Source organism: Elaeis guineensis, chromosome 3 (assembly GCF_000442705.2).
Source record: "Elaeis guineensis isolate ETL-2024a chromosome 3, EG11, whole genome shotgun sequence".
NCBI classification, from domain to species: Eukaryota; Viridiplantae; Streptophyta; class Magnoliopsida; order Arecales; family Arecaceae; genus Elaeis; species Elaeis guineensis.
The window spans coordinates 99,085,546-99,157,634 of record NC_025995.2 but is presented as its reverse complement, the minus strand read 5'-3'; the positions used below and the strand labels follow the sequence as shown (position 1 = coordinate 99,157,634).

The 72,089-nt window shown below is 35.3% G+C and overlaps 2 protein-coding genes across 3 annotated transcripts; both read right to left on the bottom strand.

Annotated features, from left to right (window-relative positions):
- Window positions 1-21,730: 21,730 nt before the first annotated feature.
- On the bottom strand, window positions 21,731-25,051 carry LOC105037838 (14-3-3-like protein 16R). 2 transcript variants are annotated; one of them, XM_073254135.1, is made up of 4 exons: window positions 24,476-25,051; window positions 24,154-24,276; window positions 22,229-22,330; window positions 21,731-22,125 (listed from the first exon to the last, which is right to left on the bottom strand). In XM_073254135.1, exons 1-4 carry the CDS (start codon window positions 24,950-24,952, stop codon window positions 22,090-22,092), a joined length of 738 nt encoding a protein of 245 aa, XP_073110236.1. In that variant the 5' UTR covers window positions 24,953-25,051; the 3' UTR covers window positions 21,731-22,089. The 2 variants fall into 2 exon arrangements, with proteins under 2 accessions (XP_073110236.1, XP_073110237.1); XM_073254136.1 differs by having other exon boundaries at window positions 22,208-22,330; window positions 24,476-25,050.
- Window positions 25,052-39,288: 14,237 nt separating this feature from the next.
- Window positions 39,289-43,817, bottom strand: LOC140856296 (pentatricopeptide repeat-containing protein At4g04370-like). The gene is made up of 5 exons (XM_073253407.1): window positions 43,683-43,817; window positions 43,394-43,585; window positions 43,066-43,310; window positions 42,784-42,987; window positions 39,289-40,275 (listed from the first exon to the last, which is right to left on the bottom strand). Exons 2-5 carry the CDS (start codon window positions 43,575-43,577, stop codon window positions 39,289-39,291), a joined length of 1,620 nt encoding a protein of 539 aa, XP_073109508.1. The 5' UTR covers window positions 43,578-43,585; window positions 43,683-43,817.
- Between the last annotated feature and the right edge of the window lie 28,272 nt (window positions 43,818-72,089).

Here is a 72,089-nt window from a genome sequence, read left to right as displayed (position 1 = left end):
TAAAAAATATTATTTTAAAAAATAAAAAATTAGTATTAAAATTTAATATTTAAAAAAATTAATAGTATTAGCGACGGTGGATGGATATTAGCGATGAAAACTACCATCGCTAATATCTTGGCATGTAAAATGAAATTTTACCGATCGTATTATCACTGGCCGCATTGCCATCGATAATAGTTCAATTAAAAAACACCCCCAACCTACCGGTGGGAAAAAAATTCCACACTCGTTCTCCTCCTTCCCGTGAATCCCCTCTCATTCTCCTTCTTCCTGACCTTTTCCCACCTCGCCGGTGCCTCCTCCTGACCGACAGCGACCCCCCTCCCTGGCACGTCTATCCTGATGTTCCCCGCTCCCCTCACATCCTCCTTCTCGGAGTCCCGACCTTACTAGCACCTCCTATGCCGCCCCCAAGCCTGCTGCCCCGGCCCTGCCATGCTTGCGGCCGCCCCGTCCCAGCCTGTGCCTCCTATGCCACGGCCCCAAGCCAGCCGGCCCAGACCCACCTCGCCTGCGGCTGCCCCGACCCCACCGGCGGTGGGGTCCACCTCGCCTGCGGATGCCCCGACCCCACCAGCGGTGGGGTCGGGGCCTCCTACACCGTGGCCCTGAGCCAGTCGCCCTAGTCTTGCCTTGCCTACGGCCGCCTCGACCCCATCGGCTGACCCCACAGCCCCCACCCCATCGACCTCCCCATGGCCCCATCCCCACCGGCCTGACCATATGACCCCTGCCTTGCCACCCCTAGCCTGCAACCTCGACCCCGTGGTCCCATCCCCATGCCAATGCGCCTACTATTGTGAGAACTAGCAACAACAATAGCAAGAGTTAATGTTGTCTAGTATTAGTGACAACATTAGTGATGGCTAGTGCTGTCACTAAATATTAATTAAATATTGATTTAATTAAGATAAGTAATTAATTAATTAATTAGAAAGATGCATGGGATTTGGGCCTCGACATGTAGAGTGCTCGGATCAAGCGAAGGTGTCGGGTAGCATTGCAAACATGAGGCAAGGGCGTGCCTTGCGTGCCTGGGCCTCAGGCCACAGCTGGCATCCAAGACATCTAGCCCTCATGCGCCATATGCACTCTGACCGATGGAAGGTGCCAGACAGTATTAATTATATGTTAATTTTAATAAAATTTATTATTGCATAGAATGATAGATCCATCAGTTAATTAATGTACATATTCTAATATATTCATATATTTATTTATTTTCGTACAGATGGAAGAATTATATACATTGGTCAATTGATTGTCTACTATAGATAATTTGAAAAATATAAGTAATTCTATAGGTTATTACAGTAATCAAACGGTATGATGAGGATTCAAAAAAAATTTCAGATAGTATTTTTCTTTTGTTCTCCCTATATAGGAGAACTAAGAAAAAATACTACCGATAATAAATAGTGGTATGTATATAAAAGGCAGTTGATGGGAAGATAAGACAAAGAGTGACTACTATGGAATCTTTGAAGAAGTGATTAAGATGAGCTATATTTGAGGTAATAGTGTCATTCTATTTAAGTATCAATGGTTCGATATCGATAATGGTATAAAGGTTGATCTACGGCATGAGTTTATTGAAATCAAATATGGATCAAAAGCTTACGTCAACGAGATATTAGTACTAGCTACATAAGCTGCTCAAGTGTATTATACTCTTTTTCTATCAAAAAAAAAAAAGAAGAAAAGATTGATAGGTTGTATGAAAAGTTAAGTCTCGAACCGTTCATTATACGCTCGAAGAAAAAGAGCCCCAATTATTGGAATGCTTTCAAGAGGATGAGACTATAGGAGTTCATCAATCATTCGATGATGTGGAATTGGTTGTTCCAGAAATTCTCGTACGTGAAGAGGGCCAACATGAGGAGGTAGATCCAACTGAGATTGTTTTAAAAGACAATCCTCCCCAAGAAAAGGAAGAAGATGAAGAAGAAGAGGAAGAGGTGGAAGAAGAGAAAGAAGAAGAGGAAGAATCAGAAGAAGATTTCGAAGGATACCAAACATCTGAACAAATCGATGAGTAGTGCTAAGTATATAATTCTTGGATTATTTTAATTATTTATCTTGCATCATTTTAAATCTTGCATTACTATCCATAATTGTATAATTAATTTGATGAATCTATTTATTTTTATTTTCAGAGAGCATACATCATGTCTTCCAAAGTCGGGCCGTGCCAATCGAGGAGAGAGCTCTCGAGGAGTGAGCGATTACACGGCTAGCTCGCATGGTTCTACACCTCTCACATTGGGCGGTAAGCTCTAACACTTTATATATTCTTATTTATGTTATTTTATTATTTATTAACTAATATAATATTTTTTATATTAGATGTTTTGCGCTCAGATTTAGAGGACAGGGGGTCACCGGTGACCCCACAGTCGCATGCAGCAATGACCATTGGCTCTTAAACATAACTCCGTGATCGAGAACCCACCTAGCTCGTAGTACCTCCGACTCGATCGGAGGATAGAGAGAACATCCATATTCAGAGCCACTCATAAATACTACATGCTCAATTAATATATTTAGAATTTAGTAATTTTAGAGTTAATATTTATGCATCTAAATCAATTTTGCATCACATTCAAAGAGTCTTTTATATCTCGTATCATTATCGAGATCATACGTCGATTGATGTCGGAATCGATAAATGAGTTCTCAAGTTGGCTGTCGGGAGCTCATGATGTAGCCTGAGAGATTTCTGATAAGTCAAAGCTACTTTAATTTTAAATTTTTGGTACATTGATATTTTAATTACATATTAATACATGCTTGTTTCTATCTTGCAAAAGTACTACCGATTCGAGACTATCCAGGATAAGGAGGCTGGCCATCGAATCTTCGAAGAGGTGGCCATACAAAGGCTCCGAGATGGTGTCTATAGCCTCAGACAGTCCGTCATCTAGCATTCTGGTTCCCAGTCACCATCAGACTGGAGGTCCTTCATGGATCACTGGATACTGACGAACATATGGCAAGTCCTTTGCGACTAATGGAGTAGTGAGAAGTACTTCGATAGGCTACAGAGGGTCGAATAGAATCGAATCATCCAGCAGGATCCGATCGACACACGGATGGCTCAATCGACACACATATTATGGCCGACAAACTGATAAAAAATCTATACCAAAACTCTTTACTATAACTATAAAAACTCTTATATGCATGCTTTAATTAATTTAATTTTATTATTTACTCATTATAAATATGGTAGCTGGGTCATCCACTAGATCAGCTGTAGTTGTGATGGGCCACACACCAGTCTAAGAAGACTGATGACTATTTAGATTCTACGTTGCGACAAATCACGATAAGAACTTCAAATTTTATTTACTAATTAAGTTATTACAAGATCTAATTTTTATATTAGAACTAATATATTTTTGAACTATGCAGACGTGTCATGCGGCATACGTTGCTGAGAGGTACAGTGATGACCAATCTTCTCAGCCCTCTCTTGATCTTGAGGGATGGCTTAGTACCATCGAAGGGATGAGTAGGAGCCGGGTTATAGGATTCGGCCATAGCTTCGATCCTCTACCAGCTCCATATCCTTCACCATCCTCATAGGCCTCGATATCCCAGACTTGGAGCGATGCACACATAGAGTAGGTCGTGCAGAGGCTTCTGAACCAGCGACCTCAGAGCCTCCTGGATGCCATCCATGATATAGTGATGGAGCTTCTCCGAGACCCGTAGCTACATGACCGACTGGGCTCGTCGTTCCAACCATCACATCAGATAATTATATTACTAAATTTTTTTACTTATTTTAAGTTTTCATATTTAGAAGCTTCATATATTTAGGTTTGAGGCTGCAAAGGAGATCTAAAGACTAAAAATTCAATCTAACTATTCAATCAATGGGCCAGGGGTGTCTATAGCTTCGTATCATCGAATAAAATGTATAAAAATAATCTGTTCAAAAATTAGAAGAGTATAGCGAAAGATACACCTTCATATCAAAAGATACGCCTTCATATCAAAACTTACTAATATTGTTTTATGTTTTTCATTACATGATGCTGAGACATCCGACTTTCATCCACCAGCTGTTGGAGAGGAGCAGAAGGAGGAGGAGGCAGATGACGAGGAAGATCAGATTTGATTTTTTTTTTGATGTATTATATTTTTTTTGATACTGCTTATAAAAAATTATATAATTTATATTTTTAATATAATATAATTAGTTTTTAATTTTTGATTGTATATGATCTTTGGATTTTAATTATAACAGGTATTAGAAACTATAATTCATTATGATTAACTAAAATAGATTTTAAAAATATTATTATTATTTTTTAAAAAAATAAAATTAATTATTAGTGACGGTATTAGCAATAAAAAATATCATAGTTAATACTTATTAGCAATGATAATACCGTCACTAATATTTTTTAAATTTTTTATTTAATTTAAAAATTAAAAAAATTAGAAATAATATTAGCGATGATATTATTGATCGTTAATAAATATTAGCGATAGTATTAGCCATGCAAATATCATCGCTAATATTTTTTAAAAAATTTTAAAAATTTAATTTAAAAATTAAAAAATAACTAGCGATGGAAAAATTCTATCGCTAAAGCTGTCGCTAATAGCCTTATTAGCGACAGCTAGAATTTCTGTCGCTAATAAGGATATTTAGCGATCAAATTTTTTCAGATTGGCTGCTACAATGGAATTAGCAACGGTGAGGTTATTAGCGATGGCATGTGGACTATTAGCAACGGCTACTAGTAGTCTGAATTCTTGTAGTGCACGGAGGTGATCCATTGATCTTGGAGGGGCTTCAACAATTATTCTCTGACTGAAAGGATTTCTTTGTTGTTAAAAAAGATTCATCATGCACTTATTTCATGAAAATATTCTATTAGTAATTTGAATACCCATGCCCGATAGGTATATAATAACATTTATGATTTGCAACTCAAGGAATCTCAAATTGATTGCCTATCTGTTAATCTTCATCATGCTGTATTATCTAATCTTCGATAATATAATCAAATCTTACATTGCATCGAGATTATGTGGCGACAAAATTCTCAGATCACCTGACTTAAGGAGGGTGATTCTAATACAAAATTTTTTCATTGCTCCACCATTCTTCATCGAAGGAAAAATCAAGTGCATGCTTTATCTTCCCCCAAGGTGAAATTGTTAGTGATCCTTTGACTATCCAGGAGATGTTGCTTGATCATTTTCATGATCAGTAGAAGGAGGATGACGAGATCCCTCAAATGGATATTCCTATTGTTACTCTGACTCTTTCTCCTATTCAAAGTTCATTGTTAACTCTGTCGGTTACTGAAGATGAAATTGAATCTGCCATAATGAGCATTCATCCGGACAAAGCCTCTGGGCCTAATAGTTTTCTGCTTGTTTTTTTCACAAATTTTGGACTATTATTAAGCCTAACATTGTGAATGCGGTTTCTTTTTTCTTTGCTTCTGCCACTCTACCTGAATCCTGGACAAAAATATATATCGCATTTATTCCAAAAAAAGATAGTCCTCAGGTTCCAAATGATTACTATCCCATCAGCCTTTGTAATACGGTGCATAAAATCATTGTGAAAATGTTGGCTGAAAGGCTAAAATTGGTTTTACCTGACATCATTTCAAAAGAATAGAGAGCTTTTGTTTCAAATCCAAATATTATAGAAATCTTTTGCTTGGATAAAAAATTATGCATTCTCTCTCTAGGGCTACTCAATCAAAAAAACTGATGATGATCCAAATAGATATGAAAAAAACTTATGATAGGATCCATTGGCCATTGCTTCTTAAAATCTTAACTCAGATAGGCTTCCTTGAGTAGTTTGTTTCTTGGATTAGAATCTGTATTTTCAAGCCCCAATTCATTTTACTTATTAATGAATACAAGACCACTCCTTTCTGGGCTACTAGAGGTCTTCGACAAGGATGTTTGCTATCACCCTATCTTTTTATTATTTGTTTCCAAATCTTAACAAATTTTCTTCATACTACGATCCAAATGCATTTGCTTCGTGGGCTCAAAGTTCCTGGGGGTCTTGAAATATCCCGCATTTTTTATGCAGATGATTGTTTATTGGTGGACTAGGCTTTCCTAAAAGATGCGATTGCCTAGTTAGCTATATTAAATGCTTATACTACTTATTCCGATCAATCTATTAATAGCACTAAATCTTATATAATTTTTTCTTCAAATACAGATCGCAGGGTCAAACATCAGATAAAAAAGCTGCTACATATTGCTGAAAAAAGAATGAATTGGCAATATTCACTACAAGAGAAGAGATTTTTAGCAATAAAATTATTTACGATGGATAAAATTTTCATCGTCAATAGCAATGTCAATGATGGTAAAAAGTTTTCATCGATAATAAAAAAATATTTATGATGAATAAGTTTTTTCATCGTAAATAAAAATAATTAGCCATGAAAATATTACTTGCATCATAATAAATAAAATATTTATGATGAAAATTTTTATCATAAATAAAAAATATTTTTTAAATAAAAAATATAGAGATATTATCGATGAAATTATTTTCATTGGAAATACTAAAATTTTTTTTGACGAAATTAGATTTTGCATCGTCAATAACATTATTTATGATAAAATTTTTTCATCACTAATAAGTCAAGAAAAATTAAAAATTAGATATTTTTAATTATTTATGACATAAATTTTAGTCATAAATAATTTAACTATTTACGATCAATAAAGATTTTTAATCATAAATTAAAAATATTAATGATAGATAATTTCATCATTAATAGTTTAAAAAGTTAGATAAATTAAAATTTTAAAATAAAATAATTAGTTGCGATGAAAATATAACATCATAGATAACCAAATATTTAGGATAGAAAATAAAATTTTCATCAAAAAATATGGAACATTTATGATAAAATATTTCATCACTAATAATTAAAAAATTAAAAAAATATAAAATTTCAAAAAGTAAGTTATTTATGATGCTAATAAGCTTTTTTTCACGATAAATTTTTAGATGAAAATAATTTTTAAATAAAAAACTAGTCATTTCTTAACAATGAAAATATTTTTGTCACTAATATGAATATTAGCAATGAAAAAATATTTTTCATCACAAATATTCAAATTTTAAAAATTTAAAAATAAAAGATAATTTATGATAAAATATTTTCATCATAAATAATGAACTATTTACGATGATAAATCATATTATCATCATAAATCTTTGATTATTAATGATAAATTATTTTTATTACTAATATTTAAAAAAATAATTTTAAATTTAAAAAACTAAACTATTAGCGACGTAATAAGCTTTTTCTATCATTAGAATGAGTTTTAATGACAGAATATTTCATCACTAATGGTTAAAAAATTTTGAAAATTTAAAAAAACTTTCATATTGAAGGATATATATTATAATAAATATTAATATATTTATAAAAAATTATAAGATAATTTTAAAAAATAATATGTACAAAATAAAATTATGTAGAATATCAAGATATGTGTATATAAAAGGCATGTGAAAAGTCATGGCATATGAAAATTATGTTGTCGCAAATGTTGGGGCATGGGAGGGTCGAAGTGGATGGGGTTGATGAAGGCATACTCGAAGTGATTACTTTTATTTCTATTCCCACTTTTTATCATAGTATTTTTTCTTATGGTTTTTGTCATTCTAATATGCCTTTCTCGAGTCTCTAATTGTTTACATTCAAAAGTTATGTTTTCAACCTTTAATTTTGATCCAAAAATAAAATAGATAAATATTAATTTATTTAGTGTAAGATATAAAATATTATTCTATTTATATTATATAAAGTAATATATAATTTTATATATATAAATCAATATATAATATTGGTTTGGAGTAAAATGAGTATGTTAATTAAAATCTTTTCCTATCTTTGTTTGATTAGTCCATTTTGTGTTTCGAGGTTGCCCTCTCCAAAATATCCCTAGACCCCCAAAAGCGGAGGTAAGATTTTATCTCATTTCAGTTGATCCAACAACCAAAGACTTTACCAACTTAATATATGTATATATACACACACACACACATACATATATATATATAGACACACACATATACATACACACACACATACATACATACATACATACATACATACATACATATATATATATATATATATATATATATATATGTATGTATACATATATCACATATATCATTGCATTATCTAAATTAAAAAAAAAATTGAACGATTATTAGCGACGGAATAAAATTTTTATCATTAATTATATAAATAGCGATGAAACAACTTATTTTCATCGTAAATAATATTTTTTCGAGGCATGAATTTTTTCAATGGAAATTTTTTTTATGGCAGAAATTATTAGCGACAAAAAAAAAAATTATTGCTAATAAAGTTATTAGAGATGAAAATATATTTTTCATCGTAAATATTTTTTTTGTTCAATTTATTTACAATAAAAATTAATTATTGACGATGAAAAATTATGTCGCTAATACCCCGCATCCCTTTACATCCCATCAAAAACCCATTTTTCTTCCTTTTCACCCCCCACGGCATTCGGCCTCTCGCATTCTTCTCCCTGCCTCCCACGTTCTTCTCCCGGCCTCCCTACCTCCCGTGTTCCCTCCGGCTTCCTCCACCGTCCAGAACTCTTCCATCGTCGCCGCCATCGAGATGAGTCATGTTGAGTTTTTTTTTTTGGGGGTTGTACTCGGGCCGAGGACGGGGATGGGAACGGGGATGGGGATGGGGAATGGCGTGGGGCTAGCGTAACAGTGCTGGCGTGCCGGGGACGGCCACCTGGGCTGGGATGGTGGTTCGCGGTCGCGTGGGGCCTGCGGGCTTGCAAGCTGCAGCCACACGGCAGCCGGCGTGCCGTTGATGGTCGCCTAGGCCGGGATGGCGGGCCTGTGTGCCGGGACCAGCATGCCAGGCATAGTGCCGGCATACCGGGGATGGCTGCCTGGGCCAAGATGGCGGTTCGCGGCCGCATGGGGTGTGCGGGCCGCAGCCGCACGGTGGCGGTGTTCCGCGGCCAACATGCCGGGGACGGTCGCCTGGCCGGGATAGTGAGCCTGCGTGCCTGTGTGCTAGGGCCTACGTTCTAGGACCGGCTTATCGGGCATGGTGCCAGCATGCCGTGGCCGGCATGTCACGACCGACGTGCGTGCCAGGGCCTGGGGCTGGGGCGGGGCGGGGGTGGGTCGAGCTGTATCGGGTCAGGCTGGGGCTGGTCGGGTGGAGTCGGATCGGATCGGGTTGGGCCAAGTCAGGCCAGGATGGGGCGGGTCGGGCCGGGTCGGGTCATGCTGGGGCGAGTTGGGTAGAGTCGAGTCCGGTCGGGTCGGGCTGGGGCGAGTCGAGCTGAGTCGAGTCGGGCTGGGGCGGGTCACGTGGAGCTAGGGTGGGTCGGATCAGATTCGGTCTATTCTGGGTCAGGGATGGCAGGGTCTGGGCCGGGTCGGTTCCGGGTTGGGTCGAGATGAGGCAGGTCAGGCCGGGTTGAGTCGGGCTAGGTCAAGTCGGGTGGAGTCGGGTCAGGTCGGGATGGGGAGGGTCAAGTGGAGCTAGGGCGGGTCGGGTCAGGTCGGGTCCAGTCCGGTCCGATCTGTGCTGGGTTGGGGATGGTAGGGTCTAGGTCGGGTCGGGCCGGGATGAGGCAGGTCGGGCTGGGTCAAGTCGGGCTGGGGCGAGTCGGGTGGAGCAGGGTCAGGTTGGGTCAGGGTGGGTCGGGTGGAGCCGGGGTGGGTCGGGTCGGGCTAGGGTGAGTCAGGTGGAGTCGGGTTGGGCTGGGGCTGGTCGGGTGGAGCTAGGGTGGGTCGGGTTGAGTCGGGTCCGGTCCGCGTCAGGTCAAGGATGGTAGGGTCCAGGCTGAGTCGGTTCTTAGTCGGACCAGGATGAAGCGAGTCGGGTGGGCCTGGGACGAGTCGGGTGGAGCCGGGTCGGGTCCGGTCCGGTCCGATCTGGTCTATGTTGGGTCGGGCTAGGGCATCCAAATTATTATAATTATTGCATATTATTATAATTATTGCATATTATTTTTTAGTGTTACTGTTGAAGTTAGTTAATTATTTGATCGATTATTTTTTCACTAACACAATGCACATTGCTGTTACTTGTTACAATTAAATTATTTTATGTGCTGCTTTGTATGTTGCTGAAATTATAAATAAAAAAGTATTTTTATTTTTTTAAAAAAATTATTGAAATTTTTGATCAAAAAATTTCAATACGAAGTTATTCTTTTTTGATAAATTAAAAATTCATCTTCGAATGCACGTTCAAAGATGGTACTTAAATTATATTGAGCCGTAGATTTTCATTCAAGTTTCGATCTTCATTGAGATCGAAACTTGAATATCCTGTATTCGGACTTTTTGAAGAAGTAATAATATTATTGTTGTTAATAGTTGATATTTTATTTCATTATGTAGTATTTAGTAGTTATCTGTCCATTGTTCTCCGGATATGTGATGGATAGGGTGCGTGGGCACCATATCCACATCATATACTTGAAAAATTATGGGGAGATGCTGTCAAAATTTTTATAAAAATAAGATAAAATATCCACTAATAACAATAATGAGATTATTATTTTTCTGAAAGAGATAGGGCCACACCTGTTAGTAACGATTTGAAAAGAATGGGATCATGCATTTTTACTTCATAAAGGGATAGAGCCACACATTTTCTGTGTTAATGTTCAGTCTGTATGTCTTTTTTAATGTGTTATTTTGTATGAAATGATTCGGATTTGGATTCGAGTCAGAATTTTGCCTGAAATTCGGAATGTGATTCAGTCCAAAATTCAGATCGAGATCCTGAATACCACGGAACTTTTTTTGATTGTTAATGATTTTATGTTTATTATTAGATGAATATTAACAAAAGTTGGATGAATGCTAGAGAAATTTTTTTGCCTGAATGTCGAAAAGGAGTTTGAGATTTCATTGACTTTGCATGGCATAAGGCTGACAGTGCTAATCGGATAAAGTGTCCATGTAAGAGATATGTCAATATGGTATATCATCACATAACACTTGTTGACGAGCATTTGCTACAATATGGTATGGATAAAAAGTATACTTGTTGGACATAGCATGGAGAGGGTGATCCGAATGAGATGGTACACGATGATGATGATACTGAAGATGATAGTGATGCTGATGGACCTGTCGAACACAGTGGTGTAAAAAAATTGTTAGATGATTTACATCAAGGTGCTTGTTCGAATGTATGGATGAATACTGCTGCATCTGAAAGTAATTCTGATGATGAACATAATATCTAGCTTGAGGTAGAATGGATCTCTGAACAGTTTGCAAAGCTTATAAGGGATGCATGAGAGCCACTTTATTCAAATTATGCAAAGTTTTTCAAGTTAGAGTTTTTGATAAAATTACTTCATATTAAAATCGCGAACCGATGGAGTCAGAAGTCATTTGATCAAATTTTAACATTGATTAAAGCAACTCTGCCTGATGGAGAGACTGCCGAAATCATATTCTGAAGCAAAAATATACATGCGAAAAATTGAACTTGACTATACTCCTATACATGCCTGCAAAAATGACTGCATATTATTTTATAAGGATAACGAACAAGCAACTGAATGTTCGAATTGCAATGAGCCTAGATACAAAATTGATAATAGAAAAGAAAAAAAGATACCTCAAAAGATTTTGAGATATTTTTCATTGATTTTAAGACTTCAAAGATTGTATATGTCCACAAAGACAGCTGAAGAAATGAGATAGCATTATGAGCAGCGGGTTTCGGAGGAGAACATACTTAGCCACCCGACTGACTCTTTAGTGTGGAAAGACTTTGATGCAAAGCATCCGCACTTTGCGAGTGACCTGCACAATATCAGGCTTGATCTAGCGACAGATGGATTTAATCCCTTTAGCAATATGAGTACCTCTTATAGCATGTGGCCTGTGATACTAGTTGTATACAATATATCACCTTGAAAGTGCATGAAAGAATCATTTATTTTTATGTCACTGTTGATTTCGGATTCGAAAGCATCAGGTAATGAAATTGATGTATATCTATGACCTTTGATTGATGATCTGAAGGAGTTATGGGAAAATAGGGTTCAGACATATGATTCTATAAGTCAAAATAATTTTAAGTTGCATGCTTCGATTTTATGGACTATAAATGATTTTTCGGCATATGAAAATTTATCTGGATGGAGCACCAAAGGATATTTGGCATATCCAATATGCAATAGGGATGCATCCTCCTTACATTTAAAGCACGGATGAAAAATATGTTTCATGGATCATCGGTGGTTTCTTCCTGCTAATCATTCTTGGAAGACCCATTATAATCAATTCTTTGATGATAAGTTCGATCGATGTTCACCACCCAAGGGGTTAAGTGGATCAAAAATTTTAGAATAACTTGAAATCATTAAAAATGTCTGATTTAAAAAAATATCGGGTGCTCGCAAGCGAAAGCGTACTGAAGCTGAGCTGAATTGGATGAAGCGAAGCATCTTTCTCGAACTACCATATTGAAAGCAACTACTACTTCATTATAATCTAGATGTAATGCACATTGAAAAGAATATTTATGATAATATCTCGGTACTGTATTGAATATTTCAAAAAAAATAAAAGATGGTACAAAAGCTTATCTTGATCTGTAGAAAATGAGAATCCGATCAGAGTTGCATTTAGTTCATCGAGATGAGAGATTTTTTATGCCACCCACATGTTATTCACTGTTTAGAGAGAAAAAGAAAAATTTCTGTGGATGGTTCAAAATCGTAAAGTTTTCTAATGCATACTCTTCAAATATATCACGGTATGTTGGGAACAACAACGGTAATATCTCTGACATGAAAAGTCATGACTCCCATGTGATGATACAATGTTTGCTTCCTGTGGTCATACATGGCTATTTGGATGGTGATGTTCAAACTGTATTGATTGAGCTGGGAGTGTTCTTTTAAGAACTATGTTGTCAAAAATTGAAGATTAACTTACTTGAGAGATCAGAGAAAGATATCGTATTCATTCTTTATAAGTTAGAAAAAAAAATTTCACCATCATTTTTTGATGTTATGATGCATCTGGCTGTCCATCTTCCAAAGGAAGCTCTTTTGGTCAGACCGGTACATTATCGATAGATGTATCCTATTGAAAGGTAAAGAAGTTATATGTATTTTATCATATCAATTATAAGATGTAAATGTATTTATAAAATTTAAATTTATTTTTGTTTGCAGATTTTTGTGCACCTTAAAAAAATATGTGCGCAATAAACAAGGCCTGAAGGGTCTATAGTAGAAGCATATGTAGCTACCGAGTCTGTCACATTCTGCTCAATGTATCTTAATGATATCGAAACAAGATTCAATCGTATAGATCGTAATACAGACCGTGAATGGGGTGACAATGAGCCAATGTTGTTTATATTTAAACAAATGATTCGACCTATTGATGCAAGAAAATTTGAATTTATGGACGTGAATAAGCTATCCAAGGTATATTTTTACGTTCTAAATAATTATGAAGAAATTGAAGATTTTATTGAGTAAGTTCATCTTATGATACTATTTAATGATCAAAAAAATTTTTCATATCGATGTAAAATTAAAAATTATAACTTCTTGCAGTGAGCACAAGAGTATACTATGTAGAGAGAATAATACGGATGCCGATGATCGACATAGGAGAAAATTTATAAAATAATTTGATGATCTTGTAAGTTGCATTAGTGATACGTTACTTATTTACTTATAAATAATATTATTTCAATCAATATAATTTTTTATCTTATGATGCAAATGAAACATAAGTATTTCAATAAAGAAGTGGGTGCAACCGATGAGTTGTACGATTTAGCATGTGGTCCCGATCGAAGAGTTAATTACTACACATCCTGTATCATTGGAGGAATAAGATTTCATACAAGGGAGCTTGAGATACAATGATGGATCCAGAATAGTAAAATTGCTACAACAGGATATGAAGGAGAAGAAGAGATTAATTACTATGGTGTACTGGTAGATATCATAGAACTAAAGTATGGATCCAGTAATTCTGTATTTTTTTTTCAATGTGAATGGTCGGATATTAGTAATAAAAAGATCAGAATTCATGTCGATTCATAATTTATTAGCGTAAATCTTGCACGAACATGGTACCAAAATGAGCCGTACATATTAGCAACTCAAGCGAAACAAGTAATATATTTGAAGGACCTAAAGTATCGAGGTAATTGGCATGTCATACAAAAAATAATACTTAGAGGTGTATATGACATACCAACTCAGTTAGAGATGGATGAAATTTTGGATTTATATGAAGAGAAAGCTTTTCAGTCAGAAGAACAAACATCAGTCGAGTTTTTAGTTGATAAAAAACTTGTAACGGTACTTTTGAATAGGACTGATCTCCCATCCAACGAAGTTGAAGCTGAGTTTGTATCTAATCTGGATGAGTCAGAGGGTGACGATCAGTTCATAAATGACGATGAGATAGAAGATGATACATATATCGATTACTGTGATTCAGACGAGGATCTACACATCGAGGAAGATATGAATATTGATGAGTAGATCTTTATTCTTCGTTCAATTTTATGTTGCAATAATAATATGTAATATAATTGTATTCATTAGAATGTTATTTGATTATTATTATTATATAATATTATATTTATTTACATCTCAGTTCTTGCAGATATGGCACCAAGAGATAGACGACGATGGTCGCATTCACAGTTACCTACTGACAGCTCGGAGGTTGAGGCACCTTCACCGATCTCCATGGCCTCACCGGCTCCAATGTCAAAGGGTCCTGCACTGGCAGATCCTAGTGAGCCGACTACGACTGAGCCAGGTCCCAGTGAGGCTGGTCCCAATGATATTAATCATTACACTTTATATATAATCAAATTTGATTCTTTTATTTGGATCATACTAATGATTTATTTATTGTTGTTTCAGGTCCGTCTACATCAGTGGTCAGGCAAGGGCGAGGTCCATCAAAGAACCTCGCTTTAGAGCATTGGAGACGTGAGCACCTAGGACAGCATCTCCGAATAGAGATGCCGGCCGACTACACTAGACCCATTAGGAGATAGTGTGAGCCATGGCAGACCGAGCTGGGCATCATATGCCGCAGCTATGCCTCGATGACGCTCTTCGATTGGCATCATGTTGTCTCAGCTCAGAGATAGATTTTTTACACCCACTTACAGGTAAAATAAATTATATTATGAATATTTAATTTGCATAGTATTCTTCTAATATTTTCTATTGGCAGGGTGTATATGACATCATCGATTTTGAGGATGATCATGTGAGGTGAGTGATCGATACCCATCTATCTTTGCGCTTCAAGGATTATCGTGGTCACATGCATCAGCATTGGTACCGGGTGGTGCAGGCTGATGGGCAGGAGGCAGCATAGCTGCAACTCTACGACAGCATCACCATCGATGATTGGACTTCTATATGCCGACATTACGAGGATCCGGCATATCAGGTTACACATCTAAATTTTTTTATATTTTAATAACTTAATCATTTATTCTTAAACTATGTTTGCTATCTATTAATTTTACTGCTAATTTTACAAAGATGATGTGCCCAGAATGCAACGAACCGGACGAGACAGACCGTACCATATTGTGAGGGTTCGAGATCATTTGCTCGCCACATGGAGCACATAGTACATATTTTTTAAATTTTTAATAATAATATATTTCTCTAATTATTTAATTTTTTTTTAAATAATTTTCAAATTGCAGAGAGATGCTGAAGTGGCAAGCTTTCTGGTAGGATTGATATCTACCAGTGGATCCACCAGCAACGATCGGGGGAGTGGACGATGGGGAGCTAGGAGCTCTTTATAAATTTTTTCAATTAATTTTTTATTCATAATTTGATCTTTATTAAAAAATTAAAATAACTCTAATTTTTATTTTCAGGATCGTATGACCGACATGAGATCCCAGCCTACCCTGAGGGCTTGACCACACCCACAAATGATGAGATCTGTGATCAGATGTTTGGTACAAGATCCTGTTATGTTAGGAATCTAGGATATAGGATCACTGCTCCTTCATCTTCACGATCATCTAGGGTTGAGATCCATTCTACGTGCCAGGCTCGGTTGATGGAGGTGTAGAGGCAGCCTGTCGAGGATCGACAACAGGCTGAGCAGCGAGCTTAGGAGCTGACTGAATGCATCGATCAATATCAGCAGTTCCAGATTCAGATGATGGATCGGATGGCGCAGATGGAGCAGACGATCCAGATACTGAGGCAGCAACAGGCCGATCTGAGCTCCATCACCGGTCTGAGCTTCGTCGAGCATTCTCCATCCCCACCTCATTCTTCACATGCCGATATGTGATAGCTCTTTGATGTATTTTTTTTAAAAACTCTTGTAATTTTAATTTGATATAATAAAATAATAAAATTATTTTATTATGTAAATTTTTTATTCAAATTTTTTAATTTATAAAAACTATTATATATATAACTTTAAAAAATATATCCAAAATTTAAAAAAAATAATTAGTGATGAAATTTTTATCGATGAAATTTTTATCACAAAAAATTTACAAAAATGATTTAATTTTTCAAAAAATATATGATTAGCAATGATAAAAAATTTTCGTTGTAAATACTTATTAGCGACGTAAAGTTCCATCAAAAAAATATTTATTTACGACATAAATATTAATCGCTAAAGTTTTTCAATTATTATTTTTTATTAAATAAATTTTTTTATGACGAAAATTTTCATCGTTATAAGTGAATAATAGCGATGAATATATTTTCGTCACTATTAATTATTATTAATGACTGTTATTTTCATCGTAAATTATTTTTTTATGAATAAATTTTTTTATTTTTTATTTTTTATGACTAAATTTTTTTATCACAAATTAAGATTATTTATGACAAAAATAGACTTTTCATCGTAAAATATTATCAACGACGATATTTTTTATGATAAAATTTTAACGATGAAATTTTTATCGCTAATTATTATTAGCGACGAATTTAGCTTATTAGCGATGAAAATTTTTCATAACTAATAACTTATTTTTTTGTAGTGATTTAGGAGTTCTATTATCGTGTAAGACATCTTCTACTGATTATCTATTTTTTCTTACAAAAATCTCTAATAAGATGGCTGCACGAAAATGGCATGTCTTATCACTTGTGGGAAGAACCTACCTGATACAATCAGTTTTGTATATGATTCCGCTTTATGCCCTATCCTCAACACATGTTTCTGTGTCAATTCTTCAAAGGATCGAGAAGGAGATTAGAGCCTTTTTTTGGGGACACCCCAGGGATAGGAGAATTTTCCATCCTATTTCTTGGGCGAAAGTTTGTTTGCCTAAAGCAGAAGGAGAGGTATTAGATTTCAACCTTTAACTCATCGTAAGTTAATGTATTTATGTAAGTTAGCTGCTCAGGTGATCTTGCAACCTTCTTCTTTATGGGTCCAATTTGTTACAGCAAAATATTATTTTCATGGAACCTAGGTTGACTACATATGTCATCGAGGTTCTCCCATTATTTGGAGAAAAATTTCAAATGCTGCAACTCATATTAAATTTCAGTTTCAATAGTTGGTTGGATCAGATAATTCTATTAATGTTTACAAAAAGCCATGATTATAAATATTCCCATCATGTTTTGGCCAACATTTATAAATGTAGATAATATAGATCTTAATTTATAGGTAACATATTTTATTATGGCTGATAGGTGTTGGAATTTGCACTATCTCTCTTTATTTTTTTCTACGGATCTAATCAATTTAATTAGTAAAATTCCACTGGCGCAGGGTACATGACCGAATAAACTTATTTGGGCCTCATCCAAGAGCTTGAAGCTATCATTACAAGACATAAAGAATCTTATTATTCCTAATTATTGTCTTCCAGTGCAGGTGAATTCTGTGTGGATCTGGGCTTTGAAGGTTCCTCCAAAGGTTAAAATATTTCTCTGGAAGGCTATGTGGGATAGATTTCAATGCAAAGCTCTTTTGGCTCACTGCAATATTATAGAGGCGAACAATCAGTTTTGTGATTTATGCCTTGATCAAATTGAGGATTATACACATGTGATTATCCATTGTGCCTTTGCATGAAATTTTTGGCAGCAGATAAGTTGCATTTATCAGATGAATTTATGTTTTAATTTCTTGCTGGTATGGAGCGAACAGCTTTTCAATACCCGAGTAGGGAATGAACAGAAATTACCCATGGCATATGCAGCTTGGTTACTGTGGTGGGTCCGAAATGAATGTATTTTCAACCATTCTTATATGACTACACCGCACCTATTACGTAAGCTTTGGATTTTTTTAAAAGCAAATGAAAGTGTAGTCTTAATTAGTTTACGACCTCCGTATCAATACTGAGGTGACCAATTGTGGAAAGAAGCTTCATTCTACTCTTCTAGATTCATCTCTTGGCTACCCCCTTCCGAAGGAGTTGTAACAATTAACTTTGACGCTTCGGTCACTACAAACAACACAATGGTTGGAATTGTAATTCGAAATCATCACGCTGTCGTTTTATATGTTAGAGGCAAGCTTTTTCCTTCTTCTGCAGTTTCCATGGCAGAGCTTCAGGCGGCATGGTATGGGATTAAGATTGCAATCTCGAAATTACAAGCCACTAAAATTTGGCTAGAAGGAGATTCCGCTACTGTGGTATCTTGGTGAAAAAGTTCCAAATGTGGGAAGATTGAGCAAATTCCTCAAGTAAAGGATTTATACCCATGAAAAAGTATGGGTTTATTTTATAAAATCTCGCATACCTATAGAGAAGCCAATCAAGTTGTGGATTTTTTGGCAAATAAAGCTCAGTATGGTGATTTTCTTGGGTCCTCAAAGTCTGTTGAGAATTTTATATACCAAGTTCTGATTCAACCAGATGCATATGGTATTCACTATGCAAGAGAGAGTTAGAGATTTGAAAATGCATTCCTGTTGCTATCCTTGGAGATGGATTCTCGGTCAGGGGTCTGGTCATAGTACCTCACCGTAGATTATTTTGTCGAATTGCTTGCATTTAGATTTCTTTTCTTTATTGTTATCTATATTCAAATTAATTTTTTGACTGACCCAAATCTTTGTTTAATGCAACATCCGATAATGTGGAAGCAGGATCAAATGAGGTATATTTTGTGGTGGAGGAATATAACAAAGACACTACACTGCATGCTACAAGAAGGACATAATGACGCAACGATAGGGATCAATAAACAAAATGGTTTTACTATTCAAGTTCTAATTCCTTCTCTTCTATTGTACATGCAGGTTTCTAATATTATTATGGCACGTGCTTCTACATCACATTTTGGCGGAAGAAGAATGATCAGTAATATTTATAACTTTTGCTGTTATCGGCGTCAATGGAATTGTTGTGCTATTTCACAAAATTGGATCATCTTTCTTGGGCACCCTACACATCCCTATCAAAACATGCAGCATCTATGCATTCAAAATAAAAGGAATACTGTGCTTGTTCACCCACAATATCTGATGGATGTTGCCGACGGTCACTTGGTATCTGTTGTATAAAGTGAGATGTATGGTGTTTCAGATAGCTGGGACCTGATAATACTACTCCTATACTCTAATGCTGGGTCCTGTTGTTGGTCTGAGGAGGAAGACTATAGGCTGGTGGTCAAGTATCCTGATTTTCTAGGCCTCTACATAGTCCACATGGTGGATATGACCCAACATGGCTTTCATTCTAATGAGTATGGGGTTCATGATACTTGTTACCTTCGACAATTTGTATATAGAATGTGGTATTGCACCAAAGTTACAGGCTTGTCTTCATATGACTATCTGTAAAGAATACAAGTACAGATACACTGTTGTACAGAATGAGCATTTGATAGTTTTTTGGAATATGTGGAGGATAAACGAGGAAAATAAGGAGAAAAATAAAGAAAAAGGAAAAAGAAAAAAAGAAAATCAAAAGGAAAAAACAAAAAAAACAAGGTTTACTTCTAACCCTGTTTGTTCTTGGGTGCAGGTTATAGGCTTATCCATCTTCGGTTTTTCTCTTCTACATATACCAAAAATATTGTCAATTTCTTATACTGGTCAAAAATAGAGTGGAATTTCATTACTGATTGCTATCTCAGCAATGATGGTATACACTTTAATTCTCTGGCCTGCTGGTAGGATTTCTTTGGGGATTTTTCTACGCCGGTCCTCATTAACTTTCACATACCTTTATATTAGCTACTATGGCTACACTGAATATCTTCCACTTTATTGTCCTTTTATGTGCTGGATTGGAAGCATTGGATGGCACAAGTTCGAATGTCTTTTCAAATACCATATTGGTCATTGTTTCTTTATTTACAATGACTCCATCCTACAGAATACTGTGGTTTACATATCATGGAATTATATAGGATCTATGCCAATTTCAATATGCTATTTCTCTCTGTATAGACATACAAAAGAAGGATGGGAGATGTGCGGAAAAAATGAGGAAAAACAAAAAAAGAAAAAGAAAAAGGAAAAGGAAAAAAGGAAAATGAAGAACAAAAAAAGGGGGAAAAAAAGAAAGAAAGAAAAAAGAAAATAGAAAGTTTATGACTAACCTTGTGTTGTGTTTGCTTGCAGGTTTTGTTATTAGCTATTCATGTTTTCAATGATGTAGAGGTATTATGTCAGCACTCTAACTATCTATTCGCATCTGGATCTTTAGTTTGGTGTCTAAAGTTAATTATATATGTGTTACTTCAAAGTCAGATGGATTTCACTCACCTGTATCAGGTATCTTTTTATGATAATGGGGCGAATGATAGCTTCTTGACTTATTTGCATATTCCTACTATGACATATCTACTTCATTCAACATTGAAAAGCTGCAATCCTTACTCAGCCATACACATTTTGATTTCATTGTCCACTGTGCACATCGAGTTCCAATCTTCGAAGGTGCTGTAAATGGTACTTTAACACTCAGGATCTTTTTTGTACTTTTTTTTGGAAGAGTGCTGTTCTACTGCATTAACTGTTGCTGCCGAAAATCACTTTCTCCATCCTTCTTCCTCATCCTGGTTCTATATGCAACTGATGTCTTCAGGTTTCCTGGGTTTCATTCTTCTTTGAAACATCAAACACCATGAAGAAACTTGCACTGCTTTTCAATTCTTACATCTGATGGATTATCTGCTGACTCAGCTGAATCTTTTTGGGATGTTTATGTATTGGTTTTGGGGATGTAGATTATTGTTCATATTATCAGTTCCAGGTTCATATTATCAGTTCTGGGGAAGGTCTGTAAACAGTTTCTTTATAATGTAAGTGGCCTTCCGGCCATCTTCTACCAAAAAAAAACAGTTTTCTTTCCACGAAAAGGAATTATTTTCTATTTTACTAAACATTTCTTTGAAACCACGCAGTCCTGTACGAAAACATGATGCTCCAACTCTATTGAGAGCATGGACCTCTTTTACTCTCTGTTGGGAGGTTACGTTTCATCGAGGGCAGTACGAGGGCCCGTTGCAGTCCGCACCAGCTCAAACAATAAGTGCGCTTTTCTTATCACAAGGAAAGTGATATCGGAGTAAGCAATGGCCCATTTAAAAACGTTCGCAATTTTGAACAAATAAACCTGATACATGGGATTTTCTAAAAAACAGCCAGTCGGCAATTCCCTTTGAATAAGCTCATCATGCATAAGACTGTAACGAATAGCAAAACCAAGCACATAACTGCATATAAACTACTTCAAATAAGAGTCTGGCATTTTCAAATTGAAGCACAACAGCAGCAAACCTAATAACGATAAAAGGAGCAGGTAAAATAAAAAGATTCAAATATAAAAGGAAGAACAAAGAAACAAAAACCCAAAACACAAACAGAATGCTTCTTGAAACTTTCACGGGGCAGTAGACAGGTGAGAAAATGGAATGCCAAGACATAATGCGGCCAGCCGAGTACAGGAAATTATTTGCATCTCTAGTGGGGCGAATCAGCGGGACCATTGATTGGCTACGAGGAACCAATGTAACAGCAGCTTCTGCTGTTCATCCTCATGCTTGGGTGCTTCTCTAGATATCATCATCTGAGTCATCTGACCCGTCAGACTGGAAATAACAAATATTAATTAATTGAATTGGATACTTGAAGCGAATGCGATCACACATTAAAGACAAAAATATAGGCTACTTATTTTGAACTTTCAAAGACCTCCGCGTCTGAAGTCCATGAAGTCCACGACGAAAGATTATCTCGGATGCGCTTCATGAGCCTGCGCTGTTTCCTACGCTCTGCATTTGCTCCATTTAATTCCTAACAGCAGCAATTGCAAGGTAAGATTAATATCTTCATAACACATCAAACTCCCATGAACTTTCCATTCAAGGATCTACAGAAGAGCTTGATTGCACAAGATGAAGAAATCCTGGGCTTAAATAATCCTTTACATTTATTTCATAGGGAAGAAAAAGCTCGACCAAAAAAGGGAAAGTAATACTGGAACTTTAACCTGAAGTGACCAACAAGGTTTTATGAAGTCGCCATAAACCACAAACATCAATTAAAGCTTGTCCAAAATGAATTACTAGAACAAAATGTTTCAAAATTTAAGTATAACCCTAACAAAAGTGTTTTGGAAGAGAGAGAGCGAGCGAGCGAGCGAGCGAGAGAGAGAGAGAGAGAGAGAGAGAGACTAACCCTTCTTGAATCAAATAATACCAGCATTCAAATAACATGAAAGACATCTGATTGTCAAAAGATCAGATTGTATCCATGTCAGACTGTTTAACATAATTATTCTGCACTTGACTAAAGCAATAACATATGCTATATGCCCAATTTTATAGTACACATTCAAACAAACTGTTTACTTCAGGCATTCAGATGACATGCTGATAGAGTTACTTAGCATTGGATAAACACAATAAGAAGAGCGGCACTGGATAAACACAATAAGAAGAGCGGCACTGTACCTCTGATTAACCACAAAGGAAAAAGGAAATATCCTAACTATAAATGCAGTTGTGAAAGAAATAAAGATCCAAAACAAACAAGCGATCCTCCAATATTTGAATTGAAGCACTAAACAAAGGAAATCAACTTCTATGAAAAGAGCAACATCTTCAAAATTTGAACCCAAATACAAATAAAGGACATTCCCCTTAATATAAAAAGAGTAAGACCAAAAATGTTGGTTGCTAAGAAACTTATTAGCTTCCAACCCACTAGAATTATCGATTATTATAGCCTATCAAAGAACATAAGGTGCCCAATTTCATTCAAGCTTGCCACAACAACTAAAACAGATATCCCGCAGTTAAAAAGAAATTGCTCTATTTCTTAAAGGAGGAAATTGCCCTCCAAGCAAAACACAGGAGAGCCGAAGAAATGAAAACAAAAACCAAATCGATGATATCATACATAATGAAAGTCAAAAGGGAAACATGAAAGATTGAAAAAAGAAAGGGGAATTCTTATAACAATAATAAATATTTTAACATCTACCTAACAAGTGTACGCATAGACATGAGCTTGATGAGCCTCAGATAAAAGACTATCTTGCCACTCGTCATTTATTTAATTTAGTGCATTCCTACCCATCTTAAGCAAGCACATGCGTTCACATTTGTCACATGCATCATTTAAAAACATACATCGGCATCAAATCACATCACATAAGTCCACTGTCATTTTAAAGGAGTATCACTCAAGATTTGTTATTCATCACATCATGCATAAATGTTTATATCTGACAATTACAACAGAACGAGGGAACAACATGGTCACAAATCATTTACTCAACTGTTGAATTGTCTACCTACAGCTGTTTTCCCAAACGTGTATCATTGATTGGCAAATTGTGGATCTAAAATATGAATCGAATTTCTATATATGAAAGGTAATTTGGAAGTCAAAAATTAACGTTTTAATAATAACAATAGATCAATAAATTAAAAGAAAAAAATTCAAAATGCAAGAAATTAAAAGTTCTAAGGTCCTTTGACTTCTTCGACTCATCTTTCAGTTAAATTTTTAAATGTTTTATTTTTTGATTCCCATGGATGTATCTATTCACGTTTAGTTTAATTTAATGCATCCCATTTAAAAAAAAAAAAAAAAATCAAATCCAAGATCACCTGTCTCGCGAGAGTGCGTGCCTGGTCCGGGGAGTCCAAGATCTCGTGGTAAAACACCGAGAAGCGAAGGGACAAATCCAACCGGATCGGGTGCGTCCATGCCAGCTCCGCCGTCGCAATATCCTATCAGATCACATCAGATTCATCATCCCAACTAATCATCACCACCGTCCATATCAAAAGAAATCAAATCAATAACCTAACCCTAGCATTGCATGAGATTAAACAAGTGGATCTCCATTCCGAAACCCTAATCCTAGCAAACGGAGCGGATCGCCGGATCGGATCGGAGCCCGAAGAGAGCCAGAAAAAGACTGGAGACCTGTGCAGAGTTGTAGGCGGCGAGAGCACTCTCCGCAGCTTCCTCCCTTTCGGAGCCGGTCTTGAACTCGGCGAGATAGCGGTGGAAGTCGCCCTTCATCTTGAGGTAAAATGCCTTGGAGTCGGCGGTGGAAGCGGAGGGAATGAGGCTTGTGTCCAGCAGCCTGAGAATCCCGGGGCATCTGCTAGTGAGGTCGGCCTCGATGTTGGCACGGTAGTCGCGGATGTCCGCGGCGTAGTCTTCGTTGCCGTGGCTCTCCTCCTGCTCGGTCGACGACACAATCCGCCACGAGTTCCGGCGGTCGTTGATGACCTTCCTGTAGGCCACCGAGAGGAGGTTGCGCTCCTCCACGGTAAGCTCCTCCCCCTCCGCCGCCGCCGCCGCCACCTTCTCCATGAACTCCACCATCTCCTCGTACCGCTTCGCCTTCTCGGCGAGCTTCGCCATGTACACGTTCTTCTCCCTCGCTCCCGCCATCGCCGCCGACCGATCAGAGAAGAAGAACGGGGAATAGAAATAAAGAAGACAAAGGAAATAGAAAGAAAGAAGGCGCAAAAAGGGACAAGAACGCGGAAGAAAGAACGAACGGAGGCGGCTTTATAGAGGAGAAATTTTTGTCGTTTCTTTTTTTATTTTATTATAATTATTAGAAATTAATTAAAATGGATCATCCGCAAGAAGACGAGAGAAGCTGAACGTGGGGTCGTTATGGGGATTCTAGGCGCTGGTTGGATCTGCCGTTGATTACTCAAGTATGGGAAATCTCGTCTGTTCATTTATGGTAGCGCACCTAAAGGAAATTTGTATGCGGGCTATCTGGGCCCATCCACATGGGATGAGCTGGACGTTCGAGGACGGATTTAAAAAACATCGGATTCTGCTAATAACCTTGTGACTCGTGGTGGGACCCATATTAAATTGAAGGCGTTTTTATATCCGTGGTAGGGGAAAGGGATGCTTCTTGGCAGTCCGGTACAGCGTATTGGTCGAAAAACTTTGGCGAAAGTGGTTGGATTTTATATACTTTTGACCTTGCCGGTAAGGCAAAGGTGTCCATAAAAAAATATTTTCGCATAACACGAACACCACAAAGAAAAATTATGTTATTGAAATGCCTTGGATCCTGAACGGATGGTTACTAGCTTTCGATCAGAAAGCCATCGAACGCATGATCGAGTGTTTGAAGACCCCAGTAGGCAACCTCTAGTCACCGTTCATGACCATGGGTCTAATTAGAGGTGTCCATCTTGTGGACCCCGTTCAATGGACCTCGCCTGCGAGTCGCACCGTGAGAAAGGGGAGAATCTTTTTAACAATTCTTTGGGTCTTGTCTTGTTAGGCTTCTTATGTCCGTTTGATTCTATGCCAGCCTGGCCTATGTTTTCTCGAAGAGTCCCCCCGTGAGAAAGGGAAGAATCTTTTCAACGGGTCCTTGGGTCCTTAATTATAAAAAGTCTTAAGTTGTCTTATTAGACGACTTATGTCGGTTGGATTCCATGCCAGCCTGGCCTATCTTTTTTCTAATAGGCAACGGAGGAGCCGTGCTGTGAGTCCTTAATTATAAAAAGTCTTAAGTTGTCTTATTAGGCTTCTTATGTCGGTAGGATTGCATGCCAGCCTGGCCTATCTTTTTTCTAATGGGTATGGAGGAAGAAAAAGCTTTCTACAATTTATAAAAAAAAAAAAAAATTGAAAAGATCGCCCAAATGAAAAAAAAAAAAAAAAAAAAAAGAAGAAGAAGAAGAAAAAGAAGAGAAGGGGGAGGAGGATAGTGATTATAATGAGAGTACTATAAAGACCATAATATCCAAAAAAAAAAAAAATTAAAGGAAATTTGATTGAGATGAATTGAGATCTGAAATAGAAATCGAAATGGGTTACTCCCATTTTAGCTGCTTAATTGGAGAAAGTCCTATTCCGATTTTGATTTTAGAATGAAATGGTAATGGTCTAATCTATCTAAAACTTAATTCTTACTCTCTTCTACGGATTCAAATTTTTATTTTAATTTTAATTTTAATAATGAATTAAATATTTGAAAAGATTTGATCATTCCGATTCTCATTCCAATCCATTTCAATTTTAGTTGCGAATCAAGCACCTCTTACGATATTTCTGTTGTTGTTCAAATTTTTCTTCAAAATTCAAAAGCATGAAGATAATGACTGTTTCGATGGATTCACATCAAAAAAGTATTGTTTCGATGGAGGATCTTCTCCTTATAAAAATTCTTGAATTCCTCTAATACCAAACCTACCAACGAAGCTTAATGACAAGCTAATCTCGAGCTCTTCTCAAAAAAAGATTGAATTTCCTACATCTTCAAGTTGTCTAAAGTGCATGAAGATTCAATGATGATCCAACTAACTTGAGCTTAAGTTTGAATGTGTACTAAATGCTTATAGTAAGAAAGTACTTAATTAAAAAACATGAAGAGGTTTCAACACTTGAATCACACATGGGATTTCCAAAGTTTACTACCTACGTTTTTTCTTTTTTTTTTTTTTTTATTTATTTTTGTTGTTGTTGTTGTTGTTGTTGTTGGGAACTTCATTATATGTAGTCTGTTCTTCAAGACAAACTAAAGAAAGATTTTTATCTTCTCAAGTACAGCTGCTTTCACACAGCTATGTAAAATAGGACAAAAAAAAGTCCCAATTATCAAATAATTATACGCCAGGATTCTTTAAGAAGATATCATCCTTACCCAGTTTTCGTAACAGTGAGTCAGCAATTTTTTTTTTTTTTTTCAGGTTGTCAGTAATTCTTGAAAGCCCAATAAATGATAAGAGACAAATAAAAATCCTAGGTGAAGGCCAGCTAAGCCTATCAGGAGAGCTCTGTATACGTTTGGATGTATCAAAATTTATCTTTTAATTTGAAATTTTGTATAGTTATTTGTATGGGATCAACATTAAGGACTGACATGAATACACATCAAGGTTAGGAAGCACTAGGTATTTATATTAAATTGGAACTTTTATAATTTAAGTTATATTTATATTATGCGGACAAATATAGTAAAGTTCCATATATTTAACATAAATCATACATATGTACATTAAATGTATGGATCTAGAATCAACAACATTCTCCCATAAAATTGTGCACATCATAATTTCTTCTTTCTGGTCGTTTGGTTGCCCTAACCATAGTTATCCTTGGTCGTTTGGTTGCCCTAACCATAGTTATTCTTGCCAGCCCAACCCATTGTCAAACTACATCGTGTCCACGTTTACATTGTAGAAGTTTTAATTTGGATAAAGATTGGTCAAACCTCGAGGGAACCGTACATCATATGAGATCGGTGGTGCTACAATTTTTTTTTTTTTTTTTTACCACCTAACTGATATTGATGTATCAGCACCACTTAACTCATATGATGGACGGTCCATTCAAAATTTGTAGCACCACCGAGCTCATATGATGAACAGTCCACTCAAGGTCTGACCAACCTCTATCAAAACTTACTGCAAAAGAAAATTTTATTGGGCTCGATAGGTCAATTCGAAGAGCTCTTTTCTTAAATAATATTAAAAAAAATTATTTACATAAATAATATAAAATTTAATTTTTTTTATCAAAATAATATAAAAAAGAAAATACGATTTTGAATGGCATTTTCTCCCTACCACGTCACCCAATTTTTTTCTACCTTGGCATCGTTCGGAAAAAAAAAAAAACACCATTTAAAAACGTCATTTTGAATGGCGTTTTTAAAAACGCCATATTGAATGGCATTTTTAAAAACGTCATTCAAAATAGAATTTCTTATTTTACCCCCCCAAAAAAAAGAAAAAATCAGAAAACAATGGAAAAAAAATAAATTTATAAATTTTAAATTAATAAAAAAATTAAAATTTTAATTTTGAATCAAATTTAAAATATAAAAATTTGAATATATAATTCAAATAAAAAAGAAAATTTTAGATAATTTTTTTTCAAATTAATATTTTTAAAAAATGTTTAAAAAATCTTAAAAATTTAAAAAATTAAAAACATCAAAGAAAAAAAAAAAGAGAAAGAAATGCGAAAGAAATAAAAATTATAAATTTGAATTTTAAAAAATTAAAATTTTAAATTTAATTCAAAAACATCATTTCAAATTCTTGCCAAAAATATTCAAAAAAATAAAAAAATAAAAAAATAAAAAGTATTATTAAAAAATTAAAAATTTAAAAAAAATCAAAAAAAATTAGAATTATAATTTAAAATTTAAAAAAAAATAAAATTTTTAAAACTAATTAAAATAAAAATATCATTTCAAATTACTTTTCCAAATTTAAATTAATTTATTTAAAAAATATTTGAAAGAAATTAAAAAAATAGCCTAAAAAAATTCCATAAAAATAGAAAGAAATGAAAAAAATAGAAAAATTATATAATTATAAATTTGAATAAAAAAAATTAAATTTTTTATTTGAATTAAATTTTGATAAAAAAAATAAATGCATTAAAAATTGAAAAAATGAGAAAAAAATGTGAAAAAAAAATTTGTAAATTAAATTTTTAAAAAAATAAGAATTTTAACTTTAATTCAAATAAAAAATATCATTTCAAATTACGTTGTCCATTTCAAAATATTTTTTAAAAAATTATCTCAAGAAAAGAAAAAAATATTGTAAAAAAATAAAAAATCCCCTAAGAAAGAAAAAAAGAAAAAAAAATAGAATCGAAAAAAAATAAAAATTCTAATTCTAATTGAAAAATAAAATTTATAATTTTCAATTTTAACAAATAAAAATTATAATTATAATTGAAATAAAAAATAACATTTTAAATAACTAAATTAATTTAAATATAATTATTTAAAAAATATTTTAAATAAAGAAAAAAAATACATAACAGAATGCCAAAAAGATAAAAATAGAAGAAAACTAAAATTATAATTTCAAATTATAAAAATTATAAATTAAATTTAAAAAAAAATGTCATAAAAGAAGTAAATAAAAGAGAGAAAATGGTAATAAAATAGAAATTATAATTATAAATTAAAAAAAAATAACTTTAATTTAAATTAAAAATTATCATTCAAATTACTATCCTCATTAAAAAATTTAATAAATAAATTTTAATTAAATTTATTTATTAAAAAATCATAAAAAAATAATTAAACAAATTAAAAAAAATTAAAAATAAAAAAATAAAAGAAAAAAAAAGAAAACGCCGAAGGAAATGGTGTTTTCTCCTTTCCCCCCTTCTTCTCTCCTTCTCCCTTCTCCCTCTTCTCCCTCTTCTCCCTTCTCCGGCGTCTCTCCGGCGGCACGGCGGTGAGCTGCCTCCTCTCTCTCTCTCCCTCTCTCTCTCCCTCTTTTTCATTGACCGCCGGCGTCAGAGGGTTGGTAAAAAAATATAAGGAATAATTTTGAATTTTAAAAAAAATCTAATTTTAATTGAAATAAAAAATATCATTTCAACTTACTTTTCTCATTTAAAATTAAAATTTTAAAAAAATATCAAAAAAAATAAATTTAAAAAATAAAAATTATCAGAAAGAAAGCTAAGGGGTCGACTCACAGAGTGTGCTAACCAAAAATTTTGTGTACCATTCAGCCTTTTTAGCCATGAGTCGATTCATGGGGTCGACTCAAAAATATAAACCTGTTTTTCTTACAAAATACACTTCCAAAAATATTGAAATTACCTCCAATAGATTACACATCTTTTGTTCTTGTTCTTGAGACTTCCGAATCAGGTCTGATAAAATTATGATTTTATCCTTGAAATACAATAAATCTTTTTCCAAGCCAAAATCATTTGTAATCCCCTCAAATGCTTTGTAATCATCAAAATTAATTCAAAGAGCAACATTCGATATATTATTATTTACCTTATAATTTTTATAGTCCTTTTAGCATAACTTTTTCTCTCCTAATGTTTTGAGACACATTCAAGTATGTGTATCCATATGCACAAAGCATAATATCCGATTAATTAAAATTAAATAATATAAAATAAAATCAATATTTAATATTATTAAATAGAATAAAAATATCAAAAGTATAAAAAATAGTTCAATAAAAATGTAAAAAATACTAAATACAAATATAACAAAGACTAAGTCCCACAAGGACGTCGCGGTGCCCGTGGTCACTTGGACCTTCTCAGGAAGGTCCTTGCCAGCTGCTCCTGCTGTGATGGCTCCTCCACTATATCAGTGGAGGAGATCTGCTGATCATGCTGCTCAGGAATAACTGATGCTGTCGGATCATCTACGGACTGAGAGATCCGTTCAACTCTCTCATCTGGATACACGGATGGACCTGAAAAGAAAGTATCATACTCATGTGGCCAACTGGTACCCGGTGATGTCATCTGAAGGATGTAGAAAGAAGAAGATGCTGCCATCTGTGGATCAAAAGGCGGTGGCATCTGTGCATCATCGAATGATGACATCTGCGGAATATGCAGTGATGGCATATGTGAAACATATGGTGACGGCGTATAACTCATATCTGGCATCGGAACTGCTCTATACCAAGGCGCACAGTTATATGGATCAACACCAATCGCCATCAATATTTTGGATCTTGTTCTCTCTATCTCCCGCAGTATCCAAATCCGTTCGTCCTCATCAGTCGTAGATAAAGCACGACGAGCGTCCAACACGAGATCCGATATAGAATCAGTCTACAAAATAAAAATAAAACAATCAGTATAGTGTAAAATATAAAACAAAAATATAACACAAATAACATAAAGTAATTTTCGTAATCTTATCAAAAGACGCACAGTAGAACTCTCGCCCTCGTATCCAGAAACTGCATACTGAGACTGTTCAATGACTCGCACTGTAATACTAAAAAATCAAGCCATATAGTCATCGATATATGAACGGCCTCTCAAAATAGGATCACCATGAACAATGTGATCTCGACGTGCATCCCAAATATCGATGTACTCTGCATGTCTGATACACCAGTCAATACGAGCTCTCCCTCATCAATCAATACGATGAAGTCCCTGACTGGTATCAAACTGCTCTGGGATGCCTTGAGTCTGACCAAACTGCCGCAGGACACGATCGGGAAGATGCTACTCTACCACATCAAAACAAATAAGTGGCACCCTAGCAATCCATATGTCGTGTCCAACTGTACACATCTGCGGTAGTATAGCCAATATCTCATCTGTATATGGCTCCCACAAAAATTGATATAGTTAAAATAAAAAAAATTAGTAAGCTAAAATTTTAATAGATTATGAATACTGTAAAATGATATTTGAAAAAAATTTAAAATTTATCCGTCTAGATGTATCAACTAATGTATCTAACTGGCACCTATAAACCCGTGCCACTCTCGTCGATACGTGATGAACGTTGAATGCAACATTCCATCTGTTTCATAATATATTAATATTAAATAAATTTAAAATAGTAAATTTAAAATAAAAAAAATAATATTTCAATACCTATATCCCAATGGTCCGTCTAGTCTGAATGAAACATCAGGATCCTGCTGTTCTGATGGCATCTCGAGCAACTATCGTCGTAATGGACTGATAGTCGGCATACGCTCCCATATCCAAATCTGCAAATTTTAAAAATTAAATAGATGATATACCTAATGTAAAATATAATTAAATATTAAAAATAAAAATTTTTAATTCACATATCTGTAATAATACAAGATAACCATCAATCTCGTTCTAATCAGCATAAGAACCCCGACACATAGCTCTGTATAGACAAGCTAGTACTGCACTGCCCCAATTGAGTCGACGAGCGAAGTCTAAATCCTCTAATAATGGCAAAAACATCAACTTCATCTTATTCGATGAAGTATCGGGTAACAAGACACCACCTAACAACCGCAGCACCTGACCCCTAACATACTGCTGCACCATCTCCTTTGGTGCATCATCCGCAATATGAAAATGTCGATAACGATCGAAAAAATATACGTCGGGCTCAAACCCTAGCAATCGCAAGCACAAAGCCTGCCACTCTGAAATGGTAAGCATGGGATCAACTTCGATAACTGGATTTTCATTAACTGGTAGTCCAGTAAAGATGCTGACATCCTGTAAAGTGATGGTCGCCTCACCAAATGGAAGATTAAATGTGTGTGTCTCTGAACGCTATCTCTCAAGCAAAGCAGTAATAAGACCAACGTCCATCTGTATACAACCAATCTGATATACTCCATAAAATTCCAGATATCGTAAATAATCTAACACTCTATGTGGGATGTCTTCTGTCCTCCAGAAATCAGCATCGGATCATCGTAGACAAAGATGTTTAGGCTCCTGCAATAAAATATAATAATTAGATAACGACATGATTTTTAAAATAAAAATTTAAATAGTAAATAGAATTGTAATGCTTACGCCGCCATCTAAAATAGTCTGTGATCGATAGTGCTCCTGCAATGTAAGAATACTGCTGTCTCGAGGACCGGGATACCGCAGATCGTAAGTCATAATACGCTGTCTTAAGCAATATTATCACAGATGTATTAAAAAATAAGATAATATATTTTAAAAAAAAAAATTTAAATACAATATTGTCACACAATACAACTTAAACACAAAATTCAGTTCATCTCAGGATATTAAATACGTAAATTCAAATACAATCTCACAAAAATACATAAAACAATGACAAAAATAAATCTTCGAAGCCTTTAATTTCTTCCACTGCTTGAAGTTGAAGTATGTTGAAGTATCCTAGGACAGCGACGGCGGTCATGACCCTGTTCCCTACAAATGCCACAGTAGTTCTTACTTCTTATTTGCCTATCATCCATCTCATTTCGTAGTCTCGTTGACTTTAGTCTACCTTTCTACTTGGGTCTCAAACGATGATGATTAGGAATACATTTGAACATACGTGTATGCATCCAATAATCTTCATGTGGTAATGGATTAAAATCACCGCTCCAAGCATTCATATATGTTATAATTGTATATGCATCATCCACAAAACTACTAAAATGTACAGTAATTTCTTGACACACAGCTAAAACATGTGAACATGGATATTTGTACATGCTCCACTTTCCACAAGAATATTTTCTTTCAGCTAAAGTAACAGTATAAAAATTTTCTCCACCTCGTAACCCTCCGCTTGCTCTCCTCGAAAGCACTTCATATATACATCTTTGAAGGTTGAATGCTGTTACTCGGTGCTGGTTAGCTTTAACTTGATCTTCAGCAATCTTAATTGCAACATGAGGAGTAAAAAAATTATTTGGATTCTCCTCTACATATCTCAAGGCTTGGGCATGTCTCGTATTGAAGTATTTCATAAGACGATAAAATGTTATTTGAACACAAGCTGTAATTGGCACATTTCTAGCTCCTCGTAAAACACTATTAAAAATCTCCGACAAATTTGTAGTTAAGACACCATAGCGCAGGCCATTATCATGTGCCAACGTCCACTTCTCCTTTTCTATCTCGGACAACCAGCTCCAAGCCTCTTCGTTCACTGTTCTGATCCTACCCATGATAAAATTGAACTTGCGAACTTGATGAGCACTTCCAGCTTGCCATACTGCTCTTTTCAGCTGCACATTTTTTAAATGAGTGTTGAAATTACTGCAGATATGTCTTAAACAGTATCAGTGATAGGCACGTGGTGGACTCCATCCAATAGACTCATCTGCGATGGTATTTAATATACCTGGATGCTTGTCAGAAATTAAGTATATTTCATTTCTATCTTTAACGATATGTGTTCTGAGCTGGAAAAGAAACCAACTCCAACTTGCAGTCGTCTCCTCATCGACAATTGCATATGCTAATGAAAATATCCCATTCTCTGCATCAATTCCTGTTGCAATTAACATCTTACTTTTAAATTTTTCATACAAGTGCGTGCCATCAATGCTGATTACAGGACGGCAGTGCGTAAAACCCTGGATAGATGGTTTGAAAGCCCAGAAAATATAATTTAAAACTCGGACATTGGAATTCACAGCTTGAAAAAAATTTTATGAAACAACTGTACCGAGATTTGCATGTTGAAGTGCAGCCATATAATAAGGTAATTTAGCATAAGATGGCTCCCATTCTCCATAAATATCAACCAATGCCTTCTGCTTTCCACACCATGCTTTCCTGTATGACATTGTATATTGAAATTGATCATTAACGGCTGCCACAATAGCTTCAACTTTAACACCGGAATCTTTCTCAACAATATGTCGGACTAATGTGCTAATCATCCTTCCACTGACATGTTTGTGGTCTCGACTCAATCCCGTAAATAAACAAGTGTGAAGACCCTCATATTTTGTGATTTGAAAATATCCATGTTTTTTCAACAATGCAGCACGAAGTCTCCATTTACAATGCTGAATATTATCTGATAATGCACATCGTACGGACCATAATTTCGAATGCGACTGAACTACATTATATGTCCGATGCTTTATAATGTGATAAAGATCAACAGCTCTCCTTACATAATCTTTACTCTCAAACATTAGACCTTTAGAAAATTCAGTCATCGAGGAGTCTCAAAACTGATTGTCAGAATTCAATCTTCGACCAGTACTAACACAACCACCATCATCTAAATTTATATCGTTAAAATATTATGGAGGTTCGTGCAAACGAGGTTGAGATTCTTCCACATTAATATTAGCCTGAACATCTTCATCATCATTCTCATCTGCATCATCATCATCATTACTGCTACTGTCCTCATCCATCCAACAGTCTTCATCTCTATTTTCATCTGACTCAAAGCCCAGCCTATCAGAATTTATTCCACCGACTATCCAATCATCGTTTCCTATATGAGTGTCGTCTCCCGCACTTACCACTACTTCTAGCAAAGGAGAAATCACCATAGCAGAAGACACAGGAGAAGTCACCATAGGACTTGAAATAATTGGACAACTAGGACCGGTAGTAGTGAAATGTTGTTCTGCAAAAATGGCCTCAACACTATCGGTTTGCACCATAGGAGTTACGAAAGGTGAGGAAGGCCCAACATTATTATCCGCTTGAGTTAAAAGCCGACTATGGTATCCAAAGCTTGGTACATCTTCCTTTTCAATATATAATTCTAAAAATCGATATTCTGAATATTTCAAAGGAAAGGTCAGCATTTCTTTGACATCTTCATCGTCATCAATTGAAACCAAGATATATTTAATATTTAATATATATTTGATGATATCTATACAAAAATATATATTTAATATATATTTTATACGAATAACGTAGAATATTCTACATTGTTCAATTGACGGATCTACATTTTCATGAAATGCAATATATTTAAAAATTTTTAAAATACGATCGAATTGAATTATAAAATACATCTGAATCTAATGAGATAAAAATAAAAATAAAAAAAAATAATGAGATAAAAAAAGATTGAAAAAGACGGCCCGTCGCGGAGCCGCCACCAGCCGTCTGTGGCCGGCGGCCAAGGAAAAGGGAGAGAGAGAGGAAGAAGGAGAGGAGGGGGCCGGGGCCCGCCGCCGGGGCGCACGGCCCGCCGTCGGCCGTCTATGGCCGGCGGCGAAGGAAAAGGGAGAGAGAGAGGAAGAGGAAGAGGGAGAGGAGGGGGTCGGGGCCCGCCGTCGGGATGTGGGGCCCGCCATCGGGACGCGGGGCCCGCCGTCGAGGTGCGCGGCCCGCCGCCGGGGGTCTGTGTCCGGCGGCCAAGGAAAAGGGAGAGAGAGAGGAAGAGAGAGAGAGAGACGAAGAGGGAGAGGAGGGGGTCGGGGCCTGCCGTCGGGGCGCGCGGCCTGCCGTCAGGGGTCTGTGGCCGGCGGCCAAGGAAAAGGGAGAGAGAGAGGAAGAGGAAGAGGGAGAGGAGGGGGCCGGGGCCCGCCGTCGGGATGCGGGGCTTGCCGCCGGGTCGCGCGGCCTGCCGCCGGGGCACGCAGCCCACCGTCGGGGGTCTATGGCCGGCGGCCAAGGAAAAGGGAGAGAGAGAGGAAGAGAGAGAGGAAGAGGGAGAGGAGGGGGTCGGGGCCCGCCGTTGGGATGCGGGGCCCGCCGTCGGGGCGCGCGGCCCGCCTTCGGGGGTCTGTGGCCGGCGGCCAAGGAAAAGGGAGAGAGAGGAAGAAAGAGAGAGAGGAAGAGGGATAGGAGGGGGCCGGGGCCCGCCGTCGGGATGCGAGGCCCGCCGCCGGGGCGCGCGGCCCACCACCGGCCGTCTGTGGCCGGTGGCCAAGAAAAAAGGAGAGAGAGAGAGGAAGAGAGAGAGAGGAAGAGGGAGAGGATGGGGCCGGGGTCGGGGCCCGCCGCTGGGGCGCGCGGCCCGTCGACGGCCGTCTGTGGCCGGCGGCCAAGGAAAAGGGAGAGAGAGAGGAAGAGAGAGAGAGAGGAAGAGGGAAAGGAGGGGGTCGTGGCCCGCCGTCGGGGCGCACGGCCCGTCGCCGGGGCGCGCAGCCAGTCGCCGGGGCGCGCGGCCCGCCGCCGGCGTGCGGCCCACCGCCGGCCAAAGAAAAATGGGAAAGAGAGAGAGGGGAAGAGGGAGAGAGAGAGAGAGAGTAAGAGGGAGAGAGAGAGGAGGCAACTCACCACCGTCGAGAGCTCGCCGCCGTGCCGCCGTGCCACCGGAGAGACGTCGGAGAAGAGGGAGAAGAGGGAGAAGGGAGAAGGGAGAAGGGAGAAGGAAGAAGGAGAGAAGAAGGGGGGAAGGGAGAAAACGCCATTCTCTTTGGCATTTTCTCCTTTTTTTTTTGATTTTTTTATTTTTTTTAATTTTTTTAATTATTTTTTTATGATTTTTAATAAATAAATTTAATTAAATAATGAGGATAGTAATTTAAATGATAATTTTTAATTTAAATTAAAATTATTTTTTTTAATTTATAATTATAATTTCTATTTTATTACCATTTTTTCTCTTTTATTTATTTTTTTTATGACATTTTTTTTAAATTTATTTTAAAATTTTTATCATTTGAAATTATAATTTTAGTTTTCTTCCATTTTTATATTTTTGGCATTCTATTACGTATTATTTTTCTTTATTTAAAATATTTTTTAAATAATTATATTTAAATTAATTTAGTTATTTAAAATGATATTTTTTATTTCAATTATAATTATAATTTTTATTTTTTAAAATTAAAAATTAAAAATTTTATTTTTCAATTAGAATTACAATTTTTATTTTTTTTTCAATTCTATTTTTTTTCTTTTTTTCTTTTTTAGGGTATTTTTTATTTTTTTACAATATTTTTTTTCTTTTCTTGAGATAATTTTTTTAAAAAATAATTTGAAATGGACCACGTAATTTGAAATGATATTTTTTATTTGAACTAAAATTAAAATTCTTATTTTTTTTAAAGTTCAATTTACAAATTTTTTTTCCACAGTTTTCCTCATTTTTTCACTTTTTTATGCATTTATTTTTTTATCAAAATTTAATTCAAATTAAAAAAAAAAATTTAATTCAAATTTATAATTATATAATTTTTCTATTTTTTACATTTCTTTCTTTTTTTATGAAATTTTTTTAGGCTATTTTTTTATTTTTTTTAAATATTTTTTAAATAAATTAATTTGAATTTGAGAAAGTAATTTGAAATGATATTTTTATTTCAATTAATTTTAAAAATTTTATTTCTTTTAAATTTTAAATTATAATTCTTATTTTTTTCGATTTTTTAAAACTTTAATTTTTAATGGCACTATTTAATTTTTTAATTTTTTTAAAAAATTTTTTTGACAAAAATTTAAAATGATGTTTTTCAATTAAATTTAAAATTTTTCTTTCTTTCGCATTTCTTTCTCTTTTTTTTCTTTTTCTATGATATTTTTAATTTTTTAATTTTTTTAGATTTTTTTAGATATTTTTTAAAAAAAATAATTCGAAAAAAAATCATCTAAAATTATTTTTTTATTTGAATTACAAATTCAAATTTTTATATTTTAAATTTCAATCAAAATTAAAATTTTAATTTATTTATTAATTTAAAATTTAAAAAAAAATTTCATTCTTTTTTGATTTTTTTTTTATTTGATGAAAAAAATAAAAAACATCATTTTGAATGGCGTTTTTAAAAATGCCATTCAAAATGACGTTTTTAAAGTCACCATTTAAAATAACGTTTTTAAAAATATCATTTTAAATAATTTTTTTTTTTTCGGACGATACCATCGTGAAAAAAAAGGGGTGACGTGGTAGGGAGAAAATGTCATTCAAAATGGTGTTTTCTTCTTTTATATTATTTTGATAAAAAAATTAAATTTTGAATTATTTGTGTAAATAATTTTTTTTATATTATTTAGAAAAAAAAGCTCTCAATTCGAAAGTAACACAGTTTTCTAACACCCCACCCCCTCCAACTCAGCAAGAGCAGCAGCACCAAAAAAAAAAAAAAGAAAGGCACAACGCTCCCACTGGATTGGCCAAATTTGGTTTGTCTGACCAGTAGTGCCGATTATAGATGTGGTGCACCTAAGTGGCATCACCGAAGCTGTGTTCGTTTTTAAAGTGATGGAACCCCCATGGAACAGCCACTCAAAGAATTCCACGCGGCTGCGCCACGTCTTTAAGAGGTCCATTCATTATTGTTTTCTCCAAAAACCCAGCGTGTTCTCTGCGTTGAATCCACCCATACCACGAATCACGATGGACCCAATAGAAGTTTGATATAATTTAGGATGCGTTTGAATACATTTTTTAATTTTTAATTTCTATTTTTTAAAAAATATTTTTTATTTTTTTTATTTTTATTATAAAATAAAAGTAAAAAAATAAAAAAAATATGTTTGATAACTAATTGTTATAAAGCAAAAAACTAAAAAAAAAAACAAAAAACAAAAAACACATATTTAATAAATACATAAATTTTTATTATTATTTTAAATATTAAAAAATAAGACCGAAATCACTGAATCAAATTATATGCTTTCCATATTACCGAAGCCTTGTCAGCTCCATCATTTTGGGCGAGATCCGAGATCATGGCAGTCCAAGATACAATGTCTCGATGATCCGGAGCTTGGTCGAAGAGCAGAAATGCATCATTCAATCTTCCAAATTTCAGGTACATGCTGATAAGAGCAATCTGGACATGGGCATCCAGTCCAACTCCAGAGGTGACAACAAGAGCATGAACCGACTTGCCTAACTGTATCGACACCTCTCCTCCTCCATTCTTTGTGTTTGTGAAGCATGATATCAAAGACCCATAAGTTTGATGATCAGGATTGATGCCCCTCACGACTCTCATTCTCCTGAACAAATCCATCAATCCGGTTACACATCCATCAGTCCGAGCGTAGCCTGAGAGCATAAAATTCCATGAGACGATGCCTCTCAGCGGCATTGAATCGAACAATCTCCGAGCGAGATCGGGTCTTCCGCATGTAGCATACACATTCAGCATCGAATTGACGAGAACGAGATCGGCCTCAAAACCATGTCGGATCGCGGAGGCGAGCAGGCATTGCAAATAGTCGAGCCGTGAGACTGCCGCCAAGAGCGGAGCTAACAGAGTGATCGAATTGGGCTGGATTTCAAGGCCACGCATTTGGTTGTACAGAGAGAAGGCCGCGGCGGCGTCGCCTGCTTGGGAGTGCGCGGCGATGATGGCGGACCAGGGGACGACGGTGTTGCAGAGAGGGAGTGGCATTTGGCCGAATATGCGATGGGCGCTGGCGAGGTCGCCGTTCTGGGAGTACATGTGGAGAAGGGAGGAGGGGATGTAAGGGTCGCAGGGGAAGTAACCGAAGACGATGGCATGGAGGTGGAGGACGAGGCCGAGGGGGAGGAGGCCGAGCGAGGCACAGGCCTTGAGGAGGGAAGAAAAGGCGTGGGGGTGTGAGGGGATGCCATTGCCCCGGGAGAGCGCGAAGGGATACTGTGACAGGATCTGCAGAAGCAAAAGCAAATTTAAAAAAATAAATAAATAAATAAATAAATACATATATATATATATATATTACAAAAAATAATTATTTTTATTTTTATTTTTTTGATTTTGATTATTTATTTTTTATGGTATTATCAAACATTATTTTTGATTTTTATTTTTTAAAAATTAAAAAGTAGAAAAAAAAATTATGGTTAACCAAACGCACCCTTACTGATTTTTTTAAAAAGAAAAGAAAATGACCGTACAATAGCATCAATCTTCTCACGTTGCCGCCATAAAATAATCATTATTTATTCAAAAAATTAATAATAAACTAACACCAAACCCTGCAAACTTTTTTCGTTCTTAATTATAAAAAGTCTTAAGTTGTATTATTAGGCTTCCCATGTCGGTTGGATTCCATGCCAGCGTGGCCTATCTTTTTTCTAATGGGCAATGGAGGAAGGAAAAGCTTCCCGCAATTTATAAAAAAATGTGAAAATACTGTTAAAAAAAAAAAAAAAAAAAGGGAGGGGAAGAGAATAGTGATTATAAGGGGAGTACCATGAAGACCGTAACATCCAAAGAGAGGAGCTGAAGAGATTAAGGAGATGATTGGTTGAGACACTATAAGAAAAATGGTCATTAACGACGTTATTAATGGTCATTAACGACGCTTTAAAGCGTCGCTATTTCGCTTTACGACGTTTCGAAAAGCGTCGGCAAAGCGTCGACTATGTAAGAGTGGGGACGAATAGTGCCGACGCTTTTTAAAAGCGTCGTTATTTTTTAACGACGCTTTAAAGCGTCGTTAATATTTACATTAACGACGCTTTAAAGCGTCGTTAAATTTGTCTTAACGACGCTTATAAGCGTCGTTAATGTAAATCTTTACGACGCTTTAAAGCGTCGCAAAAGACAAATTTAACGACGCTTATAAGCGTCGTTAATGTAAATCTTTACGACGCTTTAAAGCGTCGCAAAAGACAAATTTAACGACGCTTTAAAGCGTCGTTAATGACCCCGCGTGACAGTATAGTCTACCAAGACGCTTTTCGAAGTGTCGGCTTTTTGTCTTTAACGACGCTTATAAGCGTCGTTAAAATAATTTTAACGACGCTTATAAGCGTCGTTAAAGGTTTTAAGAGGAAAAAAAATACAGATATTATCTAAAAAAAAAAATAATACAATACATTCCTGTACGAAATCATATCACATCTGTACAATAAACATGTACAATACAATAAACATGTACAATCACCACATTCACATTCACACCTGTACAATCACCATCATTCACATCAAAAGCAAGCTGAAATAGAAAATTTAATCAAAACAAAAGATAATATTTTATATAAATAAAAATAAAGTACTAATCGTCCATTACAATCAAGAGTAATATAAATAAATATAAAAATACAACAAAAATAAAATAACATCAATCTGCAGGCGGATGGTCGTCGTTGTCTCCACGTGACGTGCCGCTATCTCGACGGGTGCCTGATATGTCAGGAGCCTACAAAAAATATATCAAAAGCATGATTTGCATATCTATAAATAAAATATATAAATCATTAAATTAATATAAAAATATATATTTAATATTATGTGTTTACCTGAGATGAACCATACATCTCTAATAAAGATGTAAGGCGATCAATCTGTCCCCTCATGGCCTGCATCTCGGCACGGCTCTGTCGCATCTCCTCCATCTCAGCGGCACGACTCTGTCTAATCTCCTGTATCTCCGCCTCGAGTCTGCGAACGCGTGAATCCTGAGCATCTGCTGCAGCATGCTGCGTATATCTACTAACCTCAGATAACTGAGTGGGGGTGACTCCTACTCCATAACCCCTCACTCGGCCGTAGCGCTCTGGTCCCATCAACTCTGTGAATACCTCGGCCTCGATACGGCTCTGCTGCGTAGATGCTGCGGACTCGTCGTCACGCTCCGCAATGAGAGATGTAGCCCTCTCCTGTATTTTTTTTGAAAACAAGAGTTATACATTAATAGCTAACAAAATTAAATTTAAATCATTGCAAAAAATATAATATTAATAATGTCGTACATATAAATCTCTTGACTCATCTCGAACAAAAGTACCATCCTGATGAGTATGAGTCATCCGGTAAAACTCCACTTATCCGGGTTCCCTCCCATGCTCATCCTCCTACACAAATAATTTTAATTTTAAGCAAACAGTTATGATAATTTAAAAAAATATATGAGTATCATGATACAGATATGGTCCACGATACATAATGATATTAGTTATATAAATATTTGAACATTAAAATTAAAAGTTAATTATGAAAGTTTAAGGAACATACAAACTCCTGTCGGAGTCGGGCATAACTCTTCGACCCCGATGTATGAGGAACAGACTGAGCTGCTCGTGCAGCTCTACCAATAGCAGAATAAGTCTGTAAAATAAAGTAAAAAACTTGTTATATATACAATATATAATAAAAATTAATATTTTTATAAAATATTTAGGAAAAAAAGATAATAAACAGATAATATACCTGTGCCCTCTCGGAGAACCAATAATGAACCAACTCCATCCACTGATGAGGTGGTACATCAGGAGGACAATTCCTAGCAACCTCCTCCTCTGTCATACCCTGTCTCATATAGTCCTTCTTCAATTGTGCTCTATATTCTTTCCATTTGCGGTTGAGAGACTTCATTACAAAATCATGAGTGGATGGAGGGAGAACAAACTTGCTCTATAAAAAAAAAGTTAAATGAAATAAATTATATAAATGATTAACAATTAATATACAGTATGAACATCAATTCATTACCTCTATAACTCGGAGGAGCTCAACTTTGTACGTTGGAAGCATGTCATTCCATTTTGCATAGCCCAACGGACATAGCTGAGGCCTCCGAGCAACAGTCCCCAAAAATGAAGTCAATAAGCAGGCAGCTTTCTTAATTGGCTGACCTAGCTGATTGCACTTCACAACAATCCTCTCGCCCTCACGCATCTGCCACACATCTCGTACTACTGTGGGTCCGCGTCTGGGGCGTACTCTCCCGGATCCGTCTGCAAAAAATACATAAAAGTAACTATATCATAAATATACATAAAATGAAATAAAAAAAAATTACATGAAAGACAATATATACCCTGCACGTGTATCTCATCATCTGGCTGATGAACAGGAGGATCGTGCTGTGCTGATGATGAAGGACAGGGCTCAGAATGCTGTGCAGCTGAACTGGCCTCAGGCTGCTGTGCTGAAGAAGACGTACCGGCCTCTGTATGTGAAAACTGGAACTGCACACCAGCATATCGTCCCCTGCGACGCATGATGTCACCTAGCATTTATATAAATAAAAGGTAGAATCAGTTAATATATGGAGTAAAATAACACAATAATTAATGCAAAATATATACATCATAAATAATTATTACCAGTAACAATCAAGCAGTAGTGTTTTCTTTGAATTCTGTTCTAACCAACGTCGTCGTAGCATTTAAATCATCAGCTGGCACAAAATTGTAGGGCATACATTGTGTATAAGTGTCATCGTCATCATCCTCCACTTGGTTTCCCATATCATATAAGTCTCTAGATTTTATTTTGATGACAGTAAATCAAGTATGAAATTTAAAGCCATTAATTATGAAACCGTTATATCTATTCACAATCTTGTTAGGTCCTCGAGCAAGAGCTATTAGTTCATCTGAATTATTTGTCTCCATCATCTTTGATACCTAACAAAAAATGATATGACGAAGTGCAGTTGAGTTATCTGATATTAAATATGTATCAAAAATTAATATATCTCATAATTAAATATAAATCACACCTGATTCGAAAGCCACATAGGGAATAACTCGACCAACCATCGCTGTTCAATCCTTGCATTAGGACGAATGTTATGATTGGCTCGTCTCTGATAAATTAAAAATTCACTGCATAAAATATAAATATATCATTTATAACATTATATCTAATATAAAATTTAAATTTTGATGTCATTCCTTAAATATACTAACCTGCGATGGTCAGATATTATGTCACTATGAAGTAACACATAACGATGTGCTTGTGCTAAAGATTTTTGATCAAGTACAATACCTTCACCTCTTCCCAAGAATTTTCCAGCAGTTAAGAACTTATACAGTTCTGCATTCTCCACAAAGTCATTATGCCGTTGAGGTCGACTAAAAATAGTCTCTACACCTTGAAGATATCTTGAACAAAATGTTAAACATTCATCCGCAATATATGCTTCAGCAATCGAGCCTTCGGGATAGGCTCTATTTCGCACATAATCTTTAAGACGCACAAGATACCTTCAAGAATTAAATATTTATTAAAATATCAGTATGCTGTTGTTTCTAATAAAATTATCAAAAGATTTAAGGTTTGCAATAATACCTCTCAATAGGATACATCCATCTATAATGTACCGGTCCACCAACTTTAACTTCTGAAGCTAGGTGAATGAGCAGATGTACCATAATAGTGAAAAATCTAGGAGAAAAAATCTTTTCCATCTGGCAAAGTGTAATTGTAATATCCGATTGTAACTGATCAAGTTTTCGAGGATCAATAACTTTGGAATATAATGCCTTAAAGAATGACGATAATCGAAGTACAATTGTAACAACTTATTTCGGCAATGACGATCTTAAAGCTATTGGAAAAATATCTTGCATCAATATGTGACCATCATGACTTTTAAGATTTGAAAGTTTTCGATCCTTTAGATGCACACATCGTGAAATATTCGATGCATATCCATCGGGTACTTTGATACTTTTCAAAACTCCCAAAAAATTATCCTTTTCTCGAGCAGACATTGTGTAACATGCAGGAGGTACATAAATTCTATCATTAGCAAGCATTTTAGGATGAAGTTCCTGTCGGATATCCATTTCTTTTAAATCAAGACGTGCCTTCATGTTATCTTTGCTCTTTCCATCAAGGTTTAAAAATGTTCCAAGTAAATTATCGCAAACATTCTTCTCTATATGCATGACATCAAGATTGTGCCGAATAAGATTATGTTTCCAATAAGGTAAGTCAAAAAAGATACTTCATTTTTTCCATAAATGTTTACTTGGCTGTTGTGTAGATGCTATCTGTGTGTCTTCCTCATTTTCATCCTCGAAATAATTGTCTGGATCTTGAAACAACTCTGCATCTATAGTACTGATACTGACTTCCTCTGGTAACCCTTCGTGCACTGAGCTTTCAACATCATCCCTTCCTCTTTTTTTAGAGGACTTTGAGTGCTTACCATAGCTGTAATTCATGCCATCCATTTGTCTATGAACATCAGTTCCAGAAGGTGGAATAGGGGCACATCCCAATTCTATAGTACCATCAAACAAATCTTTCTAAAATCGAAACGGATGATTTGCTTCCAACCATCGACGATGTCCCATGTAACAAAATTTACCTCCATGTTTTAACCAAATTGAATGTGTTGAATCTCCACAACAAGGACATGCGACCCGTCCCTTTGTACTCCAGCCAGATAAATTGGCATATGCTGGAAAATCATTAATAGTCCATAACAAAGCTGTCCGTAGTTTAAATGTTTGGCCGTTGGAAGCATCAAATGCATCAACACCCTCCCACAACTGTTTCAATTCCTCTATCAAAGGCTGTAGAAAAATATCAATATCATTGCCTGGACCCTTATCTCCTGGAATAACCATTGACAAGATAAGTGATGATTGTTTCATGCACATCCACGGTGGCAAATTGTAAGGTATCAAAATGACTGGCCAAGTGCTGTAGGTAGAACTCAGGGTCCGAAATGGATTGAAGCCATCAGAAGCTAAGCCAAACCTAACACTGCGAACATCAGAGGCAAAATCAGGATGCCTATCATCAAATGCTTTCCATTGAAGACTATCTGCTGGATGTCTCAATATTCCATCCTTTGTACGTCCTTCATGATGCCATCTCATTGATGAAGCTGTTTTTGATGATGCATAAATCCTTTTCAATCTAGTTATAAGAGGAAAGTAACGCAATACCTTGGCCGGTTTCTTTTTACTCCGCGTTGCATCCAATTCATTCAGTACATCATCTCGATCTTCTTTTTGTGTTATCCATCTTGAAGATCCACATACATTGCATGACTCTTGATTAGCGTTTTCACCCCGATATAACATACAATCTTTCGGACAACTATGAATCTTTTCGTATCCAAGATCCAATTCCTTTACTACTTTCTTGGCTTCATAATACGATGGTGGTAAACGAGTGCTTTCTGAAAATGCATCCTTTAATAACTTGAGCAGCATGGTAAAACTCTTTTCAGACCATCCATTCAAATATTTTATATGAAATAAATGTACAAGAAAAGAAATCTTAGAAAATTTTGTACAACCCGGATATAATTCTTCGTCTGCATCTTTCATTAAGGTGTGATAACGAGCTGTCTCATCATTAGATGTATGTATGGGCTCCTCAACATGCATACGTTCCGTATGCGTACATCCATCAAACATCCCAACTATTTCTTGTATACTACTGGATTCTCCTAAATTTTGAACATCAAATCCAAAAGCATCTATGATCAAACCCCTTATATCATCATCTCTTGCAGAATTGTCTTCTAGGCTAGTGGATCCGCAATGAGTCAGGGGTTGGTTACATGATGATGGCAACATAGATTCTCCATGAAAAATCCTGTCGGTATAACCTCTTAAAAAACCATTCCATACCAAATGTTCTTCAACATTTTGTGGATCTAAAGAAGAACTATTTACATATTTCCGACATGGACATAAAATCTTTCCATTCAAACTACTTTTCTCCATACCAAATTTAATGAAGTCATGAACTCCATCTAAATATTCTTTACTATTCCTTGATTTATTTATCCAACTTTTATCCATTGTAGGATAAAACTGACCGAACTTGCAATTTATCTAAAAATAAAAAAAATTATACAATCTATATTAATGCAATGAGTAAAAAATATCAGTCATTTCATAAAATCCAAAAAAATAACAGCTACATAAAGTTTACATAGTAAATGCTTGCTATCATCAACTAATAGGTAAAGAAGGTCCTATCCCATTCAGAAAATGCATTAATTCTATAGGTCAATTACAAAAATCAAATGATATGCAACAAGAGCCGAAAAAAATTTCGGCAGCATTTCCCCTTAGTTCTTCCGTATAGGAAGAACAAAAGAAAAATACCATCCAAAATTTATTCTGAACCCTCAGCATACCATTTGATTATGGTAATGACCTATAGAATTACTCACATTTTTCAAACTGTCCATACTGGACAATCAATTGATCAATGTACATAATTCTTTTATCCGTACAAAAATAAATAAATGTACGGATACAATAGAATATGTACATTAATCAAAAGACGGGTCTATATTTCTATGCAATGTAATTTTTTTTTAAAATTAATTCATAATTAACATTGCCTAGCATTAAATTCACAACCATCACAAAAACACCCATGAAAATCTACTTAGCATGCATTTGAAAATCTAGCCATTTCTGTGATAAAAAGTTGCAACTAATAATACAATTTAATGAGAGATTATCAACCAACTTGAATATTTCACAATGATATAGAAAACTATGCACCATGTGCTCATAATCTCCATATAACAGAAAAGATATTTAACTTTTCAATCACAACAAAATGAAGTCTAATCTGATAAATGAAAAGCTTGATATCTCGCTAGCATTAGGCTAAGAGCCACAAGGAAAAAAAAAACAAGTGTCATTTGATTGGACTGATCAAATGATGTCGCATATTGTTATAATAGTCTTCACTTCATTTATACTTGTTGTGACCCCTATGTGTATGTCGCAATTGGATAACTGAGCCATCATTTAAATGGATGTTGCTTATTTGGGGTTTCCAATTAGCATTGTAACTTTACTTTCCACCGTAGATAGCACTCCTAATGAAACAAAATTGTCTTTGGTTTTTCAAGATATTTATCTAATGCCTATCAGTTATTTTAGGTAGAATTTAGGAAAAAAGCAAGAATAAGAGTTTAACATACAGTTGTAAAGTATTTGAAAATGTTCTCTTCAATATCTAAATAGCATGATCCAGTCAGATCATATGATCCAAAGGACTATATGATCCTCAATACAAATTTAGATCCTATGATCCTAACATATCCCAATCCAGGATGAGATCCAGATATGTTAGGGTCATTTGATCCAGATTGCAACATGTGGATTGTTAATCATAAGATTTTAACAACAATGCTTGAGTCACCATAATAAAGAAAGGAGGAAGCGGGTATTTTCAGATACTAATGTGGACCAGGGTTATGTTGTATGATTTCTTAAATGTTATTGTGAAATGAAGCTATAACAGTACTCATGGATAAAATTGTTTAACTAGGTCTGTAACAACTAGATTTTACAAGGAAGTTAGGGGAAAAAAATATAGACATTTAATCTATAGCTAAAATATAGAATTAAAATAATTATGTGCTCTCTAAATCTTTTCATCTATTGCTAAAATATAGAATTAAAATAAATGGTTTATCTTCTCCACATAAAGTTGGATTAGTTCCTGTAACATTTTCTACTTTTCTTGCTTTCTGGCCTTAATTCCCCCACCTTCATAATCATAGCATGCCTCAAGTTCAAGTCCTTTGTTGTTGCTGCAATATATTATCACTTCATTCTTATATTAGGGCACCAGAGTGGTTCGTGAATTATCTAGTGTTTTCTCTAATTTTGGAATGGTTAGCATATGCTTCCTGACAATAATAACCCATTTTATCTCATGAAATTCCATCCATGAATTGGTATTTCATATGGTCTTAATAGTTTAATTCCTAGTATCTTTTGTATTATTGGTGCTTCTATTTGTATTTGAATTGGAGGTATGGTTGTATATATATTTCCATGATTATTTTACTTGTTGTTTAAGCTGCAAAATAAAACTTTATCAAGGCACCCGCATTTTAAGGTATGTTCCTAAAGTTACAGAAAGCTCCTACATACAATAGCACTTGTGGATTTTAGATATAACAAATTATCTCAGTACAATAAGGCTGATGGACTCAAATTGTAAAGTGTGAAGTCAAGTAGTGGTTGAATATCAAGCCCAATTGATTGGAAGATGCATTATCCATACATGTAAGCCATTGCCATTTCCAAACAAGAATGTGAGGGAAGATAAATAATTACACTCACTAATTTCCATTTTATTTGAGAGAGAGGATTGTACCTAAAAAGGACTGGATGATATTGAACTGTAGATGGTCTTCAAAAGCAAGAAAAGGAAGGAGGGAATGTGCTGAAGTTGCTCCTAATCTCAGATAGTGTTCCGGTATCGGGGATGCGTGAGATCAGGTCCCAATACTGGCCTCCTTTCGCATATTGTCTCAATTCTCAGACGCTGAAGGCCGGGGAGTCGTTGTTGGAGACCTTCGGGTAGTTATGACAGCCGACCAAGAAAGAAGTAAATTAGGGTTAGGGTTCCGGTCAAGGGGTGAGACTAGACATGAGAGAGAAAAAAATCGAAGGGAAGAAGAGATCAAACCTCGGAGAGACGAGAAAGCGCCGGTGCCGGCAAGAGGAAGAGCTCGAGAAGCGGAAAGGACAGTCTTAGAGGGATCGGAGATGGGATCGAACGATCGTAGACGGGATCGAGCAGCGGTGAGGAAAAAATGAGAGGAGAAGTCGGCGCCGGCGATCGTCGGCGACAGGGGGAAGGACCGAAAGCGATGGCAAAGTGGGACGGCGACTGCGCTACCGATGGCAGAGATGGGGTCGGCAGTCGGCGGAGGAAAGGATCGATGGGGCGGCGGGAGATAGATTAGGGCACGGGAGATCGGGGGTATTAAACGAACCTAACGACGCTTTTTAGTGTCGTTAAATACAGTAAAAAAGCGTCGGTATTTTTTTAATTTAACGACGCTTTTGCTAAAAGCGTCGGCGTTGATTTACGACGCTTTTAAGCGTCGTTAAATGACGACGCTTTTTAAAAGCATCGGCAGGTCAGCGCAACCTGCCGACGCTTTCCAAAAGCGTCGGCAAAAAAAGGTCGGTATTTCTCTTTTTTTCTGTAGTGAGAGGAATCGAGATCTGAAATGAGAATCGGAATAGGTAATTTTCATTTCAGCTGCTTGGTTGGAAGGAGTTTCATTTCAATTAGGATTTCGAGATGAAATAGAAATAAAAATTATTCAGTCTATCTAAAACTTAATCTCCCTCTTTTCTATAAATTCAAATTTTTATTTTAATTTTGATTTTGATTTCGATTATGAACGAAATATTTTGAGGGATTTGGTTATTCCGATTTCCATTTCAAATCCTTCCGATTCCAGTTGCGAATCAAGCACCCCTTAGGACATTTCTGTTGTTGTTCAAATTTTTCTTTAAAATTCAAAAGTATGAAGATAATGACCTGTTATAATCCGGCCCAATTATGCAGCCCACGAAAGCCCAACAAAAAAAAAAAATTGAGAAAGACTCCCATAGGGAGTCTTCTTCTCCCGACCGGCTCCTAATCGGAGTCGAAAAGCTCGTCGGGGAGGAGTCAAACTCCTCCCCTCCGACTCTATTTAAAGGGGAGACTCTTCTCTCTTCCTCCCACCAAGAATCTCGAGGCCAAACGACGAGGATCGCCGAAAAATGCTCGTGGAAGCCTTTCACTGTGCTCGCCCCAAATTCGCACCGAAGACGTCACCGGAGCTTGAAGTAAGTCCCGATTTCTCTCCCTCTCTTCTCTCCTTTCCTTTCTTTGCTTGTGTGCACGGTCGCCGGCGATCGAAGTCGTCAGATTTTGTTGGAGAAAGAGTCTCCTGTTCCGCCCCTCTTTTCTTGGTTTCCGACGTCGGTAGTCACCGCCGGCCATCGGTTTAGCTTCTCTGACCGTGGGTTCGTTGTTCCTTCTGCTGTCGGCCACCGTCGTGCTAGCTGTGGCCCTTGATCGATCGATCAAAGGGGGGACCACACGGTCCCCTGTTTCACCCAAAGGAGACCACGAGAAGAAGAAAGAAAAAGAAAAGAAGAAGAAAAAGGAAAAAAAAAGAGAAGACTCTCTCTCTAATTTCTCTTTCTCCCTCTTCCTCTCTCTAATTTCTCTTTCTTTCTCTACCTTCTCTCCCTACTTTCTCTCTCTAGATTATTTCTCTCTCCTAACATTTTTAAAATTTTGAGAAAAATGATGATGAATTGAAATTGATCCTAATAATGAATTTTGATCTGTGATCGTCGGACAGTATACCGGCATCCACCTTAATCAGACCTAATATTTTTTAAGATTTTATTTTTTATGATTTTATTAAATTATCCACATGATAATTTCAGCATTATTTGATCTGATCGATCAGATTTGTTGTATCATATCATCTGAAAAGTCGAAGATGATTTTTCTCTCTCTAAAATTTTTTCTCTCTAAAATTTTTTTCTCTAAAATTATTTTTTTTTCTTGATCGATTTCTCTCTCTAAAAAGATTTATCAATAAAGAATACATTCGAGATAAGATTTATGAACTAAAAAATTTTGAAAAAAAATTATAGAATTATGTGGATTTATTAGAATACATTCGAGATAAGTAATGTTTCATTTTTTTTAGATTTATCGATAAATTATAATATATTTTTTCGATATGATTTATGAAATAATGTATGAATTGGATGAATAATATTTTGTTATGAAAATATCATATTTTGATATGTTATGATGAAGCATGATTGAACATATTGATTTCATGATGCATTATATTGATTGATTTCGATACTACATGATTATATATTTTTTTATCGAAATTAAAATATGAAACATGATTTATGAAGAATTCTGATATAGGAACAATATGAATTGACAACTTGACTATGTAAAGGATCCCGCCAATGGGGGCATATACGTTAGTAATTGATTTATCCTAAGGGTTTGTGTCATCAAAGAGACCAGCGACAAACCGCTTAAGAGACCAGCGATTCCGAAGGACTTTGCTGCAAGATAATTCATAGCTCACCACAAGAAGATATGCGGTATTATAACCCTACTATAAGAAAAATATGGTCATAGCTCATGGTTGATGAAAAGAACTTAAGAATGAAAGAAATTGAAATCTTGAAAGAAACTCAAATTTTTGAAAAAAAAATGAATTTGACATGAACTATGTTGCATAATTGAAATTGATTTCAAATTGATGAACTCTATATGCTTATTTTCTATAAATAATTATTTACTTAAATACCTGATAAAATCTGTTGAAAGTGATCATTGCTTACTGGGCTGTCTAGCTCATTATCTTATATTTTACTATTTTTACAGATATTGAGGAATTAAGATGATACAAGATATGAATAGAAGAGTGATTAGAAGCAGAATCTTCATACTTTTATTTTAGGTTGAAAGTCTTATTGAATTTGATGTAAGACCTATGAAACTTTGTTGACTTTATTAAGATATTAAAAAAAAAAATTAGATTATTATAATTTTAGATTTAAATTATTGACTAATTATTCTGTTGTGAAGCATTGATATCATGGTAAGATGCCTTGCATGCTTATAGAAAGAGTTTTCTATGAGTATGCAGTAGTTGCCATGACCTTCGGCTCACAATCTCGGATCAGGGACGTGACAATTAAAATGGTATCAGAGCATTAATAGATGAACTAAGATGTGTATAGAATAAGCATCAGTGGATAGACACTAAGGACATTATGGTGTAGATCTTTGATGACTATAGTGGAATAAATCTTTATAATTTTTGATTAAATATTGAGATTATGTATGAAAGGATCACAAGAGATTATAACATATAGAGTTTAAAATATGATGGATGATCTATGGATCATGATATGATTAGTTAAATTTTGATCGAAAGTAATTACAAAAAGATTAACATAAAATTTTATTATGCATTATGGTTATTAATTTGATTATTGATTATTCAAGTGAATCGTAAGCTCAAATTTGATATAAGAATAATACTATGATATTACTTCTAGTTGAGAAGTTGATTATTATTGGTAAGATAAAGATTTGATGATAAAATTTTATTCCAGGATGGATTAAGAAAGTCTTTTATGATGCTTGATTAGAATATTTATCAAAATTAAACTTGATATATGGATCATATATAAAGTGGCATATTAGGATGAATGCATATTTGAGGATATTGCAAAAAAGTCTATTTCTTATTGATGAAATCGATTATGAGATTGTAAGATATTCATTGTGTTGGAATCTTTAATTATCATTCTTAGATCTAAATAATAGATCTTATTTGTGTCTTTTGGAGACTACATGATGTGTATGAAATTTCAATTTAAAGATTTCGTATCTATATTGATCAAAAAATTTTCTGATATTGCTGTTAAGGTTGTTAATGAAAGACTGCAATCTTTAGATTAAGATAAAAGATTCGATTTATATTTATTCGAGATTATGGGACCCATGTGAATCAGCAATTTAAAATTTTGGATTTAGGAACTGATATGGAGTTCCTTTATTTTTGTTAATGAGGTCCTTAATTGAATCCATTATTAAATGGAGATTTGATTTTTTTGAGGCTTGTATGATTGTTATAAAAAGTACTTGATAGATATTAAAAATCCTGATGATAGAAATTTTAAAAAAGATAATAACTTAAAATTCTTATATGTTCTGATTATGTCCTAACTTAATGGAGCATCGAAAGATTTTTTCGTTGATTTGACTTATAAAAATTTTGATTTAGAATTATCGAATTAAATTGATATGAGAATTAAGATTTGATTCATATTGATTATAGTAAACCTATATGATGGTTTTAAATGTGATATTGGACTCAAGAGTTAATCAAGATTATTGTACATCAGTAAGTATAAATGAGAATCGGAAGTTAATCTTTGGCTTCAATTGAAATTTAAAATTTTAGATCTTTTCTATTGATAAGATAAAAAAATAATTTGATCAAATTTTTTTGATGAATCTAAGAAATTTTGATTATTAGAACAGAGTGTGCAGCGGAAGCATAGTGATCTGAATTATTTTGAGTAAGTTAGAAATATTGACTCTTTAAGTTAAAAAATTATGATAGATGATATGATTTGATACAAAAAATTTATTAATATTAAAAAAATAATATTTTTAAAAAATTTTAGATATCCTTAATATGATTTTTAAAAGTAGTGCTTCCACCTACTATGCTATAAAAATATTTAGCATCCTAATTTTAGGATGAGTGGACCCTTGATTTTTTATTTTAGATTTAAAATATTTAGAGATAAATTTTTTTATCTTAGAATTGAATAATTCTCTATTTATTAAAAAAAACTTGAGATTGTTTATTTGATCTTAGATTTTTATACTCAAAAGTTTATCTATGGAGAATATAGTAAAATTTATCTATAATCTTGTAATAAATTGATTAAATCATGAGCAGTTAAGAATTTTTGGTAAGAAATTTGATATCTTTATCTAGAATTGAGAGATTAATTTCGATGATCAAAAATAGTGGTATTGATTCTAATCAATATTAGTAATATTGATTTTTTTTATGAAATGATTTAATGATGAATTTACATCAAAAAAAAAAAACATCAAAAGTTTGAGGATGAGATTAAAAAGATAAATTTTCAACCTTTGGAAGTATGACTGAGAGAAAATATTTTCAAATTTTGATTGATTAGGATGTCATCATATGATTCACATAAGTATATTTTTCTATCTTATGATGGGTTGATTTATTAAGAGCAGTTAGTATTTTAAAAAAAAATAAAATTCATATTCAGAAATTAAGATATTGATTTTTTTCTATTTACAAAAGATAGGTTTGATTTTGATCTGGCCATTAGATATTGAATATTATTTTTATAGAAAATAAGATCATGATTTTGAAATCTTAAAAATTGAAAATCTTTGAGATGTTAATTATGATAATAAGAAAATGAATGATTCTATTTTAGATCAATACTTGATGTATTGATTTTTTCCTTATGAAATGATTTAAGAACGAATTGGTATCAATAATTAGAATATTAAAATATTTATGGGTGAGATTTTTATCATAAATTTCAAGTAAGAAATTATGAAGACTTAAGCAAAAAAAATTTTGAGGACGAAATTTCTTTTAGAGAGGAAGAATGTTATAAACCGACCTAACTACGCAGCCCATAAAAGCCCAACAAAAAAAAATTAAGGTCTTCTTCTCCCGATCGGCTCCTAATTGGAGTCAGAAAGCTCATCGAGGAGGAGTCAAACTCCTCCCCTCCGACTCTATTTAAAGGGGAGACTCTTCTCTCTTCCTCCCACCAAGAATCTTGAGGCCAAACGGCAAGGATCGCCAGAAAATGCTCGCGGAAGCCTTTCACTGTGCTCACCCCAAATTCGCATCGGAGACGTCATCGGAGCTCGAGGTAAGCTCCGATTTCTCTCCCTCTCTGCTTCCTTTACTTGTGTGCACGGTCGTCGGTGACCGAAGTCATCGAATTTTGTTGGGGAAAGAGTCCTCTGTTCTGCCCCTCTTTTCTTGGTTTTTCGATGCCGGTAGTCACCGCCGGCCATCGATTTAGCTTCTCTAGCCATGGATTCGTTGTTCCTTCTGTCGCTGGCCACCATCGTGCCGGCTGCGGCCCTTGATCGGTCGGTCAAAGGGAGGGACCACACAGTCCCCTGTTTCGCCCAAAGGAGACCATGGGAAGAAGAAAGAAAAAGAAAAGAAAAAGAAAAAGGAAAAGAAAAAGAAAAAGAAAAAGAAAAGAAAAAAAAGAGAAGACTCTCTCTCTAATTTCTCTTTCTCCCTCTTTCTCTCTCTCTTGTTCTCTCTCTAATTTCTCTTTCTCTCTTTACTTTCTCTCTCCACTTTCTCTTTTTAGGTCATTTCTCTCTCTTAATATTTCTAAAATTTTGAGAATAATGATGATGAATTGAAATTGATCCTAATAATGAATTTTGATCTGTGATCGTCGGATGGGATATCGGTATCCACCTTGATCAGACTTAATATTTTTTAAAATTTTATTTCTCATAATTTTATTAAATTATTCACATGATAATTTCAACATGATTTGATCTGATCGATCAGATTTATTGAATCATATCATCTGAAGAATCCAAGATGATTTTTCTCTCTCTAAAATTTTTTCTCTAAAATTTTCTCTCTCTAAAATTATTTTTCTCTCTTGATCGATTTCTCTCTCTAAAAAGATTTATCAATAAAATTTTTTTTTTTAATATTTTTGATCTGATGAAGGATCCTAATCCATGATTGTCGGACAGCGTACTGGCACTCACCTTGATTCGATCCGATATTTTTCAATTTAATTATCCATGATCCTGATTTAACCATGATTTGGATTAGATCATTTTGATCACATCAAACGAGATGTTGGACTATGGCATCTGATTAATTTAGATTGTACCTTATGAATTCTTTCTCCTCTAATTTTTTTCTCTCTACTTGATTTTATGAAACCAATGAAAAAATCTCAGTACTATCACTTCGAATCCGATTTGATCTGATAGTCAAATTTTGGATCATTTATGTCCTAATTAGATTTTGATCAGATAAAATTAGATTATCGAACTCAATCTAAATCGTTGAAATATGATATTCGTATTCTTTCTAATTATTGAATTTGATCTCGTATAGGTATCATTGACACATGATAATCGGATATTATGATATGATTTATGAACTGAAAAATTTTGAAAGAAAATTTATAGAATTATGTGAATTTATTGGAATGCGTTCGAAGTAAGTAATGTTTCACTTTTTCTAAATCTATCGATAAATTATAATATATTTTTTCGATATGATTTATGAAACGATGCATGAATTAGATGAATGATATTTTGTTATGAAAATATCATATTTTGATATGTTATGATGAAGCATGATTGAATATATTGATTTCATGATGCATTATATTGATTAATTTCGATGTTATATGATTATATATTTTCTTATCGAAATTAGAATATGAAACATGATTTATGAAGAATTCTGATATAAGAACAATATGAATTGACAACCTGACTATGTAAAAGACCTCGCAAATGGGGGCATATATATTGGTAAATTGATTTGTCATGAGGGTTTATGTCATCAGAGAGATCAATGACAAACCGCCGAGAGACCAGCGGTTTCGAAGGATTTTGCTGCCAGATGATTCACAGCTTACCGTAAGAAGATATGCGGTATTATGACCCTGTCATAGAAAAAATATGGTCATAGCTCATGATTGATGAAAAGAACTTAAGAATGAAAGAAATTAAAATCTTGAAAGAAACTCGAATTTTTGAAAAAGAAATGAATTTGGCATGAATTATGTTGCATAATCGAAATTAATTTCGAATTGATGAACTCTATATGCTTATTTTTTATAAATAATTATTTACATAAATGCCTGATGAAATCTGTTGAAAATGATCATTACTTATTGGGTTGTCTAGCTCATTACCTCCTATTTTACTGTTTTTACAGATGTTGAGAAATTAAGATGATACAAGATATGAATGGAAAAATGATTAGAAGTAGAATCTCCATACTTTTATTTTAGATTGAAAGTCTTATTGAATTTGATATAAGGCCTATGTAACTTTGTTGACTTTATTGATATATTAAAGGAGAAATTTGGATTGTTATAATTTTGGATTAAATTATTGACTAATTATTTCACTGTGAAGCATGATATTGAGATAAGATGCCATGCATGCTTATGAGAAGAGTTTCCTATGAGTATACGGTGGTTGCCATGATCTTCGGCTCGCGATGTTGAGTCGGGGACATGACATGACCGCTTTGATGGATTCATATCAAAAAAATATTGCTTAGATGGAGGATCTTTTTTTATAAAAATTCTTGATTTCATCTAATACCAAACCTACTAGCGGAGCTTACTGATAAGCTAAGCTCAAGCTCTTCTCAAGAAAGATTGAATTTTTCTATGTCTTCAAGTTGTCCAAAGTGCATGAAGATTCGACTATCATCCAACCAACTTGAGCTTAAGTTTGAATGTGTACTAAATGCTTAAAGTAGGAAAGCGCTTAATTAAAAACTTGAAGAGGTTTCAACACTTGAGTCACACGTAGGATTTCTAAAGTTTACTGTCTTTTTTTTTTTTTTTTGTTGAGAACTTCATTATACATAGTTTATTCTTCAAGATAAGCTAAAGGAAGATTTTTATCACCTCAAGCACAGCTGCTTTTCACATTGCTATAAAGAATGGGGCAAAAAAAATTTCTATTATCAATAATTCTACAGCAAGATTATGTTAAGAAGATATCATCCTTACCGAGTTTCTGTATAGGTTTGAGTGAATGATCTTTCTTCTATAGCTCAAGAGTACGCTAAAGAGTACATGGTCCGAAGTGTCTGGGGTATTATATATGCATCTATATCGACCATTCAGGAAATTATGGACCATCGAACATTGCCAACAGCATTCTGACTCTGCTAATGCTTATGTCATGCGGTACATTTGGCCAATCACCCACTACTTTCGGCCCCGAGTTCATTGACTAGCTGATGTATTGGATGGACTGATAGCTTTTGTCTCTTTGTTTAGGTGTGCACAACAAAAAGTCAGCTTCTTGGCTCTAGGATGCTGGAAGTTCTATTGCATAAGGTCTAGCGATCGCAGCAACAAGATATTTTTTTTTTCTAGTTATTATCATCATTGAAAATAAATTAAAAAAATGATATTAAGATATTCGCTAAATCTTTGGGATCCATTCTTATAGATAAATATTATAAATAATTTAATCAATTTTTTTATTGACCGACTTATTCATATTCTCATAATTTTCAAGGTATGTAAATTACTTTGTCATGAATAATATTTATCTATGAAAAAAAAAATCTTATCCACTTGAAGAGTGGCCAGACATTTCATTTTATTCATAAAATATCCGAATCACATTTCTAATGTCTTCATCATTCAATACTCAATAACTCAATGGTCCACTTTCTTCAAACTTAAAAAGTATAAAGGATATTATGAAAATATGGATAAATTTTAGCAACTTATTCATGAAAATAATAATGTAAAAGAATATAAATAGCAGATCTCAAAAATACTTTTTTACGCATTAAAGAACGTAAATAAATAATTTTTTTATCTAAATATTATCTGAAAAATATTTATCTATAAAAATATAAAATTTTAGATAAATTTTTTATCTATAAAAGAATGGCCCTTGGGTAATTAAAATTATGTTAGTAGGAGTGTAAGATAAAACATCTCTTGATTGAATCTGATCTACTGTTAGAGCGGCCATCGGCGACCCTATCTATCCAAAAGATCTGGATGCAGATAAAAATATTTACTATGCAACTTTATGATAAAAAGGATTTTTTTTAATAAAAGAGACGATATATGTGTCTCTGCTCGGAGAGTTCATTATAAATTATTAAAGCATGCTACATAAAATATTCAGCTACATCCGGTCCCAAATGCGGGTCTAGCGGATAAAAGCAACCATCATGGATGCCATTGCCCCCAATCAGTACCCACCAAAATAGCCGACCGGTACGATCCGTTCTTTTTCTTCATTTCATCATTCTAAGCTAGGTGGATAAAACACGATCTACTTAATTGATTAGTTTATTCTGCCATTCGTTATTTTCTTTTTTTTTTTTTCCAAAATTTCTGATTCTATTTGTATCAAGAAAAATTCTTTGCGCCCCACAGGCAGTGCAGAATGTGCACATCACCTGCAGTAGTTGGCTCATATGCAAAACTGAAACACGATGTATAAAAAAAAAAAAATTTTTCTGATCTCATGCGTGAGCCAATCATCATAAACGGTATGTACGATTTTGCACCACCCGCGGTGAATAAAGAATTTTTCTTATATCAAATCTATGGCCTCAAATCAGGTAGCAAAAGCCACCTTCTAGACACAAATATTATACTAAAAAGCTGTGTGATGGATAGTCCGATAAGCAAGCCGATTTGTAATGTTTGTAACTTAATGTGGATTCGATATGTTTTTTTTTTTCAAGAGAATTTTTTAAAATAAAATATACAAAGAATTTGAGATAAATCTCTAGTTCTACTTTCAAATTAAAAGCAGGTTCCTATTTGAGTTATATAAAAGTAATTTCTCATTCCAAACATAAATTAAAAGTAACTTTTCATTTTTGGCTAAAATGATCTTTATACTCTTATACAATAAGACAGTATTTCTTTACAATAAAATAATACTATTTTATAATAAGATGGTACCATTTTAAAATAAAATAGTACTGTTTTATAATACCATTATATTGCAATAAGACAGTACTGTTTTATAATACCCTTACGTTACAATAAAATAGTACTCCATTATAACAAGGCAGTATTCTTTTACAATGAGAAAATATTACATTACAATAAGGCAGTACTGTTTTATAATATCACAATATTGTTTTAGTGTTGCTTTATAACTACGGGAGTAATTTGATCATTTTATGTCATTTGGGGAGCTATTTTTAAGTTATGTTCCAAATAGGAAGTATTTTTTACTTGAAACTTAAATAGAGAGCAACTTTTAAGTTTAAATTCAAATGGAGAGTTTTCATTAGTTTATCTTAAAATATACAATGGATTTTTTTTTCTTTTTTGTGTTATGTCAGTAAGGATTGGTGGCGGATATAAAGTGCAAATCTCATGGGCCCTACAAGAGAGGTGAAATCTGGTGCGAAGTGTTTTGATTGTGTGGAGCAAATCCACACGATAAACCAAGGATCATCAAGTAGGGGTCACCACTAGCAGATAGGATTGACATTGATATAGTTTCTTCAATCCATAATAGAAATTTCATTGTATAGGAAATCTTAATATTTAATATAAAAATAATCACATCTTCAGTTATTATCATTCAGCCATTATTGTTCAAGCCCAAATGAATCTATAATCTGCAACCTGCCACGATTTGCAATTTGCAATCATAAGAGACCAATCCTAAAAGCTCCTTGCTATCATCAAACAATGCTTTGATTTCCTAACCCTACTCCGAGTATACATGATGGGTGTTACAGCCAATCTCCTAAAGCGCCTGACGTCGGTGAAGAGCACCTGCAAAAGAAGACCACACTGACCAAAGTTGTATCCGACGGAGACCCTCCGATATTTAAATCAGTAAAAAATGATCGAACAGAAAGTAGAATATCAAAATTAATAGAGTATCAGTCCAGAAGTGTCTTACCCCTTGCCTGTTCTCTTACTTTCCTTTTATAAGTGACTCGGATGTAACCGTCGAGTACATGGTCTCGCTTTTTATGGTACTAAGAGGTAGTTATTCTGATTATCGGGCCATAACTATGGAGTTAGTAGGCAATTTATGCCCACTAATAAATGTGGCATGTAGTTATTATCCACGATTGTAGTATCGTAATTATATATTTGGGAGTCGGCTGTTTGACAGTCAGCACTGGTTTGGTCATGAAGATGGTCAGTTGGTCATGACATGAAGATGGTCAATCGATCATAAAGATGGTCAGTCGGCCATGAACATGTTGCTTCAGCTATGATAACTTAAGTTCAGCCATGATGACTCTGCTTGAGCCAGATGACTCTGATTTGGCCATAATGACTCTGCTTCAGCCAAATGACTCTCATGAGAACTGAATTCTGGAAGTTTCCTCCCTTCTAGAGCTTTTCTTCTTAGGATCTCTTGGCTCTTCTTATATAGGTATGGAATAAAAGGCCGATCTCGAATATGGGAGTTGATGTAGAATTAGGGGGAGCAAATTCGATTGTCCCAATAGTTTCCCCCCACTCTCAAGTTCAAGATGGCTTGACGCATTGAACGATGGGAGTTAGTGTATCTTATGCTATGACTTCGAATCCTGATTCTGTGGTTATTTTAGTTGATAATGAAAAAAAAAATTTTGTTATCAGACCTTAGTCCAATTTTATAGTCCTCAGTTCGTAGTGAAAGAAATTTTTTATGTTATCTCTTTGAATGTAATCATTATTTATCATAGATAACTGTTAAATATTTTCTTATTGATTGGAGTCGAGTTGGTATATTCTTCCGATCGATTGTAGTCGAGTCGACATATTGTTTCATCCGATCATAGTCGAGCCGATATATTATTCTGTCCGATCGTACTTAAGTTGGCATGTTGTTCCGTCCGACCACAGCTGAATCAACATATTGTTCCGTCCAACTGCAGTCGAGTCGGCATGTTGTTCCATCCGATCGAAATCGAGTCAGCATGTTGTTCTGTCTGATCGTAGTTGAGTCGGTATATTATTCCATCCAACTAAAGTCGAGTCGGTATATTGTTTCGTCCAACCGTAGTGAGTCAGCATATTGTTTCATTCGATCGAAGTTGAGTCGACATATTGTTCTATCTGACCATAGACGAGTCAGCATATTTTTCCACCGACCATAGCTGAGTCGACATGTTGATCCTCTTGGGACTCATTTCGATCTCGAGATCGATATTTTTCTATTTTGATCCTTCGGGGCTTGAGTCGGAGCTTATATTTATTATCGAATCATCTTTGAGCTAGAGCTCATATTTGTCATCGAATCATCTTGAGTCGAAGCTTATTATATCATATTTCAGTTGAAAGTATGTTGAAGATCAAACATATCATTCGAATATATTATGTCGTAAGGACAACTTTACTGAAGATACAGTCGTAGATTGTTGGAATTTCATGTCGAAGGGCAATCGTTCTGCCGTAGAGGAACATTGTTATAGATTGTTTCGTTGATTTGAAATATGATCGTAAGTCGTTCCATTATAGAGAAGCATAGTCATTATTTGAAAGAACTTTTCGAATCATTGATCAGGATCGATTCGTTATTTAAAGAGAGCTTTCTGTATCATCGATCACGATCGATTCATTGTTTGGAAATATTTTTTGAATCATCGATCACGATCGATTTATCGTTTGGAGAAGCTTTCAGAATCATCGATCACGATCAATTCATCATTTGGAGAAGCTTTCAGAATCATCGATCATGATCGATTCATCATTTGGAGAAGCTTTCTAAGTGTACATCGTCATTTCTCCTTATCAGCTTTATGGGAGGGAATAGGTGGCGATCGGCATGTTGAGAGTGATGGACTAAGTGGTATGGTCAATTCCGTCGATAAGAATGTATTTGAGATTATGCCACCATCGATTGTTGGCTGTATCGAAATGAGGCAGTTAATGATTGACGGCATCAATTTGAAGGAGCGATCGAGGATGGTGGGGCTCCCTTGATTGTTGGTATGGAGCATGGGACTTTACGTTCTGGATCAGATAGCCTCTTTCTGTGAGAAGATCGTCAGCTATTGTTAATGGATGTCTTTTGAGCTTTTTCTCTTGCCATTATTCTTTCAGAGTTTGTTTGCCTCCCTACTTGGTGCGTCAATCTATTGCAGTCAATCTCCTAAAGCGCCTAACACCGGTGAAGAGCACCTACAAAAGAAGTCCACACTGATCGAAGTTGTACCGACGGAGATCTTTCAATGCTTAAATCAGTGGAGAATGGTCGAACAAGAAGTAGAGTATCAAAATTGACAGAGTATCAGTACAGAAGTATCTTACTCCTCGTCTGTTCTTTTACCTCTTCTTTATAGGTAACTCAGATGTAACCATCGAGCACGTGATCCCATTTTTTATGGCACTAAAGGATAGTTACTCCGATTATGGGATCATAATCATTGAGTTATTGGGCAATTTATGTCCACTAACGTTTCATGGTTTGTAGTTATTACCCATGATTGTAGCAGCATGATTATATATTTGGCAATCGATCGTTTGATAGTCGGTCGTTTGATAGTCGGTAGTCGGTTGTTTAACAGTCGGTGGTTATGATGCTGATTTGGTCATGAAGATAGTCAGTCGACCATAAAGATGGTCAGTCGGCCATGACATGAAGATAGTCAGTCGATCATGACATGAAGATGGTCAGTCGGCCATGAAGATGGTCAATCGGCCATGATACGAAGATGGTCAGCCGATCATGAAGATGTTGCTTCAGCCATGATAACTCAAGTTCTGCCATGATGACTCTGCTTTGGCCAAATGACTTTGGTTCGGCCATAATGACTCTGCTTCGTCAGATGACTCTCATGAGAACTGAATTCTGAAAGTTTCTTTCTTTCTAGAGCCTCCTCTCTTAGGATCTCTTGGCCTTTCTTATATAGGTATAGAATAAAGGGCCGATGTCGAATATGGAAACCGACGTATAATCGGGGGGAGCAAATCCGATTGTCTCAACAGGGAGCATCTTACAAGCTTTTGGATGAGTAGGGGACCAAATCCAAAAGCATCCATGCCTTACCCATCAAAGTCAGAATTTGAATCAATCGCAAAGACTGAAAGATAGATATTTTTCACTATCGGTGTCTGAATCAGTTGCAAAGACTGGAAGATAGACATTATCCATTATATTTGTATTTATGTAAAGCTCAATTTTATCAAAGCATCAAATATATTCATATCACTTGATCGAAGATTTATCTTTAATTAAAATTTAGATTAATTAAAATATATAAAATAAATTTTGATGTGTATTAGTATGGGTCACATTCGAATGGATTTAATTTAGAGAAATCACAATACATTGCTGATATGGATATCATAACGGTGAACTCTTTCAGCATCCAAGAATCAATGGTACGATTGGCTGAGTTAGTGGTTGTTAAAAATGGATCTCTATTTTTTTTGAAATAAATAAATAAATAAAATGATTATTGTGGACCAAGATACAAAGCATCCACAAACATCAAAATACAAAATATAGAGTGAATTGGGGCTTATTCTATTAGTACTATGATCATCGTAAAGTATCTAAACCTAGGTCATCGTAAAGTGGGTGGGTTTCTCTCTCATACATAGAAGGAAACCTGCACTATGATCACTAAGGAGTTTCTTAATGGCAATTACCCTCGAGTAAAGTATGTGGGTTACCATCTGTGTTCAACCCTTGTCAGAATTGCCAAATAGATGGTGAATGTCACTCATGAAAGTCAGCTGTGGCATGCATTGCAGATGGGATAAGATGGTTCCCTTCAATTATTTAAGCCACAGCCAGGTCACAGTTCTCCATCTAGTAGTAAAAGATTCTAGCTTTGATTCTTGAATGATGCATTCTTAAAAATATAGACACGGCTAATTATAGTCCATCATGTTTTTTTTTTTTTTGTCAAATTAGGCTAAAGTTTTGGGTAAAAAAAAATGACATAAAGGGAATTCAATGATAAACTAAATCAAGTAAGATATATCTAGCCTGTTGGAGAAATTATGTCTACGGTATGTACCATATGATTGTGCGTGCTGCCAATTACCGCCACTTGCACCTATGGTATGTCATTCATTACTAGCAAATAACCCATACTATACAGTGGACTCTACTTAAATGATATTTTAAAAATAATAAAAAATTAATATTTTTTTGAAATATATAATTTATTTTTTAAAAATTTATATTGATCCTATTTGTACTCTCTAAAAATATACAATCATTCAATATAAAGTGATTGGTTCTTAATAGTGGTATAATAAATAGCTACATACATCATGTATAAGACATCAAGTATCACCCTTATCTAGAACTTTATTTTTGATTTTAAAATTCTATTTAAAATTAGCATCAAGATAGTAATGAATTTTTTAAACTAATAAATAACAGTAAAAAAATAATCTATAAAAAATAATATATTTCAATAAATTTTTTTAAGAGGGGAGAGAGACTTATCTCGGTCGTTTGAAACTTTCTATCCGATTGAGATGAATCTAAAATTTTTTATTCAAATACTCTAAGCCTCCTACCAAATTGAGACTCCTACGAATGAGAAAAGCAAATGAAAAAAGTAAAGAAAAAATAAAAAAATATATGTGAAAAATCAATGAAAACAAAGAAAAAATAGAAAAAAAATGAAAAGGCAAGATCTTTTTTCGTATTGATTTAAAAATTATTTTACTACAAACCAAATGCTATACAAATAGTAACATATTCTTGAAATATAATAAAAAATTAATAATCAAAAAAAGATAATGAGATTCACGGTCTTACTAAATGAGTGCGATCAATAACTTCATTATGTTGTATTGAACCTTGATTTCGTATAATAATTTAAGCAATTCTAATTTCTTCATAATTTCTTCTAAATTTCTTTCTGACAAAATTTAACAATGTTTATTTATGCAATTATAATTAAGAGACAACTAATTGAAAATAAATCTTAAATATATTTTAAAATATTTATAGAGCTATGAGCTAAAAATACTAAAAATATTTTAAAAAATTCTTAAATTTTATATATATTTTTTTTTAAAATCTGTCTAACATCATATACATCATGTCTCTTTAGAATAATACTTTATTTTGATCAAAAAGTCTATTTAAATAGACTTAAAAAGCTAAATATAATAGGAGGAGAAGAATCATCTAAATGATCAAATATTCCACTATTAAGTGATACGAGGAAACATAACTAAATCAACAAAATCACATAAGAACATGAAAAAATATCACTCAATTAACTTACTCCAATAATAAATAGGATAATATAATATATTTTAATAAAATAAAAATTAAAAATATTATATTTTTTTGTTCATAAAAAAACTAATATGGGGCAAAATATAATGAATATCTTTTTAAAAATATCTACTCAATAGATTGATCCGAAATTTTAAAATCATCTACAAAAAAAAATGATATAATCCACTTCTTTTTCTAATGAAAAAATATATCGATACCATAAATATTATTTTCATTGTTGAAAAATCAATTGAGATAGTAAAAAAATCCCTAATTTTTAAATTAAATTTATACTAATATTTTTTTAATCATCATTTAATTATCTTCAAGCTGTCCAATCTTAAAATCAAATTAACATCACGATAATAATAATTTTTTAAAATTATCAAATAATAATAATAAAATAATCTATAAAAAATTTAATAAATTTTATTGAGAGGGAGAGAGAGTTATCTCATCAACTCCAAATCTCCTACTCGATTGAAATGGATCTAAACTTCTCTATTCGGTTGCTCCAACCTTACCACCCAATTGAGACCTCTGCAAATAAAAAAAGTAAAGAAAAAATTAGAAAAAGATATAGAAAAAATCAATGAAGATAAAAAAAAATTAAAAAAATTTAAAGGCAAGACCTTTTCTCGTATAGTTTAACATTTATTTTTTTTTACAAATCAAAAGCTATAAAAATAATAACATATTCTTGAAAAATAATAAAAAATAATAATGATTTTTTACAATCTTATCTATTAAGTACGGTTGATAACTTCATTATATTCTATTGAACATTAAATTCGTATATTGATTAAAACAATTCTAGCTTCTTGATAATTTCTTTCAAACTTCTTTCTTAATAAAATTTCAACAATATCTATTTATGAAATTATAATTCAAAAAATATTAAATATTTATAAAAAATTTAAATAATTAAAAATATATTTAAATATATTTTAAAATATTTATAGGATGGATAGCCGTAGTTAGGACTGTGAAGCTAGAATCATTAAAAATATCTTTCTAAAAATTCTAAAATTTGATATATTTTTTCTTAAACTTGCCTAACATCATACACATCATGCCTCTTTAGAATAAATTAATATGAAGCAAGATATAATAAATACTTCTTAAAGATATCTACTCAATAGATGGATCTGAAACTATAAAATCATTCAAAAAAATAGATAGTTATAACTAACTTTTTTTCTAAAAAAATATATCTGTATCATAAATATTATTTTTATTGTTAGAAAGTCCATCAAGATAGTAAAAAAATATATATAATTTTAAAATTAAATTTATACTAGTAATTTTTTTCATTATTTAATTACCTTCAAGCTATCTAATCTTAAAATCAAATAAACATTAAGATAATAATAAATTTTTATACTACCAAATAATAATAAAAATAATTTATAAAAAATAATATATTTTAATAAATTTTATTGGGAGAAAAAAAAATATTACCTCATTTGCTCCAAGCCTCCCATCCAATTGAAACTCCTACAAATGAAAAAAATAAACTAAAAAAATTGTATAATAAGATTATCCAAAATATTTAATCTCAAATAATCAACACAAAAATATATAAATAAACATTGCAATTAGATAATATATATTTATGAAAATAATACATAATAATTCAATTTTTTAAACTCTTCCATGTCACTTTATTTTCTCTTTTTTTTTCCTTTATTTTGTTGCTGGGTTGGTTCTAATGATCGACACATGGGAAGCATCCCTCACCCTCGAGCATTGCCTCCTGTCTCTGGTCCCATCGATGCTGCCATCGATCTAGCTCCAGCAATGGTAATCAATGCCCGTTCGCTATTCCACCTTGCCTCAGTTTTTTTTTTTGCTTTGCTACTGCATTAGATGCTCCACCATGGCAATCCCTTCTCTTTACCTCTCTTAGATGATGATGTATTGCTCATCCATCGACAGCAACCTGCCAATGCTTTGATGAGTCTTTGGCTACCTCCGATCCGGCTCTAACAATGGTAATGCCAGTTTTTTCTTTCTGCTACTGGATTAGCAGTGGCAATGTCAGTTTTTTCTTTCTGCTGCTAGATTGGTGGCATTCCGACAGTGCATGGGCCTGTCCTTCGGCTACTTCAGGTTCGACTTCACAAGTGCTGCCTCCTGTCTGGCTCCAGCAGTGACCACCCCTTGAACTCCCAATCAGGTGAGAGGTTTGGAGCGACCGAATAGAGAAGCTTAGCCACCTAAGAAACCCCTCTCATCTCTCTCTCAAGTGCTCTCCTTTCCCATAGATCTATGAAAAAAATAATGAAATGAAAAGGAAAAGAAGTGAGAAGGAAAAAGAATGATCATCTATGTGGGGAAAGGCCTTCCCATTAATTTTTTCTCTCTCCATTTTCATTGATTTTTCCTTTGTTTTTCCTAATGTTCTTCTATTTTCTTGTCCTCAAGAGTTCTGATCGAGTTGGAGGCTTGGAGCAGCCACTAGGAAGCTTAGACGATGGATGGGGTTTTGTGTTGGGTGTTTCTCTTTTTCTTTTTCTTTTTTTTTCATTCTCCGAGTCTCAATCGGGTGGGAGGCTTGGAGCAGCCAAAAGGAAAGCTTAGGCGATGGGTGGGGTTTTGTGTTAGGTATCTTCTTTTTTTTTTTTCTATTCTTAGAGTCCATGCCGAAAGGAAAAGATATGCAAATCTGAAAGGAATCTTGATTTAAAAAGCAAAGTCGTTAGTAATATATTTACAGATTTTTCAAATCCTATGATCGTAGAAGGTCTGCACCCCGTCGAGGTCCTCCAGAGATGGAGTTGATGATCCCGATTGGAGGCCGATCTCCGGGCTGCTCTTTCCTCCTCGGTGGCTCAGGTTGCGGTAGGGCCCTTGGCCGATCCTCTCTACCCTCAGGCCGGCATCGAATGAACCTGTCGAGCCGACCTCGTCTGATGAGCTCCTCGATCTCGTCTCAGAGTGGAATGCATTCCTCTATGCCGTGGTCGTGGTCGCGATAGTAGAGGCAGAACTTGTTAGGATTGCGCTTCCCGGGATGTGTGCGCATCCTTTCCAGCCTTGGGAGCTGCTCCCTAACCTCCATCAGTACCTGAGTTTTCAATGCATTGAGGGGGCCATAGCTGCGGAATCTTCCTAGGGGAGAGCCCCGCCGAACTCTGCGGTCCGGGCTTCTCTGCCTGCGTGCTCGGGGAGGAGTCTGGGCGTGCTTGTGCTCGGGAGGAGTCCGAGAATGTGAGCCTTTCAACTGTGAGCCTTTCAACTCCTCTTCTCTGCCCTCTTTCAACTGTGAGCCTGCTAGAGTCGCCCGCCTGCCGATCCTTCGCGGCCTCCTCATCCTTCAGCTTGAAGACTTCCTCCGCTCGGGCATATCTTCGGCCTGAGCCAGCAGATCGGCAAAGTCTCTAGGATACCTCTTTTCCAGGGAGAAGAGGAGGTCATTCTTTTGAAGGCCGCTCTTTTAGGCGGCCATTGTAACCGATTGGTCCAGGTTCTGGACCTCCAGGGCGGCGGCGTTGAAGCGGTTGACGTAAGCTCGATTGGATTCTCCCTCCTTTTGCTTGATGTTAATGAGGGACTCCGAACCTCACCGGGGATGCCGGCTGCTGACGAAATGAGCCACGAACTGGTGACTCATCTGGTCAAAGGAGAAGATTGTACCCGGCTTCAGTGCCGAGTACCAGTTCCTTGCTGCTCCCTTCAAGGTAGATGGGAAAGCTCGACACAAGATGGCGTCTGGCGCACCATAGAGCAGCATCATGGTTCGGAAGGCCTCTAAGTGGTCGACCGGGTCTGAGGTCCCGTCGTAGCTCTCGAATTGGGAGAGCTTAAAGTTCGATGGGATTGGTTCCTGCATGATCATTTGAGAGAAAGGAGGGTCAGTGCAGATATCCTCACCATAAGCAGTGGGAGCGCGGCGGAGCTCTTCGATCCGCCGGTTCATCTCCTGGAATCTCTGATCCAGGAGGTCCTCTCGATCACGGGTCTCGAGGGTCTTCTGGTGGAGCGGAGGCAGGGACTCTCCGGGGGTTGAATCATGATCGGACGGAGAACTCTCCGCCTTCTGTTTTTCTTTTCTGGGAAAGACAGGGCAGCTGGCCCATGTGGCCCACCTGATCGTCGGATTCTGAAACTCCGACGATGCTCTTTCCAGCCGCATCGATGCCTGCGACTGCTGCGGCTGCTGCTGCATGGCCTACACTACTTCGGTGAGGCCTCTGACATGTTGAACCAGCAGGTCAAATAGCTCCATGCCGACTGCTGTCGTCGGAGGAAGAGGAGCCTGGGAAACCGGAGATGAGGTCGGGGCTTGCGGAGCTCGCTGAGATTTGACCGCAGAGCTCGTTGACCGCCTAGTGGATGCCCTTCGAGGAGGCATCAGGTGGAGATCAGGCAGGCAATCAGAGGAGGAGATGTCGGAGAAGATGACTGGAGGTAGTTCCGTTGAGCGCTCCTTTAAGAACAAGGGTATTGTGAAGATACAGCCCTTCCTCTAGTGTCAATCTTGTTGGTGCAAAAATTCACCAGCATCGGAGAAGCTAAAGTTGAGGGAGTCGCGATCACCGTCGGGACCTGCAAAGAAAGTCTAAACCAGAGTTGGGGGTGCTCCGGCAAGATCTTCCGACGCTCAAGTCAGTTCTCTGCCTCAACAAGAATGGAGTGCTCGAATGAAAATTTTAGTAAAGTTTTGAGATAGAGATTAGAGCTTAGAGAATAACGTATCTGGGGGTCCCCTTTTTATAGGCGGAGGGCATAACAGATTGACAGCGACGTCTGTAACCGCTTGGTAATGGGCCGTTCGGGGCCATGAGGAGTTTGTTACGGAGAGTAGTGGAGTGGAGTCGTGGCCATCACCGTGGCCTGCCATGTGGAGCCTGTTGTGGAGAGTGGAGTGATGTCCGTTGTCGTGACTTGCCAGAGCATGATGGAGCCGCATGGGATCCGTTATAGGAAGTGGAGCAGAGTCGTGGCCATTACTGTGGCCTGCCAGGGAGTCCAGGCCCGTCGGTCGAAGCTCGGTTGGGGTGTCTGGTGGAGAGGGATAGCTCTCCATCTAAGAGGAGCTCGGATGTTGCTGGCGAACCTTCTACCGTTGGGTGCCTTGGGCGCTAGTATTGCAGGCGAAGGTCATCTGCTGTAGAAGCTCGGTCAGGAGTTTTCTGTGGACGAAGTTCGGTTTCATACAGAATTCGACAGAAGGTCGACCGGCAGTGGATGTCGGATGGCGCTGGAGAGGTTCACCCGCTGGAGGGGTCCGGCTGCTGGAGCCCGTGTGTCGTAGGAGTTCGTCCGAAATCTATCCGCTACAGAAGTTCGATCGGAGTCTGGTTCCCATAGAAGTCCGGATGGGGATCATTTGTTGAGGAAGCTCGATCGAAGCCTGCCTGCAATAGAAGTTCGGAAGGAATTTGTTCACAATAGAAGCTCAGGTGGAGGCTTACAGT

Coding starts and splice junctions, on each gene's coding strand:
- LOC105037838 (XM_073254135.1), bottom strand. CDS start 24,952: ATGGCGGGAGCGAGGGAGAAGAACGTGTACATGGCGAAGCTCGCCGAG. Junction 24,277..24,475: donor CCGCCTACAACTCTGCACAG/GTCTCCAGTCTT, acceptor GTGATCTGATAG/GATATTGCGACGGCGGAGCT. Junction 22,126..22,228: donor CATGGACTTCAGACGCGGAG/GTCTTTGAAAGT, acceptor TGTTATTTCCAG/TCTGACGGGTCAGATGACTC.
- LOC140856296 (XM_073253407.1), bottom strand. CDS start 43,577: ATGCGTCGCAGGGGACGATATGCTGGTGTGCAGTTCCAGTTTTCACAT. Junction 42,988..43,065: donor AGCTCCTCCGAGTTATAGAG/GTAATGAATTGA, acceptor TTTTTTTTATAG/AGCAAGTTTGTTCTCCCTCC. Junction 40,276..42,783: donor GGTTCTCCGAGAGGGCACAG/GTATATTATCTG, acceptor TTGCTTCTGCAG/ATCCTGTCACAGTATCCCTT.